Below are 72,089 nucleotides of genomic sequence, written 5' to 3'. Positions count from 1 at the left end.
CAACTTTGGCTCGATTTCCTGGCAAATGGGGAATATTTTCCGGTACCGGGGACTCTAAAGTAACTCCTGATTGGCTTGGTTTGCATTGAAATGGAGAGAGCAAAACTTTTTCAACGCTCCCCTTCGGGCTTCTGAGGCGAAGTATAGCCTCACTTCACTTTAAGACTGAAAGAGTAGCCGACACCGTCTTACGCGCATCGTGATTTTGACCAACTTCGGCTCGATTTCCCGAAAGTTCGTCCCAAGGACTCTAAACTAACCCCTGATGGCCTTGGTCTGCAGTGAAATGGACGTAGCAAATTTTTTTGAACGCTTACTTTCGAAATTCTGGGCCGAAATATAGCCCCACTTCACTTTAAGACTGAAATAGTAGCCGAGACCGCCTTAGAAGCATCGTGATTTTGACCAACTTCGGATTGAGTTGCCAGAACTTAAGGGATATTTTCCAGTCCCGTGGACTCTAAACTAACTCATGATGGCCTTGGTTTTCAGTTAAATGGAGAGAGCAAAACTTTTTGAACGCTCACTTTCGAGCTTCTGGGCCGAAATATACAGCCACGTCACTTTAAGACCAAAAGAGTAGCCGAGACTGCTTTACGCGCATCGTGATTTTGACAAACTTCGGCTCGATTTCCCGTGACTTGGGGGATATTTTGATGTCCCGGACACTGTATAGAGTCTGCTGATGTGGCTTGGTTTGCGGTAAAATGGACACAGCAAAACTTTTTGAACTTTCACTTTCTAGCTTCTCGGCCGAAATATAGCCCCAGTTCACTTTAAGAATGAAAGAGTAGCGGAGACCGCCTTACGCGCATCGTGATTTTGAGCATCTTTGGCTCGATTTGCCGGAATTCGGAGAATATTTTCCAGTCCCCAGGACTCTATTCTAACTCCTGATGAACTTAGTTTTCAGTGATATGTACACAGGCAAAAGGAGCGCACGCTCGATGTTGAGCTTGTCGGCCGAAATATAGCCCCACTTCATTTTAAGACTGAAAGAGTAGCCGAGACCGCCTTACGCGCATCGTGATTTTGAGCAACTTTGGCTCGATCTGCCAGAATTTGGGAAATATTTTCCAGTCCCAAGGACTCTAAACTAACTCCTGATGGCCTAAGATGTCAGTGAAATGGACACAGGTAAAATTAGCGCACGCCCGGTCTCGAGCTTCTAGGTCGAAATATAGCGCCCCTTATTTTTAAGACTGAAAGAGTTGCCGAGACCGCCTTACGCGCATCGTGATTTTGGGCCACTTTTGCACGATTTCCCGGAAGTTGGCGAATAATTTAAAGTCCCGGGGACGCTAAACTAACTCCCGATGACCTTGGTTTGCAGTTTAATGAACACAGCAAAACATTCTGAACGCTCACCTTCGAGCTTCAGGGCCGAAATATAGCCCTACTTAAATTTACGACAGAAAGATTAGCCGAGAGCCCGTTACGCGCATCGTAATTTTCATCAACTTCGGCGCCATTTCCTGGAACTTGGAGAATATTTTCCAGTCCCGGGGACTCTAAACTAAGTCCTGATGGTCTTGGTTTGGAGTGAAATGGACACAGCAAAACTTTTTGAACGCTCACTTTCGAGCTTGTGGGCCTAAATATAGCCACACTTCACTTTCAGACTGAAACAGTAGTCGAGACCGCGTTACGCACATGGTGATTTTGATCAACTTCTACTCGCTTTCCTGGAACTTGTGGAATATTTTCCAGTCCTGGGGACTCTAAACGAACTCCTGATGACCATGGTTTGCAGTGAAATTCACACAGCACAAGTTTTTGAACGCACACTTTCGAGCTTCTAGGCCGAAATATAGTCCCACATCACTTACGACTTAAAGAGTAGCCGAGACCGGCGTGCGCGCATCGTGATTTTGACCAACTTCGCGTCGATATTCCGGAACTTGGGGGCTATTTTTAAGTTCCAGGAACTCTAAACTAACTCTTAATTGTCTTGGTTTGCAGTGAAATGGACACAGCAAAACGTTTTGAACGCTCACCTTCAAGCTTCTGGGCCGAAATATAGCCCACTTTACTTTAATACTGAAAAAGTAGCCGAGACCGCCTTACGCGCATCGTGATTTTGACAAACTTCGGGTGGATTTCCCGGAACTTGGGGGATATTTTCCAGTCTCTTGGACGCTAAACTAGGTGCCGATGGCCTTGTTTTGCAGTGAAATGGACACAGCAAAACGTTTTGAACGCTCACCTTCAAGCTTCTGGGCCGAAATATAGCCCACTTTACTTTAATACTGAAAAAGTAGCCGAGACCGCCTTACGCGCATCGTGATTTTGACAAACTTCGGGTGGATTTCCCGGAACTTGGGGGATATTTTCCAGTCTCTTGGACGCTAAACTAGGTGCCGATGGCCTTGTTTTGCAGTGAAATGGACACAGCAAAGCTTTTTGAACGCTCACTTTCGAGCTTGTGGGCCGAAATATAGCCATACTTCACTTTAAGACTGAAACAGTAGCCGACACCACGTTTCGCGCATCGTGATTTTGATCAACTTCGGGTGGATTTCCCGGAACTTGCGAAATATTTTCCAGTCCCGGGGACTCTAAACTAACTTGTGCTGGTCTTGGTTTGCAGTGAAACGGAAACAGAAAAAGCTTTTGAACGCGTACTTTCGAGCTTGTGGACCGAAATAGAACCCCACTTCACTTGAAGACTGAAAGAGTAGCCGAGACCGCCTTACGTGCATCGTGATTTTGAGCAACTTCGGCTGGATTTGCCGGAACTAAGGGGATATATTCCAGTTCTGAGGACTCTAAACTAATTCCTGATGGCCTTGGTTTGCAGTAAAATGGACCCAGCAAAACTTTTTGAACGCTCAATTTCGAGCTTCTGGGCCAAAATATAGTCCCCCATTACTTTAACACTAAAAGAGTAGCCGAGACCGCCCTACGCGCATCGTGATTTTGACAAACTTCGGGTTGATTTCCCGGAACTTGGGGGATATTTTCCAGTCTCGGGGACTCTCAACTAACTCCTGCTTGTCTTGGTTTGCAGTGAAATGGACACAGCGAAAGTTTTTGAACGCTCACTCTCGAGCTTCTGGGCCGAAATAGAGCCCCATTTTACTTTAAGACTGAAAGAGTAGGCGAGACCGTCTTGAGTGAATCGTGATTTTGACCAATTTCGCGTTTATTTCCCGAAACTTGGGGGATATATTCCAGTCAAAGGGACTCTAAAGTAACTCCTGATGGCCTAGGTTTTCAGTGAAATGGACAGAGCAAAACTTTGGAGCTTCTGAGCGGAAATATAGCCCGACTTTACTTTAAGACTGAAAGAGTAGATGAGACCGCCTTACGCGCATCGTAATTTTGGCGAACTTCGAATGGATTTCCCGGAACTTGGGGGATATTTTGCAGTCCCTTGGACGCTAAACTAAGTCCTGATGGCCTTGTTTTGAAGTAAAATGGACACAACAAAACTTTTTGAACGCTCACTTTCTAGCTCGTGGGCCGAAACATAGCCACACTTCACTTTAGGACTGACACGGTAGCCGAGACCACGTTACGCGCATCATGAATTTGATCAACCTCGGCTCGATTTCCCGGGACTTGGGGGATATTCTCCAGTCCCGGGGACTCTAAACTAACTTCTAATGGCCTTGGTTTGCACTGAAAGTGACAGAGCAAAACTTTTTAAACACTCACTTTCGAGCTTCTGGGCCGAAATATTGCCCCACTTCACTTTAAGACTGAAAGAGTAGCCGAGACCACCTTACGCACATCGTGATTTTTACCAACTTAGGCTCGATTTACCGGAACTTGGGGGATATTTTCCAGTCCCGAGGACTCTTAAGTAACCGCTGATGGCCTTGGTTTTCATTGAAATGGATACAGCAAAACCTTTTGAACGCTCACTTTTGAGCTTCTGGGCCGAAATATAGCCCCACTTAACTTTAAGACTGAAAGAGTAGCCGAGAAGGTCTTACGCGCATCGTGATTTTGACCAACGTCTTCTCAAATTTGCCGAACTTGGGAAATACATTCCACTCCCGGGGACTCTAAACTAACTCGTGATAGCCTTGGTTTGCAGTGAAATAGACACAGTAATTTTTTTCAGCTTTGAGCTTGTGGGCCGAAATAGAGCCCCACTTTTACTTTAAGACTGAAGGAGTAGCCGACACCGCCTTAAGCGCACCGTGATTTTGACCAACTTCGGCTCGATTTGCCGGAACTTGGGGGATATTTTCCAGTCCCGGGGACTCTAAACTAACTCCTGATTGTCTTGGTTTTCAGTGAAATGGACACAGCGAAACTTTTTGAACGCTCACTCTCGAGCTTCTGGACCGCAATATAGCCCCACTTTACTTTAAGACTGAAAGAGTAGCCGAGACCGTCTTGCGCAAATCGTGATTTTGACCAACTTCGGGTCGGTTTCCCGGAACTTGGGGGATATATTCCATTTCCGCGGGCTCTAAACTAACTCCTGATGGCCTTGGTTTTCAGTGAAATGGACAAAGGAAAGGTTTTTGAACACTCTCTTTGTAGCTTCTGGGCCGAAATAGAATCCCACTTCACTTTCAGACTGAAATAGTAGCCGAGACCGCCTCACGCGCATCGTGAGTTAGACCAAGTTCAGCTCGATTTCACGCAACTTTTGGGATATTTTCCAGTCCGGGGGACTCTAAACTAACTCCGGATGGCCTTGGTTTGTACTGAAAGGGGCACAGCATAACTTTTTGAACGCCCACTTTGGAGCTTGTGGGCCGAAATATAGCCCCACTTCACTTTAAGACTGAAAGAGTAGCCGAGATCGCCTTATGCGCATCGTAATTTTGACCATTTTCGGATCGATTTCTCGTAACTTGGGGGATATTTTCCAGTCCCGGGGACTCTAAACTAACTTCTGATCGCCTTGCTTTGCATTGAAATGAACAGAGCAAAACTTTTTGAACGCTCACTTTCGAGCTTGTGGGCCGAAATATAGCCACACTTTACTTTAAGACTGAAACAGTAGCCCAGACCGCATTTCGCGCATCGTGATTTTAATCAACTTCGGCTCGCTTTCCCGGAACTTGGGGAATATTTTCCAGTCCCGGGGACCCTAAACTAACTTTTGATAGCTTTGGTTTGCAGTGAAATGCACACAGCAAAACTTTTTGAACGCTCACTTTCGAGCTTCTGGACAGAAATATAGCCCGACTTTACTTTAAGACTGAATGAGTAGCCGAAACCGCTTTACGTATATCGTAATTTTGACGAAGTTCGAATGGATTTCCCGGAACTTGGGGGATATTTTCCAGTCCCTTGGACGCTAAACTAAGTCCCGATGGCCTTGTTTTGAAGTGAAAGGGACACAGCAAAACTTTTTGAACGCTCACTTTCTAGCTTGTGGGCCGAAATATAGGCACACTTGACTTTAAGACTGAAACAGTAGCCGAGACCACGTTACGTCCATCATGAATTTGATCAACTTCGGCTCCAATTGCCGGGACTTGGGGGATATTTTCCAGTCCCGGGGACTCTAAACTAACTGCTGATAGCCTTGGTTTGCATTGAAATGGACACAGCACAATTTTTTGAACGCACACTTTCGAGATTGTGGGCCGAAATATAGCACCACTTCACTTAAGACTGAAAGAGTAGCCGAGACCACCTTGCTCGCATCGTGAGTTTTACAAACTTCGGGTCGATATTTCGGAACTTGGGGGATATTTTCCAGTCCCAGGAGCTCTAAACTAACTCCTGATGGCCTTGGTTTGCAGTGAAATGGACAGAGCAAAAGTTTTTGAACGCACACTTTCGAGATTGTGGGCCGAAATATAGCACCACTTCACTTAAGACTGAAAGAGTAGCCAAGACCGCCTTGCTCGCATCGTGAGTTTTACAAACTTCGGGTCGATATTTCGGAACTTGGGGGATATTTTCCAGTCCCAGGAGCTCTAAACTAACTCCTGATGGCCTTGGTTTGCAGTGAAATGGAGAGAGCAAAACTTTTTCAACGCTCACCTTCGAGCTTCCTGGCCAAAATAAAGCCCCACTTTACTTTAAGACTTAAAGAGTAACCGAGACCACCCTACGCGCATTGTGATTTTGACAAACTTCGGTTGGATCTCCCGGAACTTGGGGAACATTTTCCAGTGCCTTGGACGTTAACCTAAGTCTTGATGGCCTTGTTTTGCAGTGAAATGGACACAGCAAAACTTTTTGAACGCTCACTTTCGAGCTTGTGGGCCGAAATATAGCCACACTTTACTTTAAGACTGAAACAGTAGCCGAGACCGCATTTCGCGCATCGTGATTTTGATCAACTTCGGCTCACTTTTCCGGAACTTGGGGAATACTTTCCAGTCCCGGGGACCCTAAACTAACTTTGATAGCTTTGGTTTGCAGTGAAATGCACACAGCATAACTTTTTGAACGCTCACTTTCGAGCTTCTGGACAGAAATATAGCCCGACTTTACTTTAAGACTGAAAGAGTAACCGAAACCGCCTTACGTATATCGTAATTTTGAAAAACTTCGGGTGGATCTCCCAGAACTTGGGGAAAATTTTCCAGTCCCTTGGACGCTAACCTAAGTCCCGATGGCCTTGTTTTGCATTGAAATGGACAGAGCAAAACTTTTTGAACGCTCACTTTCGAGCTTGTGGGCCGAAATATAGCCACACTTTATTTTAAGACTGAAACAGTAGCCGAGACCGCATTTCGCGCATTGTGATTTTGATCAACTTCGGCTCGCTTTCCCGGAACTTGGGGAATATTTTCCAGTCCCGGGGACCCTAAACTAACTTTTGCTAGCTTCGGTTTGCAGTGAAATGCACACAGCAAAACTTTTTGAACGCTCACTTTCGAGCTTCTGGACAGAAATATAGCCCCACTTCACTTTAAGACTGAAAGGGTGGCCGAGACCGCTTTGGGAGCATCGTGATTTTGACCAACTTCAGCTCGATTTACCGGAACTTGGGGAAGATTTTCCAGTCCCAGGGACGCTAAACTAACTCCTGATGGCCTTGTTTTTAAGGGAAAGAACACAGCAAAACTTTTTGAACGCTCACTTTCGGGCTTCTGGGCCGAAATATAGCCCGACTTAACTTTAAGACTGAAACAGTAGCCGATACCGCATTTCGCGCATCGTGATTTTGATCAAATTCGGTTCGATTCCCCGGAACTTGAGCAATATTTTTCAGTCCCGGGGACTCTGAACTAACCTCTGATGGCCTTGGTTTGCAGTGAAATGGACAGAGCAAAAATTTTTGAACGCTCACTTTCGGGCTTCTGGCCCGAAATATAGCCCCACTTCACTTTAAGACAGAAAGAGTAGCCGAGACAACTTTAGGGGCATCGTGATTTTGACCAACCTCGGCTCAATTTCCCGGACCTTGGGGCGTATTTTCTTGTCCCGGGGACGCTAAAGTAACTCCTGATGGCCTTGGTTTGCAGTGATAAGAACACAGCAAAACTTTTTGAACGCTAACTTTCGGGCTTCTGGCCCGAAATATAGCCCCACTTCACTTTAAGACTAAAAGAGTAGCCGAGACCGCCTTACGCGAATCGTGATTTTGACAAAATTCGGCTCGAGTTGCCCGAACTTGGGCGATATTTTCCAGTCCCGGGGAGTCTAAACTAACTCCTGATGGCCTTGGTTTGCAGTGAAATGAACACAGTAACACTTTTTGAACGCTTATTTTCGAGCTTCTGGGATGAAATATAGCCCCACTTAACTTTAATACTGAAAGAGTAGGCGAGACCGCCTTACGCGCATCGCGATTTTGAGCAACTTCCGCTCGATTTTCTAGAATTTTGGCGATATTTTCAAGTCCCCGGGACTCTAAAGTAACTTCTGATGGCCTTGGTTTGCAGTGAAATGGAGGCAGGAAAACTTTTTGAACGCTCAGTTTCGAGCTTGTGGGCCAAAATACAGCCGTATTTCACTTTAAGACTGAAATAGTAGGCGAGACCGCCTTACGAGCATGGTCATTTTGACGAAGTTAAGCTCGATTTCCCAGAACTTGGGGGATATTTTCGGGGGGACTTTAAACTAACTCCTGATGGCCTTGGTTTGCAGTTAAATGCAGAAAGGGTAACTTTTTAAAGGGTCACTTTCGAGCTTCTGGGCCGAAATATAGTCCCACTTTACTTTAAGACTGAAAGAGTAGCCGAGACGGTCTTAGGCGCATCGTGATTTTGACCAACTTCCGTTCGATTTCCCGGAACTTCGGGGATATATTCCAGTCCCGGGGACTCTAAACTAACTGCTGATGGCCTTGGTTTGCAGTGAAGTGGACACAGCACAATTTTTTGAACGCTCACTTTCGAGCTTCTCGGCCGAAATATAGCCCTACTTCACTTTAAGACTGAAAGAGTAGCCGAGACCGCCTTACGCGCATCGTAATTTTGGCCAACTTCGGCTCGATTTCCCGGAAGTTGGCGAATATTTTCAATTCCCGGGGAAGCTAAACTAACTTTCGGTGGCCTTAGTGTGCAGTTAAATGGACACAGCAAAACTTTTTGAACGGTCACTTTCGAGCTTATGGCTCGAAATATAGCCCCTCTTAACTTTAAGACTGAAAGAGTAGCCGAGACCACCTTACGCGCATCGTGATTTTGGGATACTTCGGCTGGATTTCCCGCAAATAGGGGGATATTTTCCAGTCCCGGGGACTCTAAACTAACTCCTGATGGCCTTGGTTTCCAGTGAAATGGACACAGGAACACTTTTTGAACGCGCACTTTCGAGCTTGCTGGCCGAAATATAGCCCTACTTCTTTTTAAGACTGAAAGAGTAGGCGGGAGCGCCTTACGCGCATTGTGTTTTTGAGGATCTTCGGCTCGATCTGGCGAAACTTGGGAGATATTTTCCAGTCCCAAAGTCTCTAAACTCACTCCTGATTGTCTAAGATGTGAGTGAAATAGAGACAAAAATTTTTGAACCCTTACTTTCGAGCTTCTGGAGTTAAATCTAAGCCCACTTTAACTTAAGACTGAAAGAGTAGCCGAGACCCACTTAAGCGCATCGTGATTTTGACTAACTTCGGGTGGATTTCCCGTAACTTGGGGGATATTTCCAGTCCCCTGGACGCTAAACTAAGTCGTGATGGCCTTGTTTTGCAGTGAAATGGACACAGCAAAACTTTTGAAACACTCAGTTTCGAGCTTCTGGGCCGAAATATTGCCCCACTTCACTTTAAGACTGAAAGAGTAGCCGAGACCGCCGTACGCGCATGGTGATTTTGACCAACTTCGGTTAAATTTCCCGGAACTTGGGGGATATTTTCCAGTGCCAGGGACTCTAAACTGACCCCCGACGTCCTTGGTCTGCAGTAAAATGGACACAGCAAAACTTTTTGAACGCTCACTTTTGAGCTTGTGGGGCTAAATATAGCCACACTTCACTTTAAGACTGAAACAGTACCCGAGACCGCGTTGCGCGCATGGTGATTTTGATCAACTTCTGCTCGCTTTCCCGGAACTTGGGGAATATTTTCCAGTCCCGAGAACTCTAAACTAACTCCTGATGGCCATGGTTTGCAGTGAAATTCACACAGCACAAGTTTTTGAACGCACACTTTCGAGCTTCTAGGCCGAAATATAGTCCAACATGACTTACCACTTAAAGAGTAGCCGAGACCGGCGTGCGCGCATCGTGATTTTGACCAACTTCGGGTCAATATTCCGGACATTGGGGGATACTTTCCAGTCCCAGGGACTCTAAACTAACTCTTGATGGTCTTGGTTTGCAGTGAAATGGAGACAGCAAAACTTTTTAAACGCTCACCTTCAAGCTTCTGGGCCGAAATATAGCCCACTTTACTTTAAGACTGAAACAGTAGCCGACACCACGTTTCGCGCATCGTGATTTTGATCAACTTCGGCTCGATTTTCCGGAACTTGCGAAATATTTTCCAGTCCCGGGGACTCTAAACTAACTCGTGCTGGTCTTGGTTTGCAGGGAAACGAAAACAGAAAAAGTTTTTGAAGGCATACTTTCGAGCTTCTGGACCGAAATAGAACCCCACTTCACTTGAAGACTGAAGGAGTAGCCGAGACCGCCTTACGTGCATCGTGATTTTGAGCAACTTCGGCTCGATTTGCCGGAACTTAGGGGATATATTCCAGTTCTGAGGACTCTAAACTAATTCCTGATGGCCTTGGTTTGCCGTAAAATGGACCCAGCAAAACTTTTTGAACGCTCAATTTCGAGCTTCTGGGCCAAAATATAGCCCCCCATTACTTTAACACTGAAAGAGTAGCCGAGACCGCATTACGCGCATCGTGGTTTTGACAAACTTCGGGTTGATTTCCCAGAACTTGGGGGATATTTTCCAGTGCCGGGGACTCTCAACTAACTCCTGCTTGTCTTGGTTTGCAGTGAAATGGACACAGCGAAAGGTTTTGAACGCTCACTCTCGAGCTTCTGGGCCGAAATAGAGCCCCATTTTACTTTAAGACTGAAAGAGCAGGCGAGACCGTCTTGAGCGAATCGTGATTTTGACCAATTTCGCGTTTATTTCCCGAAACTTGGGGGATAGATTCCAGTCAAAGGGACTCTAAAGTAACTGCTGATGGCCTTGGTTTTCAGTGAAATGGACAGAGCACAACTTTGGAGCTTCTGGGCAGAAATATAGCCCCACTTTACCTTAAGACTGAAAGAGTAGATGAGACCGCCTTACGTTTTGCGCAAATCGTGATTTTGACCAACTTCGGGTCGGTTTCCCGGAACTTGGGGGATATATTCCATTTGCGAGGGCTCTAAACTAACTCCTGATGGCCTTGGTTTTCAGTGAAATGGACAAAAGAAAGCTTTTTGAACACTCTCTTTGTAGCTTCTGGGCCGAAATAGAATCCCACTTCACTTTCAGACTGAAATAGTAGCCAAGACCGCCTCACGCGCATCGTGAGTTAGACCAAGTTCAGCTCGATTTCACGCAACTTTTGGGATATTTTCCAGTCCGGGGGACTCTAAACTAACTCCGGATGGTCTTGGTTTGCACTGAAAGGGGCACAGCATAACTTTTTGAACGCCCACTTCGGAGCTTCGGGGCCGAAATATAGCCCCACTTCACTTTAAGACTGAAAGAGTAGCCGAGATCGCCTTACGCGCATTGTGAGTTTGACCGTTTTCGGATCGATTTCTCGGAGCTTGGGGGATATTTTAAAGTCCCGAGGACTCTAAACTAACTCCTGATCGCCTTGCTTTGCATTGAAATGAACAGAGCAAAACTTTTTGAGCGCTCACTTTTGAGCTTGTGGGCCGAAATATAGCCACACTTTACTTTAAGACTGAAAGAGTAGCCGAGACTGCATTTCGCGCATCGTGATTTTGATCAACTTCGGCTCGCTTTCCCGGAACTTGGGGAATATTTTCCAGTCCCGGGGACCCTAAACTAACTTTTGATAGCTTTGGTTTGCAGTGAAATGCACACAGCAAAACTTTTTGAACGCTCACTTTCGAGCTTCTGGACAGAAATATAGCCCGACTTTACTTTAAGACTGAAAGAGTAACCGAAACCGCCTTACGTATATCGTAATTTTGACGAAGTTCGAATGGATTTCCCGGAACTTGGGGGATATTTTCCAGTCCCTTGGACGCTAAACTAAGTCCTGATGGCCTTGTTTTGAAGTGAAATGGACACAGCAAAACTTTTTGAACGCTCACTTTCTAGCTTGTGGGCCGAAATATAGGCACACTTGACTTTAAGACTGAAACAGTAGCCGAGACCACGTTACGGGCATCATGAATTTGATCAACTTCGGTTCCAATTCCCGGGACTTGGGGGATATTTTCAAGTCCCGGGGACTCTAAACTAACTCCTGACTGCCTTGGTTTGCACTGAAATGGACACAGCACAATTTTTTGAACGCACACTTTCGAGATTGTGGGCCGAAATATAGCGCCACTTCACTTAAGACTGAAAGAGTAGCCGAGACCGCCTTGCTCGCATCGTGAGTTTGACAAACTCCGAGTCGATATTCCGGAACTTGAGGGATATTTTCCAGTCCCAGGAGCTCTAACTTAACTCCTGATGGCCTTGGTTCGCAGTGAAATGGACAGAGCAAAACTTTTTGAACGCTCACCTTCGAGCTTCCTGGCCGAAATAAAGCCCCACTTTACTTTAAGACTTAAAGAGTAACCAAGACCACCTTACGCGCATTGTGATTTTTAGAAACTTCGGGTGGATATCCCGGAACTTGGGGAATATTTTCCAGTCCCGAGGACCCTAAACTAACTTTTGATAGCTTTGGTTTGCAGTGAAATGGACACAGCAAAACTCTTTGAACGCTCACTTTCGAGCTTCTGGACAGAAATATAGCCCCACTTCACTTGAAGACTGAAAGGGTGGCCGAGACCGCTTTGGTAGCATCGTGGTTTTGACCAACTTCAGCTCGATTTACCGGAACTTGGGGAAGAGTTTCCAGTCCCAGGGACGCTAAACGAACTCGTGATGGCCTTGTTTTTCAGTCAAAGAACACAGCAAAACTTTTTGAACGCTCACTTTCGGGCTTCTGGGCCGAAATATAGCCCCACTTCACTTCAAGACTGAAACAGTAGCCGATACCGCATTTCGCGCATCGTGATTTTGATCAACTTCGGTTCGATTCCCCGGAACTTGAGCAATATTTTTCAGTCCCGGGGACTCTAAACTAACCCCTGATGGCCTTGGTTTGCAGTGAAATGGACACAGCAAAACTTTTTGAACGCTCACTTTCGGGCTTCTGGCCCGAAATATAGCCCCACTTCATTTTAAGACAGAAAGAGTAGCCGAGACCACTTTAGGGGCATCGTGATTTTGACCAACCTCAGCTCAATTTCCCGGACCTTGGGGCATATTTTCTTGTCCCGGGGACGCTAAACTAACTCCTGATGGCCTTGCTTTGCAGTGAAATGAACACAGCAAAACTTTTTGAACGCTCACTTTCGGGCTTCTGGCCCGAAATATAGCCCCACTTCACTTTAAGACTGAAAGAGTAGCCGAGACTACCTTACGCAAATCGTGATTTTGACCAACTTCGGCTCGATTTCCCAGAAGTTGGGGGATACTTTCCAGTCCCGGGGACTCTAAACTAGCCCCTGATGGCTTTGGTTTGCAGTGGAATAAACACAGGGAAACTTTTTGAACGCTCACTTTCAAGCTCCTGGGCAGGAATAAAGCCTCACTTCACTTTAAGACTGAAACAGTAAGCGAGACCGCCTAACGCGCACTGTGATTTTGACCAACTTCGGCTAACTTTCCCTGAACTTGGGGGATATTTTACAGTCCCGAAGACTCTTAAGTAACCCCTGATGGCCTTCGTTTGCATTGAAATGGATACAGCAAAACTTTTTGAAGCTCAGTTTTGAGCTTCTGGGCCTAAATATAGCCCCACTTCACTTTAAGACTGAAAGACTAGCCAAGACCGTCTTGCGCGCATCGTGATTTTGACCAACGTCTTCTCCATTTTCCGGAACTTGGGAAATATATTGCAGTCCCGGGGACTCTAAACTAACTCCTGATGGCCACGTCACTTTAAGACTAAAAGAGTAGCCGAGACTGCTTTACGCGCATCGTGATTTTGACAAACTTCGGTGAAATGGACACAGCAAAACTTTTTGAACTTTCACTTTCTAGCTTCTGGGCCGAAATATAGCCCCAGTTCACTTTAAGAATGAAAGAGTAGCCGAGACCGCCTTACCCGCATCGTGATTTTGAAAAAAATTGGGCTTGATTTCCCCGAACTTGGGCGATATTTTCCAGTCCCGAGGAGTCTAAACTAACTCCTGATGGCCTTGGTTTGCAGTGAAATGAACACAGTAACACTTTTTGAAGGCTTATTTTCGAGATTCTGGGATGAAAATAGCCCCAGTTCACTTTAAGACTGAAAGAGTAGAGGAGACCGCCTTACGCGAATCGCGATTTTGAGCAACTTCCGCTCGATTTTCTAGAATTTTGGCGATATTTTCAAGTCCCGGGGACTCTAAACTAACTCTTGATGGCCTTGGTTTGCAGTGAAATGGAGGCAGGAAAACTTTTTGAACGCTCAGTTTCGAGCTTCTGGGCCGAAATACAACCGTATTTCACTTTAAGACTGAAATAGTAGCCGAGACCGCCTTACGAGCATCGTGATTTTGACCAAGTTCAGCTCGATTTCCCGCAACTTGGGGGATATTTTGCAGTCCGGGGAACTTTAAACTAACTCCTGATGGCCTTGGTTTGCAGTTAAGTGCAGAAAGGGTAACTTTTTAAAGGGTCACTTTCGAGCTTCTGGGCCGAAATATAGCCCCACTTTACTTTAAGACTGAAAGAGTAGCCGAGACTACCTTAGGCAAATCGTGATTTTGACCAACTTCCGTTCGATTTCCCGGAACTTCGGGGATATATTCCAGTCGCGGGGACTCTAAACTAACTGCTGATGGCCTTGGTTTGCAGTGAAATGGACAGAGCACATTTTTTTGAACGCTCACTTTCAAGCTCCTGGGCAGGAATAAAGCCTCACTTCACTTTAAGACTGAAACAGTAAGCGAGACCGCCTAACGCGCACCGTGATTTTGACAAACTTCGGCTAAATTTCCCTGAACTTGGGGGATATTTTCCAGTCCCGAAGACTCTTAAGTAGCCCCTGATGGTCTTCGTTTGCATTGAAATGGATACAGCAAAACTTTTTGAAGCTCAGTTTTGAGCTTCTGGGCCTAAATATAGCCCCACTTCACTTTAAGACTGAAAGACTAGCCAAGACCGTCTTGCGCGCATCGTGATTTTGACCAACGTCTTCTCCATTTTCCGGAACTTGGGAAATATATTGCAGTCCCGGGGACTCTAAACTAACTCCTGATGGCCACGTCACTTTAAGACTAAAAGAGTAGCCGAGACTGCTTTACGCGCATCGTGATTTTCACAAACTTCGGTGATATGGACACAGCAAAACTTTTTGAACTTTCACTTTCTAGCTTCTGGGCCGAAATATAGCCCCAGTTCACTTTAAGAATGAAAGAGTAGCCGAGACCGCCTTACGAGGATCGTGATTTTGACTAAATTCGGCTCGATTTCCCCGAACTTGGGCGATATTTTCCAGTCCCGAGGAGTCTAAACTAACTCCTGATGGCCTTGGTTTGCAGTGAAATGAAAACAGCAAAGCTTTTTGGACTTTCACTCTCTAGCTTCTCGGCCGAAATATAGCCCCAGTTCACTTTAAGAATGAAAGAGTAGCCGAGACCGCCTTACGCGCATCGTGATTTTGACAAAATTGGGCTCGATTTCCCCGAACTTGGGCGATATTTTCAAGTCCCGGGGACTCTAAACTAACTCCTGAAGGCCTTGGTTTGCAGTGAAATGGAGGCAGGAAAACTTTTTGAACGCTCAGTTTCGAGCTTCTGGGCCGAAATACAACCGTATTTCACTTTAAGACTGAAATAGTAGCCGAGACCGCCTTACGAGCATCGTGATTTTGACCAAGTTCAGCTCGATTTCCCGGAACTTGGGGGATATTTTGCAGTCCGGGGAACTTTAAACTAACTCCTGATGGCCTTGGTTTGCAGTTAAGTGCAGAAAGGGTAACTTTTTAAAGGGTCACTTTCGAGCTTCTGGGCCGAAATATAGCCCCACTTTACTTTAAGACTGAAAGAGTAGCCGAGACCGTCTTAGGCGCATCGTGATTTTGACCAACTACCGTTCGATTTCCCGGAACTTCGGGGATATATTCCAGTCCCGGGGACTCTAAACTAACTGCTGATGGCCTTGGTTTGCAGTGAAGTGGACACAGCACATTTTTTTGAACGCTCACTTTCGAGCTTCTCGGCCGAAATATAGCCCTACTTCACTTTAAGACTGAAAGAGTAGCCGAGACCGCCTCACGCGCATCGTAATTTTGACCAACTTCGGCTCGATTTCCCGGAAGTTGGCGAATATTTTCAATTCCCGGGGAAGCTAAACTAACTTCCGATGGCCTTAGTTTGCAGTTAAATGGACACAGCAAAACTTTTTGAACGCTCACTTTCGAGCTTATGGGTCGAAATATAGCCCCTCTTAACTTTAAGACTGAAAGAGTAGCCGAGACCGCCTTACGCGCATCGTGATATTGGGATACTTCGGCTGGATTTCCCGCAAATAGGGGGATATTTTCCAGTCCCGGGGACTCTAAACTAACTCCTGATGGCCTTGGTTTTCGGTGAAATGGACACAGGAACACTTTTTGAACGCGCACTTTCGAGCTTGCTGGCCGAAATATAGCCCTACTTCTTTTTAAGACTGAAAGAGTAGGCGGGTGCGCTTTACGCGCATTGTGATTTTGAGGATCTTCGGCTCGATCTGGCGAAACTTGGGAGATAATTTCCAGTCCCAAAGTCTCTAAACTCACTTCTGATTGTCTAAGATGTGAGTGAAATAGAGACAAAAATTTTTGAACCCTTACTTTCGAGCTTCTGGAGTTAAATCTAAGCCCACTTTACCTTAAGACTCAAAGAGTAGCCGAGACCCCCTTAAGCACATCGTGATTTTGACTAACTTCGGGTGGATTTCCCGTAACTTGGGGGATATTTCCAGTCCCTTGGACGCTAAACTAAGTCGTGATGGCCTTGTTTTGCAGTGAAATGGACACAGCAAAACTTTTGAAACACTCAGTTTCGAGCTTCTGGGCCGAAATATTGCCCCCACTTCCCGTAGCCGACACCACGTTTCGCGCATCGTGATTTTGATCAACTTCGCCTCGATTTTCCGGAACTTGCGAAATATTTTCCAGTCCCGGGGACTCTAAACTAACTCGTGCTGGTCTTGGTTTGCAGGGAAACGGAAACAGAAAAAGTTTTTGAACGCATACTTTCGAGCTTCTGGACCGAAATAGAACTCCACTTCACTTGAAGACTGAAGGAGTAGCCGAGACCACCTTACGTGCATCGTGATTTTGAGCAACTTCGGCTCGATTTGCCGGAACTAAGGGGATATATTCCAGTTCTGAGGACTCTAAACTAATTCCTGAAGGCCTTGGTTTGCCGTAAAATGGACCCAGCAAAACTTTTTGAACGCTCAATTTCGAGCTTCTGGGCCAAAATATAGCCCCCCATTACTTTAACACTGAAAGAGTAGCCGAGACCGCCTTACGCGCATCGTGACTTTGACAAACTTTGGGTTGATTTCCCGGAACTTGGGGGATACTTTCCAGTGCCGGGGACTCTCAACTAACTCCTGCTTGTCTTGGTTTGCAGTGAAATGGACACAGCGAAAGTTTTTGAATGTTCACTCTCGAGCTTCTGGGCCGAAATAGAGCCCCATTTTACTTTAAGACTGAAAGAGTAGGCGAGACCGTCTTGAGCGAATCGTGATTTTGACCAATTTCGCGTTTATTTCCCGAAACTTGGGGGACATATTCCAATCAAAGGGACTCTAAAGTAACTCCTGATGGCCTTGGTTTTCAGTGAAATGGACAGAGCACAACTTTGGAGCTTCTGGGCAGAAATATAGCGCCACTTTACTTGAAGACTGAAAGAGTAGATGAGACCGCCTTACGCGCATCGTAATTTTGACGCACTTCGAATGGATTTCCCGGAACTTGGGGGATATTTTGCAGTCCCCTGGACGCTAAACTAAGTCTTGATGGCCTTGTTTTGAAGTAAAATGGACACAACAAAACTTTTTGAACGCTCACTTTCGAGCTTGTGGGTCGAAATATAGCCACACTTCACTTTAGGACTGACAGAGTAGCCGAGACCACGTTACGCGCATCATGAATTTGATCAACTTCGGCTCGATTTCCCGGGACGGGGGATATTCTCCAGTCCCGGGGACTCTAAACTAACTTCTGATGGCCTTGGTTTGCACTGAAAGTGACAGAGCAAAACTTTTTAAACGCTCACTTTCGACCTTCTGGGCCGAAATATTGTCCCACTTCACTTTAAGACTGAAAGAGTAGCTGAGACCACCTTACGCACATCGTGATTTTGACCAACTTCGGCTCGATTTACCGGAGCTTGGGGGATATTTTCCAGTCCCGAGGACTCTTAAGTAACCGCTGATGGCCTTGGTTTACATTGAAATGGATACAGCAAAACCTTTTGAACGCTCACTTTTGAGCTTCTGGGCCGAAATATAGCCCCACTTCACTTTAAGACTGAAAGAGTAGCCGAGACCGTCTTACGCGCATCGTGATTTTGCCCAACGTCTTCTCGATTTTCCGGAACTTGAGAAATACATTCCACTCCCGGGGACTCTAAACTAAATCCTGATAGCCTTGGTTTGCAGTGAAATAGACACAGTAATTTTTTTTGAGCTTTGAGCTTGTGGGCCGAAATAGAGCCCCACTTTTACTTTAAGACTGAAGGAGTAGCCGACACCGCCTTAAGCGCACCGTGATTTTGCCCAACTTCGGCTCGATTTGCCGGAACTTGGGGGATATATTCCATTTCCGCGAGCTCTAAACTAACTCCTGATGGCCTTGGTTTTCAGTGAAATGGAGAAAGGAAAGCTTTTTGAACACTCTCTTTGTAGCTTCTGGGCCGAAATAGAATCCCACTTCACTTTCAGACTGAAATAGTAGCCAAGACCGCCTCACGCGCATCGTGAGTTAGACCAAGTTCAGCTCGATTTCAAGCAACTTTTGGGATATTTTCCAGTCCGGGGGACTCTAAACTAACTCCGGATGGCCTTGGTTTGCACTGAAAGGGGCACAGCATAACTTTTTGAACGCCCACTTTGGAGCTTGTGGGCCGAAATATAGCCCCACTTCACTTTCAGACTGAAATAGTAGCCGAGAGCGCCTTAAGCGCATCGTGAGTTAGACCAAGTTCAGCTCGATTTCAAGCAACTTTTGGGATATTTTCCAGTCCGGGGGACTCTAAAGTAACTGCGGATGGCCTTGGTTTGCACTGAAATGCGCACAGCATAACTTTTTGAACGCCCACTTTGGAGCTTCTGGGCCGAAATATAGCCCCACTTCACTTAAGACTGAAAGAGTAGCCGAGATCGCCTTACGCGCATCGTGATTTTGACCATTTTCGGATCGATTTCTCGGAACTTGGGGGATATTTTCCAGTCCCGGGGACTCTAAACTAACTCCTGATCGCCTTGGTTTGCATTGAAATGGAGAAGAGGAAAACTTTTTGAACGCTCACTTTCGAGCTTGTGGGCCGAAATATAGCCACACTTTACTTTAAGACTGAAACAGTAGCCGAGACCGCATTTCGCGCATCGTGAGCTTCATCAACTTCGGTTCGCTTTCCCGGAACTTGGGAAATATTTTCCAGTCCCGGGGACCCTAAACTAACTTTTGATAGCTTTGGTTTGCAGTGAAATGCACACAGCAAAACTTTTTGAACGCTCACTTTCGAGCTTCTGGACAGAAATATAGCCCGACTTTACTTTAAGACTGAAAGAGTAGCCGAAACCGCCTTACGTATATCGTAATTTTGACTAACTTCGAATGGATTTCCCGAAACTTGGGGTATATTTTCCAGTCCCTTGGACGCTAAACTAAGTCCTGATGGCCTTGTTTTGAAGTGAAAGGGACACAGCAAAACTTTTTGAACGCTCACTTTTTAGCTTGTGGGCCGAAATATAGGCACACTTGACTTTAAGACTGAAACAGTAGCCGAGACCACGTTACGCGCATAATGAATTTGGTAACTTCGGCTCCAATTGCCGGGACTTGGGGGATAAATTCCAGTCCCGGGGACTCTAAACTAACTCCTGATGGCCTTGGTTTGCATTGAAATGGACACAACACAATTTTTTGAACGCACACTTTCGAGATTGTGGGCCGAAATATAGCGCCACTTCACTTAAGACTGAAAGAGTAACCGAGATCGCCTTACGCGCATTGTGATTTTGACAAACTTCGGGTGGATCTCCCGGAACTTGGGGAACATTTTCCAGTCCCTTGGACGTAAACTAAGTCCTGATGGCCTTGTTTTGAAGTGAAAGGGACACAGCAAAACTTTTTGAACGCTCACTTTCTAGCTTGTGGGCCGAAATATAGGCACACTTGACTTTAAGACTGAAACAGTAGCCGAGACCACGTTACGCGCATCATGAATTTGGTAACTTCGGCTCCAATTGCCGGGACTTGGGGGATAAATTCCAGTCCCGGGGACTCTAAACTAACTCCTGATGGCCTTGGTTTGCATTGAAATGGACACAACACAATTTTTTGAACGCACACTTTCGAGATTGTGGGCCGAAATATAGCGCCACTTCACTTAAGACTGAAAGAGTAGCCGAGACCGCCTTGCTCGCATCGTGAGTTTGACAAACTTCGGGTCGATATTCCGGACATTGAGGGAATATTTTCCAGTCCCAGGAGCTCTAAACTAACTCCTGATGGCCTTGGTTCGCATTGAAATGGACAGAGCAAAACTTTTTGAAGGCTCACCTTCGAGCTTCCTGGCCGAAATAAAGCCCCACTCTACTTTAAGACTTAAAGAGTAACCGAGATCGCCTTACGCGCATTGTGATTTTGACAAACTTCGGGTGGATCTCCCGGAACTTGGGGAACATTTTCCAGTCCCTTGGACGCTAAACTAAGTCCTGATGGCCTTGCTTTCCAGGGAAATGGACAGAGCAAAGCTTTTTGAACGCTCACTTTCGAGCTTGTGGGCCGAAATATAGCCACACTTTACTTTAAGACTGAAACAGTAGCCGAGACCGCATTTCGCGCATCGTGATTTTGATCAACTTCGGCTCGCTTTCCCGGAACTTGGGGAATATTTTGCAGTCCCGGGGACCCTAAACTAACTTTTGATAGCTTTGGTTTGCAGTGAAATGCACACAGCAAAACTTTTTGAACCCTCACTTTCGAGCTTCTGGACAGAAATATAGCCCCACTTCACTTTAAGACTGAAAGGGTAGCCGAGACCGCTTTGGGAGCATTGTGATTTTGACCAACTCCAGCTCGATTTACCGGAACTTGGGTAATATTTTCCAGTCCCAGGGACACTAAACTAACTCGTGATGGCCTTGGTTTTCAGTGAAATTCAGAGAGGAAAACTTTTTGAAGGCTCACTTCTGGGCTTCTGGGCCGAAATATAGCCCCACTTTACTTTAAGACTGAAACAGTAGCCGATACCGCATTTCGCGCATCGTGATTTTGATCAACTTCGGTTCGATTCCCGGGAACTTGGGCAATATTTTTCAGTCCCGGGGACTCTAAACTAACCCCCGATGGCCTTGGTTTGCAGTGAAATGGACACAGCAAAACTTTTTGAACGCTCACTTTCGGGCTTCTGGCCCGAAATATAGCCCCACTTCACTTTAAGACAGAAAGAGTAGCCGAGACCACTTTACGGGCATCTTGATTTTGACCAACTTCGGCTCAATTTCCCGGATCTTGGGGCATATTTTCTTGTCCAGGGGACGCTAAAGGAACTCCTGATGGCCTTGGTTTGCAGTGAAATGAACACAGCAAAACTTTTTGAACGCTCACTTTCGGGCTTCTGGCCCGAAATATAGCCCCACTTCACTTTAAGACTGAAAGAGTAGCCGAGACTACCTTACGCAAATCGTGATTTTGACCAACTTCGGCTCGATTTGCCGGAAGTTGGGGGATATTTTCCAGTCCCGGGGACTCTAAACTAGCTCCTGAGGGCTTTGGTTTGCAGTGAAATAAACACAGGGAAACTTTTTGAACGCTCACTTTCAAGCTCCTGGGCAGGAATAAAGCCTCACTTCACTTTAAGACTGAAACAGTAAGCGAGACCGCCTAACGCGCACCGTGATTTTGACCAACTTCGGCTAACTTTCCCTGAACTTGGGGGATATTTTACAGTCCCGAACACTCTTAAGTAACCCCTGATGACCTTCGTTTGCTTTGAAATGGATACAGCAAAACTTTTTGAAGCTCAGTTTTGAGCCTCTGGGCCGAAATATAGCCCCACTTCACTTTAAGACTGAAAGACTAGCCAAGACCGTCTTGCGCGCATCGTGATTTTGACCAACGTCTTCTCCATTTTCCGGAACTTGGGAAATATATTGCAGTCCCGGGGACTCTAAACTAACTCCTAATGGCCTTGGTTTGCAGTGAAATGGACACAGCAAATTTTTTGCAGCGCTCACTTTGGAGCTTCTGGGCCGAAATAGAGCCCCACTTCACTTTACGACTGAAAGAGTAGCCGAGGCCGTTTTAGGCGCATCGTGATTTTGACCAACTTCGGCTTGAGTTGCCAGAACTTAAAAGATATTTTCCAGTCCCGAGAACTCTAAACTAACTCATGATGGCTTTGTTTTGCATTGAAATAAACACAGGGAAACTTTTCGAACGCTCACTTTCAAGCTCCTGGGCAGGAATAAAGCCCCACTTCACTTTAAGACTGAAAGAGTAGCCGAGGCCGCCTTAGGCGCATCGTAATTTTGACCAACTTCGGCTTGAGTTGCCAGAACTTAAAAGATATTTTCCAGTCCCGGGGACTCTAAACTAACTCATGATGTCCTTGGTTTTGATTGAAATTCAGAGAGGAAAACTTTTTGAACGCTCACTTTCGAGCGTCTGGACCGAGATATAGCCCTACTTCAGTTTAAGACTGAAAGAGTAGCCGAGACCACCTTACGCGAATCGTTATTTTGACCAACTTCGTCTCGATTTCGCGGAAATTGGGGGATATTTTCCAGTTCCGGGGACTGTAAACTACTTCCTGAGGGCCTTGCTTTGCAGTGAAATGGGGACAGCATAACTTTTTGAACGCTCACTTTCGAGCTTCTGGGCCGAAATATACAGCCACGTCACTTTAAGACTCAAAGAGTAGCCGAGACTGCTTTACGCGCATCGTGATTTTGAGAAACTTCGGCTCGATCTCCCGCAACTTGGGGGATATTTTGATGTCCCGGAAACTGTAAGCTATCTCCGGATGTGGCTTGGTTCGCGGTGAAATGGACACAGCAAAACTTTTTGAACTTTCACTTTCTAGCTTCTGGGCCGAAATATAGTCCGAGTTCACTTTAGGACTGAAAGAATAGCCGAGACCGCCTTACGCGCATCGTGATTTTGACAAAATTCGGCTCGATTTCTCCGAACTTAAGCGTTATTTTCCAGTCCCGAGGAGTCTAAACTAACTCCTGATATCCTTGGTTTGCAGTGAAATTGACACAGCACAAGTTTTTGAACGGACACTTTCGAGCTTCTAGGCCGAAATATAGTGCCACATCACTTACGACTTAAAGAGTAGCCGAGACCGGCGTGCGCGCATCGTGATTTTGACCAACTTCGGGTCGATATTCCGGAACTTCGGGAATATTTTCCAGTCCCTAGGACGCTAAACTAGGTGCCGATGGCCTTGTTTTGCAGTGAAATGGACACAGCAAAGCTTTTTGAACGCTCAATTTCGAGCTTCTGGGCCAAAATATAGCCCCCCATTACTTTAACACTGAAAGAGTAGCCGAGACCGCATTACGCGCATCGTGATTTTGACAAACTTCGGGTTGATTTCCCGGAACTTGGGGGATACTTTCCAGTGCCGGGGACTCTCAACTAACTCCTGCTTGTCTTGGTTTGCAGTGAAATGGACACAGCGAAAGTTTTTGAACGCTCACTCTCGAGCTTCTGGGCCGAAATAGAGCCCCATTTTACTTTAAGACTGAAAGAGTAGGCGAGACCGTCTTGAGCGAATCGTGATTTTGACCAATTTCGCGTTTATTTCCCGAAACTTGGGGGATATATTCCAGTCAAAGGGACTCTAAAGTAACTCCTGATGGCCTTGGTTTTCAGTGAAATGGACAGAGCACAACTTTGGAGCTTCTGGGCAGAAATATAGCGCCACTTTACTTTAAGACTGAACGAGTAGATGGGACCGCCTTACGCGCATGGTAATTTTGACGAACCTCGAATGGATTTCTCGGAACTTGGGGGATATTTTGCAGTCCCCTGGACGCTAAACTAAGTCCTGATGGCCTTGTTTTGAAGTAAAAGGGACACAACAAAGCTTTTTGAACGCTCAATTTCTAGCTTGTGTGCCGAAATATAGGCACACTTGACTTTAAGACTGACACAGTAGCCGAGACCACGTTACGCGCATCATGAATTTGATCAACTTCGGCTCGATTTCCCGGGACTTGGGGGATATGCTCCAGTCCCGAGGACTCTAAACTAACTTCTGATGGCCTTGGTTTGCACTGAAAGTGACAGAGCAAAACTTTTCAAACACTCACTTTCGAGCTTCTGGGCCGAAATATTGCCCCACTTCACTTTAAGACTGAAAGAGTAGCCGAGACCACCTTACGCACATCGTGATTTTGACCAACTTCGGCCCGATTTACCGGAACTTGGGGGATATTTTCCAGTCCCGAGGACTCCTAAGTAACCCCTGATGACCTTGGATTGCTTTGAAATGCATACAGTAAAACTTTTTGAACGCTCAGTTTTGGGCTTCTGGGCCGAAATATAGCCCCACTTCACTTTAAGACTGAAAGAGTAGCCGAGACCGTCTTACGCGCATCGTGATTTTGACCAACGTCTTCTCGATTTTCCGGAACTTGGGAAATTCATTCCACTCCCGGGGACTCTAAACTAACTCCTGATAGCCTTGGTTTGCAGTGAAATAGACACAGGAATTGTTTTGAGCTTTGAGCTTGTGGGCCGAAATAGAGCCCCACTTCACTTTAAGACTGAAGGAGTAGCCGACACCGCCTTAAGCGCACGGTGATTTTGACCAACTTCGGCTCGATTTGCCGGAACTTGGGGGATATTTTCCAGTCCCGGGGACTCTAAACTAACTCCTTATTGTCTTGGTTTTCAGTGAAATGGACAAAGCGAAACTTCTTGAACGCTCACTCTCGAGCTTCTGGACCGAAATATAGCCCCACTTTTACTTTAAGACTGAAAGAGTAGCCGAGACCGTCATGCGGAAATCGTGATTTTGACCAACTTCGGGTCGGTTTCCCGGAACTTGGGGGATATATTCCATTTCCGCGAGCTCTAAACTAACTCCTGATGGCCTTGGTTTTCAGTGAAATGGACAAAGGAAAGCTTTTTGAACACTGTCTTTGTAGCTTCTGGGCCGAAATAGAATCCCACTTCACTTTCAGACTGAAATAGTAGCCGAGACCGCCTCACGCGCATCGTGAGTTAGACCAAGTTCAGCTCGATTTCACGCAACTTTTGGGATATTTTCCAGTCCGGGGGACTCTAAACTAACTCCGGATGGCCTTTGTTTGCACTGAAATGGGCACAGCATAACTTTTCGAACGCCCACTTTCGAGCTTGTGGGCCGAAATATAGCCCCACTTCACTTTAAGACTGAAAGAGTAGCCGAGATCGCCTTACGCGCATCGTGATTTTGACCATTTTCGGATCGATTTCTCGGAACTTGGGGGATATTTTCCAGTCTCGGGGACTCTAAACTAACTCCTTATCGCCTTGCTTTGCATTGAAATGGACAGAGCAAAACTTTTTGAACGCTCACTTTCGAGCTTGTGGGCCGAAATATAGCCACACTTTACTTTAAGACTGAAACAGTAGCCGAGACCGCATTTCGCGCATCGTGAGTTTGATCAACTTGGGTTCGCTTTCCCGGAACTTGGGGAATATTTTCCAGTCCCGGGGACGCTAAACTAACTTTTGATAGCTTTGGTTTGCAGTGAAATGCACACAGCAAAACTTTTTGAACGCTCACTTTCGAGCTTCTGGACAGAAATATAGCCCCACTTCACTTTAAGACTGAAAGGGTAGCCGAGACCGCTTTGGGAGCATCGTGATTTTGATCAACTTCAGCTCGATTTACCGGAACTTCGGGAATATTTTCCAGTCCCAGGGACGCTAAACTAACTCGTGATGGCCTTGGTTCTCAGTGAAATTCAGAGAGGAAAACTTTTTGAACGCTCACTTTCTAGCTTCTGGACAGAAATATAGCCCCACTTCACTTTAAGACTGAAAGGGTAGCCGAGACCGCTTTGGGAGCATCGTGATTTTGATCAACTTCAGCTAGATTTACCGGAACTTCGGAAATATTTTCCAGTCAGAGGGACGCTAAACTAACTCGTGATGGCCTTGGTTTTCAGTGAAATTCAGAGAGGAACACTTTTTGAACGCTCACTTTCGAGCTTCTGGACCGAAATATAGCCCTACTTCACTTTAAGAGTGAAAGAGTAGCCGAGACCGCCTTACGCGAATCGTTATTTTGACCAACTTGGTCTCGATTTCGTGGAAATTGGGGGATATTTTTCAGTTCCGGGGACTGTAAACTACTTCCTGAGGGCCTTGCTTTGCAGTGAAATGGGCACAGCATAACTTTTTGAACGCTCACTTTCGAGGTCCTGGCCCGAAATATACAGCCACGTCACTTTAAGACTCAAAGAGTAGCCGAGACTGCTTTACGCGCATCGTGATTTTGAAAAACTTCGGCTCGATCTCCCGGAACTTGGGGGATACTTTGGTGTCCCGGAGACTGTAAACTATCTCCTGATGTGGCTTGGTTTGCGGTGAAATGGACACAGCAAAACTTTTCGAACTTTCACTTTCGAGCTTCTGGGCCAAAATATAGCCCGAGTTCACTTTAAGAATGAAAGAATAGCCGAGACCGCCTTACGCCCATGGTGATTTTGACCAACTTCGGCTCGATTTCCCGAAACTTCGGGTATATATTCAACTCCCCAGGACTCTAAACTAACCCCTGATGGCCTCTGTCTGCAGTGAAATGGACACAGCAAAGTTTTTTGAACGCTTACTTTCGAAATTCTGGTCCGAAATATAGCCCCACTTCACTTTAAAACTGAAATAGTAGCCGAGACCACCTTAGACGCATCGTGATTTTGACCAACTTCGTCTTCAGTTGCCAGAATTTAAGGGATATTTTCCAGTCCCGTGGACTCCAAGCCAACTCATGATGGCCTTGGCTTTCAGTTAAATTGAGAGAGAAAAACTTTTTGAATGCTCACTTTCGAGCTTCTGGGCCGAAATATACAGCCACGTCACTTTAAGACTAAAAGAGTAGCCGAGAATGCTTTACGCGCATCGTGATTTTAAGAAACTTCGGCTCGATTTCCCGGGACTTGGGGGATATTTTGATGTCCCGGACACTGTAAACAATCTGCTGATGTGGCTTGGTTTGCGGTGAAATGGACACAGCAAAACTTTTTGAACTTTCACTTTCTAGCTTCTGGGCCGAAATATAGCCCCAGTTCACTTTAAGAATGAAAGAGTAGCCGAGACCGCCTTACGCGCATCGTGATTTTGACAAAATTTGGCTCGATTTCCCCGAGCTTGGGCGATATTTTCCAGTCCCGAGGAGTCTAAACTAACTCCTGATGGCCTTCTTTTGCAGTGAAATGAACACAGCAAAACTTTTTGAACTTTCACTTTCTAGCTTCTCGGTCGAAATATAGCCCCAGTTCACTTTAAGAACGAAAGAGTAGCCGAGACCGCCTTACGCGCATCGTGATTTTGACAAAATTGGGCTCGATTTCCCCGAACTTGGGCGATATTTTCAAGTCCCAGGGACTCTAAACCAACTGTGGATGGCCTTGTTTTGCAGTGAAATGGACGCAGGAAAACTTTTTGAACGCTCAGTTTCGAGCTTCTGGGCCGAAATACAACCGTATTTCACTTTAAGACTGAAATAGTAGCCGAGACCGCATTACGAGCATCGTGATTTTGACCAAGTTCAGCTCGATTTCCCGGAACTTGGGGAATGTTTTGCAGTCCGGGGGACTTTAAACTAACTCCTGATGGCCTTGGTTTGCAGTTAAATGCAGAAAGGGTAACTTTTTAAATGGTCACTTTCGAGCTTCTAGGCCGAAATATAGCCCCACTTTACTTTAAGACTGAAAGAGTAGCCGAGACCGTCTTAGGTGCATCGTGATTTTGACCAACTTCCGTTCGATTTCCCGGAACTTCGGGGATATATTCCAGTCCCGGGGACTCTAAACTAACTGCTGATGGCCTTGGTTTGCAGTGAAGTGGACACAGCACATTTTTTTGAACGCTCACTTTGGAGCTTCTCGGCCGAAATATAGCCCTACTTCACTTTAAGACTGAAAGAGTAGCCGAGACCGCCTTAGGCGCATCGTAATTTTGACCAACTTCGGCTCGATTTCCCGGAAGTTGGCGAATATTTTCAATTCCCGGGGAAGCTAAACTAACTTCCGATGGCCTTAGTTTGCAGTTAAATGGACACAGCAAAACTTTTTGAACGCTCACTTTCGAGGTTATGGGTCGAAATATAGCCCCACTTAACTTTAAGACTGAAAGAGTAGCCGAGACCGCCTTACGCGCATCGTGATTTTGGGATACTTCGGCTGGATTTCCCGCAAATAGAAGGATATTTTCCAGTCCCGGGGACTCTAAACTAACTCCTGAAGGCCTTGGTTTCCAGTGAAATGGACACAGGAACACTTTTTGAACGCGCACTTTCGAGCTTGCTGGCCGAAATATAGCCCTACTTCTTTTTAAGACTGAAAGAGTAGGCGGGTGCGCTTTACGCGCATTGTGATTTTGAGGATCCTCGGCTCGATCTGGCGAAACTTGGGAGATATTTTCCAGTCCCAAAGTCTCTAAACTCACTCCTGATTGTCTAAGATGTGAGTGAAATAGAGACAAAATTTTTTGAACCCTTACTTTCGAGCTTCTGGAGTTAAATCTAAGCCCACTTTACCTTAAGACTGAAAGAGTAGCCGAGACCACCTTAAGCGCATCGTGATTTTGACTAACTTCGGGTGGATTTCCCGTAACTTGGGGGATATTTCCAGTCCCTTGGACGCTAAACTGAGTCGTGATGGCCTTGTTTTGTAGTGAAATGGACACAGCAAAACTTTCGTGATTTTGACCAACTTTGGCTTGATTTCCCGGGAAATTGGGGATATTTTCTGGTACCGGGGACTCCAAACTAACTCCTGGTTGCCTTGGTTTGCGGTGAAATGGACACAGCACAACTTTTTGAACGCTCACCTTTGAGCTGCTGGGCCGAAGCATAGCCCTACTTCACGTTAAGACTGAAAGACTAGCCGAGACCGCCTTACGCGCATCGTGATTTTGGGCTATTTCGGCTCGATTTCCCGGAACTTGGGAGATAATTCCCAGTCCCGGGCACTCTAAACTAATTCCTGATGCCCTTGGTTTTCAGTGAAATGGACACAGCCAAACTCTTTGAACGTTCACTTTCGAGCTTCTGGGCCGAAATATAGCCCCACTGCACTTTAAGACTGAAAGAGTAGCCGGGACCGCCTTACACGCATGGTAATTTTGTCGAACTTCGGCTTGATTTCCTGGGACTTGGGGGATATTGTCCAGTCCCGGAAGCTCTAAAATAACTCCTGAATGCCTTGGTTTTTAGTGAAATGGACACAGGTAAAAGGGGCGCACGCTAGGTTTCCAGGTTGTAGGCCGAAATATAGCCCCACTTTATTTTAAGACTGAAAGTGTACACGAAACCGCCTTAAGCGCATCGAAATTTTTAGCCACTATGGCTCGATCTGCCAAAACTTGGGGGATATTTTCCAGTCCCGGGGACTCTACCCTAACTCTTGATGGCCTTAGTTTTCAGTCAAATGGTCACAGGTAACAGGAGCGCACGCTCGGTGTCGAGCTTCTAGGCCGAAATGTAGCCCCAGTTCATTTTAAGACTGAAAGAGTAAACGAAACTGCCGTAGACTTATCGTAATTTTAAGAAAGTATGGCTCAATTTGCCGAAACTTGGAGGATAGCTTCCAGTCTCGAGGATTCTAAACTATCTCCTGATGGACTTAGTTCTTAGTGAAATGGACACAGGTAAAAGGAGAGCACGCTCGGTGTCGAGCTTGTAGAACCGAAAAATAGCCCCTCTTCATTTTCGGAGTAAACGAGTAGCCGAGACCGCCTTACGCGCATCGTGATTTTGAGCATCTTTGGCTCGATTTGCCGGAATTCGGGGAATATTTTCCAGTCCCGAGGACTCTATGCTAACTCCTGATGAACTTAGTTTTCAGTTATATGTACACAGGCAAAAGGAGCGCACGCTCGGTGTTGAGCTTGTCGGCCGAAATATAGCCCCACTTCATTTTAAGACTGAAAGAGTAGCCGAGACCGCCTTACGCGCATCGTGATTTTGAGCAACATTGGCTCGATTTGCCAGAATTTGGGAAATATTTTCCAGTCCCAAGGACTCCAAACTAACTCCTGATGGCCTAAGATGTCAGTGAGATGGACACAGGTAAAATTAGCGCGCGCCCGGTCTCGAGCTTCTAGGTCGAAATATAGCCCCCCTTATTTTTAGGACTGAAAGAGTAGCCGAGACCGCCTTACGCGCATCGTGATTTTGGGCCATTTTTGCTCGATTTCCCGGAAGTTAGCGAATAATTTATAGTCCCGGGGACGCTAAACTAACTCCCGATGACCTTGGTTTGCAGTTTAATGAACACAGCAAAACATTCTGAACGCTCACCTTCGAGCTTCTGGGCCGAAATATAGCCCTACTTAAATTTAAGACTGAAAGAATAGCCGAGAGCCCGTTACGCGCATCGTAATTTTCATCAACTTCGGCGCAATTTCCTGGAACTTGGAGAATATTTTCCAGTCCCGGGGACTCTAAACTAAGTCCTGATGGCCTTGGTTTGCAGTGAAATGGACACAGCAAAACTTTTTGAACGCTCACTTTCGAGCTTGTGGGCCTAAATATAGCCACACTTCACTTTAAGACTGAAACAGTAGCCGAGACCGCGTTACGCGCATCGTGATTTTGATCAACTTCTGCTCGCTTTCCTGGAACTTGGGGAATATTTTCCAGTCCTGGGGACTCTAAACTAACTCCTGATGGCCATGGTTTGCAGTGAAATTCACACAGCACAAGTTTTTGAACGCACACTTTCGAGCTTCTAGGCCGAAATATAGTCCCACATCACTTACGACTTAAAGAGTAGCCGAGACCGGCGTGCGCGCATCGTGATTTTGACCAACTTCGGGTCGATATTCCGGAACTTGGGGGCTATTTTCCAATTCCAGGAACTCTAAACTAACTCTTGATGGCCTTGGTTTGCAGTGAAATGGAGACAGCAAAACTTTTTGAACGCTCACCTTCAAGCTTCTGGGCCGAAATATAGCCCACTTTACTTTAATACTGAAAAAGTAGCCGAGACCGCCTTACGCGCATCGTGATTTTGACAAACTTCGGGTGGATTTCCCGGAACTTGGGGGATATTTTACAGTCTCTTGGACGCTAAACAAGGTGCCGATGGCCTCGTTTTGCAGTGAAATGGACACAGCAAAGCTTTTTGAACGCTTACTTTCGAGCTTGTGGGCCGAAATATAGCCATACTTCACTTTAAGACTGAAACAGTAGGCGACACCACGTTTCGCGCATCGTGATTTTGATCAACTTCGGCTCGATTTCCCGGAACTTGCGAAATATTTTCCAGTCCAGGGGACTCTAAACTAACTCGTGCTGGTCTTGGTTTGCAGTGAAACGGAAACAGAAAAAGTTTTTGAACGCATACTTTCGAGCTTCTGGACCGAAATAGAACCCCACTTCACTTGAAGACTGAAAGAGTAGCCGAGACCGCCTTACGTGCATCGTGATTTTGAGCAACTTCGGCTGGATTTGCTGGAACTAAGGGGATATATTCCAGTTCTGAGGACGCTAAACTAATTCCTGATGGCCTTGGTTTGCAGTAAAATGGACCCAGCAAAACTTTTGGAACGCTCAATTTCGAGCTTCTGGGCCAAAATATAGCCCCCCATTTCTTTAACACTGAAAGAGTAGCCGAGACCGCATTACGCGCATCGTGATTTTGACAAACTTCGGGTTGATTTCCCGGAACTTGGGGGATACTTTCCAGTGCCGGGGACTCTCAACTAACTCCTGCTTGTCTTGGTTTGCGGTGAAATGGACACAGCGAAAGTTTTTGAACGCTCACTCTCGAGCTTCTGGGCCGAAATAGAGCCCCATTTTACTTTAAGACTGAAAGAGTAGGCGAGACCGTCTTGAGCGAATCGTCATTTTGACCAATTTCGCGTTTATTTCCCGAAACTTGGGGGATATATTCCAGTCAAAGGGACTCTAAAGTAACTGCTGATGGCCTTGGTTTTCAGTGAAATAGAGAGAGCACAACTTTGGAGCTTCTGGGCAGAAATATAGCCCCACTTTACTTTAAGACTGAAAGAGTAGATGAGACCGCCTTACGCGCATCGTAATTTTGACGAACTTCGCATGGATTTCCCGGAACTTGGGGGATATTTTGCAGTCCCCTGGACGCTAAACTAAGTCCTGATGGCCTTGTTTTGAAGTAAAATGGACACAACAAAACTTTTTGAACGGTCACTTTCTAGCTTGTGTGCCGAAATATAGCCACACTTCACTTTAGGACTGACACGGTAGCCGAGACCACGTTACGCGCATCATGAATTTGATCAACTTCGGCTCGATTTCCCGGGACTTGCGGGATATTCTCCAGTCCCGGGGACTCTAAACTAACTTCTGATGGCCTTGGTTTGCACTGAAAGTGACAGAGCAAAACTTTTTAAACGCTCACTTTCGAGCTTCTGGGCCGAAATATTGCCCCACTTCACTTTAAGACTGAAAGAGTAGCCGAGACCACCTTACGCACATCGTGATTTTGACCAACTTAGGCTCGATTTACCGGAGCTTGGGGGATATTTTCCAGTCCCGAGGACTCTTAAGTAACCCCTGATGGGCTTGGTTTGCATTGAAATGGATACAGCAAAACTTATTGAACGCTCACTTTTGAGCTTCTGGGCCGAAATATAGCCCCACTTCACTTTAAGACTGAAAGAGTAGCCGAGACCGTCTTACGCGCATAGTGATGTTGACCAACGTCTTCTCGATTTTCCGGAACTTGGGAAATTCATTCCACTCCCGGGGACTCTAAACTAACTCCTGATAGCCTTGGTTTGCAGTGAAATAGACACAGTAATTTTTTTCAGCTTTGAGCTTGTGGGCCGAAATAGAGCCCCACTTCACTTTTAGACTGAAGGAGTAGCCGACACCGCCTTAAGCCCACCGTGATTTTGACCAACTTCGGCTCGATTTTCCGGAACTTGGGGGATATTTTCCAGTCCCGGGGACTCTAAACTAACTCCTGATTGTCTTGGTTTTCAGTGAAATGGACAAAGCGAAACTTTTTGAATGCTCACTCTCGAGCTTCTGGACCGAAATATAGCCCCACTTTACTCTAAGACTGAAAGAGTAGCCGAGACCGTCATGCGCAAATCGTGATTTTGACCAACTTCGGGTCAGTTTCCCGGAACTTGGGGGATATATTCCATTTCCGCGAGCTCTAAACTAACTCCTGATGGCCTTGGTTTTTAGTGAAATGAACAAAGGAAAGCTTTTTGAACACTCTCTTTGTAGCTTCTGGGCCGAAATAGAATCCCACTTCACTTTCAGACTGAAATAGTAGCCGAGACCGCCTCACGCGCATCGTGAGTTAGACCAAGTTCAGCTAGATTTCACGCAACTTTTGGGATATTTTCCAGTCCGGGGGACTCTAAACTAACTTCGGATGGCCTTGGTTTGCACTGAAAGGGGCACAGCATAACTTTTTGAACGCCCACTTTGGAGCTTCGGGGCCGAAATATAGCCCCACTTCACTTTAAGACTGAGAGAGTAGCCGAGATCGCCTTACGCGCATCGTGATTTTGACCATTTTCGGATCGATTTCTCGGAACTTGGAGGATATTTTCCAGTCCCGGGGACTCTAAACTAACTCCTGATCGCCTTGCTTTGCATTGAAATGGACAGAGCAAAACTTTTTGAACGCTCACTTTCGAGCTTGTGGGCCGAAATATAGCCACACTTTACTTTAAGACTGAAACAGTAGCCGAGACCGCATTTCGCGCATCGTGATTTTGATCAACTTCGGCTCGCTTTCCCGGAACTTGGGGAATATTTTGCAGTCCCGGGGACCCTAAACTAACTTTTGATAGCTTTGGTTTGCAGTGAAATGCACACAGCAAAACTTTTTGAACGCTCACTTTCGAGCTTCTGGACAGAAATATAGCCCGACTTTACTTTAAGACTGAAAGAGTAGCCGAAACCGCCTTACGTATATCGTAATTTTGACGAAGTTCGAATGGATTTCCCGAAACTTGGGGTATATTTTCCAGTCCCTTGGACGCTAAACTAAGTCCTGATGGCCTTGTTTTGAAGTGAAATGGACACAGCAAAACTTTTTGAACGCTCACTTTCTAGCTTTTGGGCCGAAATATAGGATCACTTGACTTTAAGACTGAAACAGTAGCCGAGACCAAGTTACGCGCATCATGAATTTGATCAACTTCGGCTCCAATTGCCGGGACTTGGGGGATATTTTCCAGTCGCGGGGACTCTAAACTAACTCCTGATAGCCTTGGTTTGCATTGAAATGGACACAGCACAATTTTTTGAAAGCACACTTTCGAGATTGTGGGCCGAAATATAGCACCACTTCACTTAAGACTGAAAGAGTAGCCGAGACCGCCTTGCTCGCATCGTGAGTTTGACAAACTTCGGGTCGATATTTCGGAACTTGGGGGATATTTTCTCGTTCCAGGAGCTCTCAACTAACTCCTGATGCCCTTGGTTTGCAGTGAAATGGACAGAGCAAAACTTTTTCAACGCTCACCTTCGAGCTTCCTTGCCAAAATAAAGCCCCACTTTACTTTAAGACTTAAAGAGTAACCGAGACCACCCTACGCGCATTGTGATTTAGACAAATTTCGGGTGGATCTCCCGGAACTTGGGGAACATTCTCCAGTGCCTTGGACGCTAACCTAAGTCCTGATGGCCTTGTTTTGCAGTGAAATGGACAGAGCAAAAGTTTTTGAACGCTCACTTTCGAGCTTGTGGGCCGAAATATAGCCACACGTTACTTTAAGACTGAAACAGTAGCCGAGACCGCATTTCGCGCATCGTGATTTTGATCAACTTCGGCTCGCTTTCCCGGAACTTGGGGAATATTTTGCAGTCCCGGGGACCCTAAACTAACTTTTGATAGCTTTGGTTTGCAGTGAAATGCACACAGCAAAACTTTTTGAACGCTCACTTTCGAGCTTCTGGACAGAAATATAGCCCCACTTCACTTTAAGACTGAAAGGGTAGCCGAGACCGCTTTGGGAGCATCGTGATATTGACCAACTTCAGCTCGATTTACCGGAACTTGGGGAAGATTTTCCAGTCCCAGGGACGCTAAACTAACTCCTGATGGCCTTGTTTTTAGGGCAAAGAACACAGCAAAACTTTTGAATGCTCACTATCGGGCTTCTGGGCCGAAATAGAGCCCGACTTCACTTTAAGACTGAAACAGTAGCCGATACCGCATTTTGCGCATCGTGATTTTGATCAACTTCGGATCGATTCCCCGGAACTTAGGCAATATTTTTCAGTCCCGGGGACTCTAAACTAACCCCTGATGGCCTTGGTTTGCAGTGAAATGGACAGAGGAAAAATTTTTGAACGCACACTTTCGGGCTTCTGGCCCGGAATATAGCCCTACTTCACTTTAAGACAGAAAGAGTAGCAGAGACCACTTTAGGGGCATCGTGATTTTGACCAACCTCGCCTCAATTTCCCGGACCTTGGGGCATATTTTCTTGTCCCGGGAACGCTAAACTAACTCCTGATGGCCTTGGTTTGCAGTGATATTAGCAGAGGAAAACTTTTTGAACGCTCCCTTTCGGGCTTCTGGCCCGAAATATAGCCCCACTTCACTTTAAGACTGAAAGAGTAGCCGAGACCGCGTTACGCGAATCGTTATTTTGACCAACTTCGGCTCGATTTCCCGGAAGTTGGGGGATATTTTCCAGTCCCGCGGACTCTAAACTAGCTCCTGATGGCTTTGGTTTGCAGTGAAATAAACACAGGGAAACTTTTTGAACGCTCACTTTCAAGCTCCTGGGCAGGAATAAAGCCTCACTTCACTTTAAGACTGAAACAGTAAGCGAGACCGCCTAACGCGCACCGTGATTTTGACCAACTTCGGCTAAATTTCCCTGAACATGGGGGATATTTTCCAGTCCCGAAGACTCTTAAGTAACCCCTGTTGGCCTTCGTTTGCATTGAAATGGATACAGCAAAACTTTTTGAACGCTCACTTTTGAGCTTCTGGGCCGAAATATAGCCCCACTTCACTTTAAGACTGAAAGACTAGCCAAGACCGTCTTGCGCGCATCGTGATTTTGACCAACGTCTTCCCCATTTTCCGGAACTTGGGAAATATATTGCAGTCCCGGGGACTCTAAACTATCTCCTGATGGCCTTGGTTTGCAGTGAAATGGACACAGCAAATTTTTTGCAGCGCTCACTTTGGAGCTTCTGGGCCGAAATAGAGCCCCACTTCACTTTAACAGTTAAAGAGTAGCCGAGGCCGCCTTAGGCGCATCGTAATTTTGACCAACTTCGGCTTGAGTTGCCAGAACTTAAAAGATATTTTCCAGTCCCGGGGACTCTAAACTAACTCATGATGACCTTGGTGTTCAGTCAAATTGAGAGAGTTAAACTTTTTGAACGCTCACTTTCGAGCTTCTGGACCGAAATATAGCCCTACTTCACTTTAAGACTGAAAGAGTAGCCGAGACCGCCTTACGCGAATCGTTATTTTGACCAACTTCGTCTCGATTTCGCGGAACTTGGGGGATATTTTCCAGTTCCGGGCACTGTAAACTACTTCCTGAGGGCCTTGCTTTGCAGTGAAATGGACACAGCATAACTTTTTGAACGCTCACTTTCGAGCTTCTGGGCCCAAATATACAGCAACGTCACTTTAAGACTCAAAGAGTAGCCGAGACTGCTTTACGCGCATCGTGACTTTGACAAACTTCAGCTCGATTTCCCGCAACTTGAGGGATATTTTGATGTCCGGGAGACTGTAAACTATCTCCTGATGTGGCTTGGTTCCCGGTGAAATGGACACAGCAAAACTTTTTGACCTTTCACTTTCGAGCTTCTGGGCCGAAATATAGCCCGAGTTCACTTTAAGAATGAAAGAATAGCCGAGACCGCCTTACGCGCATCGTGATTTTGACCAACGTTGGCTCGATTTCCCTGGAATTGGGGAATATTTTCCGCTACCGGGGACTCTAAAGTAACTCTTGATTGCCTTGGTTTGCATTGAAATGGAGAGAGCAAAACTTTTTCAAGGCTCCCCTTCGAGCTTCTGAGCCGAAATATAGCCCTACTTCAGTTTAAGACTGAAAGAGTACCCGACACCGTCTTACGCGCATCGTGATTTTGACCAACTTCGGCTCGATTTCCCGAAACTTCGGGGATATATTCAAGTCCCAAGGACTCAAAACTAACCCCTGATGGCCTTGGTCTGCAGTTAAATGGACACAGCAATTTTTTTTTGAGCCCTTACTTTCGAAATTCTGGGCCGCAATATAGCCCCACTTCACTTTAAGACTGAAATAGTAGCCGAGACCGCCCTAGACGCATCGTGAATTTGACCAACTTCGGCTTGAGTTGCCAGAACTTAAGGGATATTTTCCAGTCCCGTGGACTCTAAGCTAACTCATGATGGCCTTGGTTTTCAGTTAAATTGAGAGAGAAAAACTTTTTGAACGCTCACTTTCGAGCTTCTGGGCCGAAATATACATATACAGCCACGTCACTTTAAGACAAAAAGAGTAGCCGAGAATGCTTTACGCGCATCGTGATTTTGAGAAACTTCGGCTCGATTTCCCGGGACTTGGGGGATATTTTGATGTCCCGGACACTGTAAACAATCTGCTGATGTGGCTTGGTTTGCGGTGAAATGGACACAGCAAAACTTTTTGAACTTTCACTTTCTAGCTTCTGGGCCGAAATATAGCCCCAGTTCACTTTAAGAATGAAAGAGTAGCCGAGACCGCCTTACGCGCATCGTGATTTTGACAAAATTTGGCTCGATTTCCCCGAGCTTGGGCGATATTTTCCAGTCCCGAGGAGTCTAAACTAACTACTGATGGCCTTGGTTTGCAGTGAAATGAACACAGCAAAACTTTTTGAACTTTCACTTTCTAGCTTCTCAGTCGAAATATAGCCCCAGTTCACTTTAAGAATGAAAGAGTAGCCGAGACCGCCTTACGCGCATCGTGATTTTGACAAAATTCGGCTCGATTTCCCCGAACTTGGGCGATATTTGCCAGTCCCGAGGAGTATAAACTAACTCCTGTGAGCCTTGGTTTGCAGTGAAATGAACGCAGGAAAACTTTTTGAACGCTTTTTCTCGAGCTTCTGGGATGAAATATAGCCCCAGTTCATTTTAAGACTGAAAGAGTAGGTGAGACCGCCTTACGCGCATCGCGATTTTGAGCAACTTCCGCTCGATTTTCTAGAATTTTGGCGATATTTTCAAGTCCCGGGGACTCTAAACTAACTGCTGAAGGCCTTGGTTTGCAGTGAAATGGAAGCAGGAAAACTTTTTGAACGCTCAGTTTCGAGCTTCTGGGCCGAAATACAACCGTATTTCACTTTAAGACTGAAATAGTAGCCGAGACCGCCATACGAGCATCGTGATTTTGACCAAGTTAAGCTCGATTTCCCGGAACTTGGGGGATATTTTCCAGTCCAGGGGACTTTAAACTAACTCCTGATGGCCTTGGTGTGCAGTTAAAAGCAGAAAGGGTAACTTTTTAAAGGGTCACTTTTGAGCTTCTGGGCCGAAATATAGCCCCACTTTACTTTAAGACTGAAAGAGTAGCCGAGACCGTCTTAGGCGCATCGTGAATTTGACCAACTACCGTTCGATTTCCCGGAACTTCGGGGATATATTCCAGTCCCGGGGACTCTAAACTAACTGCTGATGGCCTTGGTTTGCAGTGAAATGGCCATAGCGCATTCTTTTGAACGCTCACTTTCGAGCTTCTCGGCCGAAATATAACCGTACTTCACTTTAAGACTGAAAGAGTAGCCGAGACCGCCTCACGCGCATCGTAATTTTGACCAACTTCGGCTCGATTTCCCGGAAGTTGGCGAATATTTTCAATTCCCGGGGAAGCTAAACTAACTTCCGATGGTCTTAGTTTGCAGTTAAATGGACACAGCAAAAGTTTTTGAACGCTCACTTTCGAGCTTATGGGTCGAAATATAGCATCACTTAACTTTAAGACTGAAAGAGTAGCCGAGACCGCCTTACGCGCATCGTGATTTTGGGATACTTCGGCTGGATTTCCCGCAAATAGAAGGATATTTTCCAGTCCCGGGGACTCTAAACTAATTCCTGAAGGCCTTGGTTTCCAGTGAAATGGACACAGGAACACTTTTTGAACGCGCACTTTCGAGCTTGCTGGCCGAAATATAGCCCTACTTCTCTTTTAAGACTGAAAGAGTAGGCGGGAGCGCCTTACGCGCATTGTGTTTTTGAGGATCTTCGGCTCGATGTGGCGAAACTTGGGAGATATTTTCCAGTCCCAAAGTCTCTAAACTCACTCCTGATTGTCTAAGATGTGAGTGAAATAGAGACAAAAATTTTTGAACCCTTACTTTCGAGCTTCTGGAGTTAAATCTAAGCCCACTTTACCTTAAGACTGAAAGAGTAGCCGAGACCCACTTAAGCGCATCGTGATTTTGACTAACTTCGGGTGGATTTCCCGTAACTTGGGGGACATTTCCAGTCCCTTGGACGCTAAACAAAGTCGTGATGGCCTTGTTTTGCAGTGAAATGGACACAGCAAAACTTTTTAAACACTCAGTTTCGAGCTTCTGGGCCGAAATATTGCCCCACTTCATTTTAAGACTGAAAGAGTAGCCGAGACCGCCGTACGCGCATGGTGATTTTGACCAACTTCGGTTAAATTTCCCGGAACTTGTGGGATATTTTCCAGTCCCGAGGACTCTAAACTGACCCCCGACGTCCTTGGTCTGCAGTAAAATGGACACAGCAAAACTTTTTGAACGCTCACTTTCGGGCTTCTGGCCCGAAATATAGCCCCACTTAACTTTAAGACTGAAAGGGTAGCCGAGACTACCTTACGAAAAGCGTGATTTTGACCAACTTCGGCTCGATTTCCCGGAAGTTGGGGGATATTTTCCAGTCCCGCGGACTCTAAACTAGCTCCTGATGGTTTGGTTTGCAGTGAAATAAACGCAGGGAAACTTTTTGAACGCTCACTTTCAAGCTCCTGGGCAGGAATAAAGCCTCACTTCACTTTAAGACTGAAACAGTAAGCGAGACCGCCTAACGCGCACCGTGATTGTGACCAATTTCGGCTAAATTTCCATGAACTTGGGGGATATTTTACAGTCCCGAAGACTGTTAAGTAACCCCTGATGGCGTTCGTTTCCATTGAAATGGATACAGCAAAACTTTTTGAACGATCACTTTTGAGCTTCTGGGCCGAAATATAGCCCCACTTCACTTTAAGACTGAAAGACTAGCCAAGACCGTCTTGCGCGCATCGTGATTTTGACCAACGTCTTCTCCATTTTCCGGAACTAGGGAAATATATTGCAGTCCCGGGAACTCTAAAGTAACTCCTGATGGCCTTGGTTTGCAGTGAAATGGACACAGCAAATTTTTTGCAGCGCTCACTTTGGAGCTTCTGGGCCGAAATAGAGCCCTACTTCACTTTACGACTGAAAGAGTAGCCGAGGCCGCCTTAGGCGCATCGTGAATTTGACCAACTTCCGCTTGAGTTGCCAGAACTTAAAAGATATTTTCCAGTGCCGGCGACTCTAAACTAACTCATGATGTCCTTGGTTTCCAGTAAAATGGACACAGGAACACTTTTTGGACGCGCACTTTCGAGCTTGCTGGCCGAAATATAGCCCTACTTCTTTTTAAGACTGAAAGAGTAGGCGGGAGCGCCTTACGCGCATTGTGATTTTGAGTATCTTCGGCTTGATCTGGCTAAACTTGGGAGATATTTCCATTCCCAAAGTCTCTAAACTCACTCCTGATTGTCTAAGATGTGAGTGAAATAGAGACAAAAATTTTTGAACCCTTACTTTCGAGCTTCTGGAGTTAAATCTAAGCCCACTTTACATTAAGACTGAAAGACTAGCCGAGACCCCCTTAAGCGCATCGTGATTTTGACTAACTTCGGGTGGATTTCCCGTAACTTGGGGGATATTTCCAGTCCCCTGGACGCTAAACTAAGTCGTGATGGCCTTGTTTTGCAGTGAAATGGACACAGCAAAACTTTTGAAACACTCAGTTTCGAGCTTCTGGGCCGAAATATTGCCCCACTTCACTTTAACACTGAAAGAGTAGCCGAGACCGCCCTACGCGCATGGTGATTTTGACCAACTTCGGTTAAATTTCCCGGAACTTGTGGGACATTTTCCAGTCCCTGGGACTCTAAACTGACCCCCGACGTCCTTGGTCTGCAGTAAAATGGACACAGCAAAACTTTTTGAACGCTCACTTTTGAGCTTCTCGGCCGAAATATAGCTCCACTTCACTTTAAGAGTGAAAGAGTAGCCGACACCGCCTTACGCCCATCGTAATTTTGACGAACTTCGGCTTGATTTCCCGGAACTTGGGGGATATTTTCCAGTCCCGCGGACTCTAAAGTAACTCCTGATGGCGTTGCTCTGGAGTGAAATGGACACAGCACAACTTCTTGAACGCTCACTTTCCAGCTTCTGGGCGGAAATATTGCTCTAGTTCACTTTAAGAATGAAAGAGTAACCGGGACCGCCTTACGCGCATCGTGATTTTGACCAACTTTGGCTCGATTTCCCGGGAAATGGGGCATATTTTCCGGTACCGGGGACTCTAAAGTAACTCCTGATTGCCTTGGTTTGCAGTGAAATGGACACAGCACAACTTTTGGAACGCTCACCTTTGAGCTTCTGGGCGAAGCATAGCCCTACTTCACTTTAAGACTGAAAGACTAGCCGAGACCGCCTTACGCGCATCGTGATTTTGGGCTACTTCGGCTCGATTTCCCGGAACTTGGGAGATAATTCCCAGTCCCGGGCACTCTAAACTAATTCCTGATGCCCTTGGTTTTCAGTGAAATGGACACAGCCAAACTCTTTGAACGTTCACTTTCGAGCTTCTGGGCCGAAATATAGCCCCACTGCACTTTAAGACTGAAAGAGTAGCCGGGACCTCCTTACACGCATGGTAATTTTGTCGAACTTCGGCTTGATTTCCTGGGACTTGGGGGATATTGTCCAGTCCCGGAAGCTCTAAACTAACTCCTGAATGCCTTGGTTTTTAGTGAAATGGACACAGGTAAAAGGGGCGCACGCTAGGTTTCCAGGTTGTAGGCCGAAATATAGCCCCACTTTATTTTAAGACTGAAAGTGTACACGAAACCGCCTTAAGCGCATCGAAATTTTTAGCCACTATGGCTCGATCTGCCAAAACTTGGGGGATATTTTCCAGTCCCGGGGACTCTACCCTAACTCTTGATGGCCTTAGTTTTCAGTCAAATGGTCACAGGTAACAGGAGCGCACGCTCGGTGTCGAGCTTCTAGGCCGAAATGTAGCCCCAGTTCATTTTAAGACTGAAAGAGTAAACGAAACTGCCGTAGGCTTATCGTAATTTTAAGAAAGTATGGCTCAATTTGCCGAAACTTGGAGGATAGCTTCCAGTCTCGAGGATTCTAAACTGTCTCCTGATGGACTTAGTTCTTAGTGAAATGGACACAGGTAAAAGGAGAGCACGCTCGGTGTCGAGCTTGTAGAACCGAAATATAGCCCCACTTCATTTTCGGAGTAAACGAGTAGCCGAGACCGCCTTACGCGCATCGTGATTTTGAGCATCTTTGGCTCGATTTGCCGGAATTCGGGGAATATTTTCCAGTCCCGAGGACTCTATGCTAACCCCTGATGAACTTAGTTTTCAGTGATATGTACACAGGCAAAAGGAGCGCACGCTCGGTGTTGAGCTTGTCGGCCGAAATATAGCCCCACTTCATTTTAAGACTGAAAGAGTAGCCGAGACCGCCTTACGCGCATCGTGATTTTGAGCAACTTTGGCTCGATCTGCCAGAATTTGGGAAATACTTTCCAGTCCCAAGGACTCTAAACTAACTCCTGATGGCCTAAGATGTCAGTGAAATGGACACAGGTAAAATTAGCGCACGCCCGGTCTCGAGCTTCTAGGTCGAAATATAGCCCCCGTTATTTTTAAGACTGAAAGATTACCCGAGACCGCCTTACGCGCATCGTGATTTTGGGCCATTTTTGCTCGATTTCCCGGAAGTTGGCGAATAATGTAAAGTCCCGGGGACGCTAAACTAACTCCCGATGACCTTGGTTTGCAGTTTAATGAACACAGCAAAACATTCTGAACGTTCACCTTCGAGCTTCAGGGCCGAAATATAGCCCTACTTAAATTTAAGACTGAAAGAATAGCCGAGAGCCCGTTACGCGCATCGTGATTTTCATCAACGTCGACGCAATTTCCTGGAACTTGGAGAATATTTTCCAGTCCCGGGGACTCTAAACTAACTCCTGATGGCCTTGATTTGCAGTGAAATGGACACAGCAAAACTTTTTGAACGCTCACTTTCGAGCTTGTGGGCCGAAATATAGCCACAAATTTACTTTAAGACTGAAACAGTAGCCGGGACCGCGTTACGCGCATCGTGATTCTAAGCAACTTTGGCTCGCTTTCCCGGAACTTGGGGAATATTTTCCAGCCCCGGGGACCCTAAACTAACTTTTGATAGCTTTGGTTTGCAGTGAAATGCACACAGCAAAACTTTTTGAACGCTCACTTTCGAGCTTCTGGACAGAAATATAGCCCCACTTCACTTTAAGACTGAAAGGGTAGCCGAGACCGCTTTGGGAGCATTGTGATTTTGACCAACTTCAGCTCTATTTACCGGAACTTGGGGACTATTTTCCAGTCCCAGGGACGCTAAACTAACTCGTGATGGCCTTGATTTTGAGTGAAATTCACAGAGGAACCTTTTTTAACGCTCACTTTCGGGCTTCTGGGCCGAAATATAGCCCCACTTCACTTTAACTGAAACAGTAGCCGATACCGCATTTCGGGCATCGTGATTTTGATCAACTTCGGTTCGATTCCCCGGAACTTGGGCAATATTTTTCGTTTCCCGGGGACTCTAAACTAACCCCTGATGGCCTTGGTTTGCAGTGAAATGGACACAGCAATAATTTTTGAACGCACACTTTGGGGCTTCTGGACCGAAATATAGCCCCACTTCACTTTAAGAAAGAAACAGTAGCCGAGACCACTTTAGGGGCATCGTGATTTTGACCAACCTCGGCTCAATTTCCCGGAAGTTGGGGGATATTTTCCACTCCCGCGGACTCTAAACTAGCTCCTGATGGCTTTGGTTTGCAGTGAAATATACACAGGGAAACTTTTTGAACGCTCACTTTCAAGCTCCTGGGCAGGAATAAAGCCTCACTTCACTTTAAGACTGAAACAGTAAGCGAGACCGCCTAACGCGCACCGTGATTTTGACCAACTTCGGCTAAATTTCCCTGAACTTGGGGGATATTTTACAGTCTCGAAGACTCTTAAGTAACCCCTGATGGCCTTCGGTTGCATTGAAATGGATACAGCAAAACTTTTTGAAGCTCACTTTTGAGCTTCTGGGCCGAAATATAGCCCCACTTCACTTTAAGACTGAAAGACTAGCCAAGACCGTCTTGCGCGCATCGTGATTTTGACCAACGTCTTCTCCATTTTCCGGAACTTGGGAATTATATTGCAGTCCCGGGGACTCTAAACTAACTCCTGATGGCCTTGGTTTGCAGTGAAATGGACACAGCAAATTTTTTGCAGCGCTCACTTTGGAGCTTCTGGGTCGAAATAGAGCCCCACTTCACTTTAAGACTGAAAGAGTAGCCGAGGCCGCCTTAGGCGCATCGTGATTTTGACCAACTTCGGCTTGAGTTGCCAGAACTTAAAAGATATTTTCCAGTTCCGGGGACTCTAAACTAACTCATGATGGCCTTGGTTTTCAGTGAAATTCAGAGAGGAACACTTTTTGAACGCTCACTTTCGAGCGTCGGGACCGAAATATAGCCCTACTTTACTTTAAGACTGAAAGAGTAGCCGAGACCGCCTTACGCGAATCGTTATTTTGACCAACTTCGTCTCGATTTCGCGGAACTTGGGGGATATTTTCCAGTTCCGGGCACTGTAAACTACTTCCTGAGGGCCTTGCTTTGCAGTGAAATGGGCACAGCATAACTTTTTGAACGCTCACTTTCGAGCTTGTTGGCCGAAATATACAGCCACGTCACTTTAAGACTAAAAGAGTAGCCGAGACTGCTTTACGCGCATCGTGATTTTGACAAACTTCGGCTCGATTTCCGGGAACTTGGGGGATATTTTGATGTCCCGGACACTGTAAACAATCTGCTGATGTGGCTTGGTTTGCGATGAAATGGACACAGCAAAACTTTTTGAACTTTCACTTTCTAGCTTCTGGGCCGAAATATAGCCCGAGTTCACTTTAAGAATGAAGAGTAGCTGAGACCGCCTTACGCGCATAGTGATTTTAACAAAATTGGGCTCGATTTCCCCGAACTTGGGCGATATTTTCCAGTCCCGAGGAGTCTAAACTAACTCCTGATGGCCTTGGTTTGCAGTGAAATGAACACAGCAAAACTTTTTGGACTTTCACTTTCTATCTTCTCGGCCGAAAGATAACCCCAGTTCACTTTAAGAATGAAAGAGTAGCCGAGACCGCCTTACGCGCATCGTGATCTTGACAAAATTCGGCTCGATTTCCCCAAACTTGGGCGATATTTTCAAGTCCCGACGAGTCTAAACTAACTCCTGATGGCCTTGGTTTGCAGTGAAATGGACGCAGGAAAACTTTTTGAACGCTCAGTTTCGAGATTCTGGGCCGAAATACAACCGTATTTCACGTTAAGACTGAAATAGTAGCCGAGACCGCCTTACTAGCATCGTGATTTTGACCAAGTTCAGCTCGATTTCCCGGAACTTGGGGGATATTTTCCAGTCCAGGGGACTTTAAACTAACTCCTGATGGCCTTGGTTTGCAGTTAAATGGAGAAAGCGTAACTTTTTAAAGGGTCACTTTCGAGCTTCTGGGCCGAAATATAGCCCCACTTTACTTTAAGACTGAAAGAGTAGCCGAGACCGTCTTAGGCGCATCGTGATTTTGACCAACTACCGTTCGATTTCCCGGAACTTCGGGGATATATTCCAGTCCCGGGGACTCTAAACTAACTGCTGATGGCCTTGGTCTGCAGTGAAGTGGACACAGCACACTTTTTTGAACGCTCACTTTCGAGCTTCTCGGCCGAAATATAGCCCTACTTCACTTTAAGACTGAAAGAGTAGCCGAGACCGCCTCACGCGCATCGTAATTTTGACCAACTTCGGCTCGATTTCCCGGAAGTTGGCGAATATTTTCAATTCCCGGGGAAGCTAAACTAACTTCCGATGGCCTTAGTTTGCAGTTAAATGGACACAGCAAAACTTTTTGAACGCTCACTCTCGAGCTTATCGGTCGAAATATAGCCCCACTTAACTTTAAGACTGAAAGAGTAGCCGAGACCGCCTTACGCGCATCTTGATTTTGGCATACTTCGGCTGGATTTCCCGCAAATAGGGGGATATTTTCCAGTCCCAAAGTCTCTAAACTCACTTCTTATTGTCTAAGATGTGAGTGAAATAGAGACAAAAATTTTTGAACCCTTACTTTCGAGCTTCTGGAGTTAAATCTAAGCCCACTTTACCTTAAGACTGAAAGAGTAGCCGAGACCCCATTAAGCCCATCGTGATTTTGACTAACTTCGGGTGGATTTCCCGTAACTTGGGGGATATTTCCAGTCCCTTGGACGCTAAACTAAGTCGTGATGGCCTTGTTTTGCAGTGAAATGGACACAGCAAAACTTTTGAAACACTCAGTTTCGAGCTTCTGGGCCGAAATACTGCCCCACTTCACTTTAAGACTGAAAGAGTAGCCGAGACCGCCTTACGTGCATCGTGATTTTGAGCAACTTCGGCTGGATTTGCCGGAACTAAGGGGATATATTCCAGTTCTGAGGACTCTAAACTAATTCCTGATGGCCTTGGTTTTCAGTAAAATGGACCCAGGAAAACTTTTTGAACGCTCAATTTCGAGCTTCTGAGCCAAAATATAGCCCCCCATTACTTTAACACTGAAAGAGTAGCCGAGACCGCCTTACGCGCATCGTGATTTTGAGCATCTTTGGCTCGATTTGCCGGAATTCGGGGAATATTTTCCAGTCCCGAGGACTCTATGCTAACCCCTGATGAACTTAGTTTTCAGTGATATGTACACAGGCAAAAGGAGCGCACGCTCGGTTTTGAACTTGTCGGCCGAAATATAGCCCCACTTCATTTTAAGACTGAAAGAGTAGCCGAGACCGACTTACGCGCATCGTGATTTTGAGCAACTTTGGCTCGATCTGCCAGAATTTGGGAAATATTTTCCAGTCCCAAGGACTCTAAACTAACTCCTGATGGCCTAAGATGTCAGTGAAATGGACACAGGTAAAATTAGCGCACGCCCGGTCTCGAGCTTCTAGGTCGAAATATAGCCGCCCTTAATTTTAAGACTGAAAGAGTAGCCGAGACCGCCTTACGCGCATCGTGATTTTGGGCCACTTTTGCTCGATTTCCCGATAGTTGGCGAATAATTTAAAGTCCCGGGGACGCTAAACTAACTCCCGATGACCTTGGTTTACAGTTTAATGAACACAGCAAAACATTCTGAACGCTCACCTTCGAGCTTCAGGGCCGAAATATAGCCCTACTTAAATTTAAGACTGAAAGAATAGCCGAGAGCCCGTTACGCGCATCGTAATTTTCATCAACTTCGGCGCCATTTCCTGGAACTTGGAGAATATTTTCCAGTCCCGAGGACTCTATACTAACTCCTGATGGCCTTGGTTTGCAGTGAAATGGACACAGCAAAACTTTTTGAAGGCTTATTTTCGAGCTTGTGGGCCTAAATATAGCCACACTTCACTTTAAGACTGAAACAGTAGCCGGGACCGCGTTACGCGCATCGTGATTTTGATCAACTTCTGCTCGCTTTCCTGAAACTTGGGGAATATTTTCCAGTCCCGGGGACTCTAAACTAACTCCTGATGGCCATGGTTTGAAGTGAAATTTACACAGCACAAGTTTTTGAACGCACACTTTCGAGCTTCTAGGCCGAAATATAGTCCCACATCACTTACGACTTAAAGAGTAGCCGAGACCGGCGTGCGCGCATCGTGATTTTGACCAACTTCGGGTCGATATTCCGGAACTTGGGGGATACTTTCCAGTCCCAGGGACTCTAAACTAACTCTTGATGGCCTTGGTTTGCAGTGAAATGGAGACAGCAAAACTTTTTGAACGCTCACCTTCAAGCTTCTGGGCCGAAATATAGCCCACTTTACTTTAATACTGAAAAAGTAGCCGAGACCGCCTTACGCGCATCGTGATTTTGACAAACTTCGGGTTGATTTCCCGGAACTTGGGGGATATTTTCCAGTCCCTTGGACGCTAACTTAGGTGCCGATGGCCTTGTTTTGCAGTGAAATGGACACAGCAAAGCTTTTTGAACGCTCACTTTCGAGCTTGTGGGCCGAAATATAGCCACACTTCACTTTAAGACTGAAACAGTAGCCGACACCACGTTTCGCGCATCGTGATTTTGATCAACTTCGGCGCGATTTCCCGGAACTTGCGAAATATTTTCCAGTCCCGGCGACTCTAAACTAACTCGTGCTGGTCTTGGTTTGCAGTGAAACGGAAACAGAAAAAGTTTTTGAACGCATACTTTCGAGCTTCTAGACCGAAATAGAATCCCACTTCACTTGAAGACTGAAAGAGTAGCCGAGACCGCCTTACGTGCATCGTGATTTTGAGCAACTTCGGCTGGATTTGCCGGAACTAAGGGGATATATTCCAGTTCTGAGGACCCTAAACTAATTCCAGAGGGTCTTGGTTTGCAGTAAAATGGACCCAGCAAAACTTTTTGAACGCTCAATTTCGAGCTTCTCGGCAAAAATATAGCCCCCCACTACTTTAACACTGAAAGAGTAGCCGAGACCGGCTTACGCCCATCGTGATTTTGACAAACTTCGGGTTGATTTCCCGGAACTTGGGGAATAATTTCCAGTCCCAGGGACTCTCAACTAACTCCTGCTTGTCTTGGTTTGCAGTGACATGGACAAAGCGAAGTTTTTTGAACGCTCACTCTCGAGCTTCTGGGCCGAAATAGAGCCCCATTTTACTTTAAGACTGAAAGAGTAGGCGAGACCGTCTTGAGCGAATCGTGATTTTGACCAATTTCGCGTTTATTTCCCGAAACTTGGGGGATATATTCCAGTCAAAGGGACTCTAAATGAACTCCTGATGGCCTTGGTTTTCAGTGAAATAGAGAGAGCACAACTTTGGAGCTTCTGGGCAGAAATATAGCCCCACTTTACTTTAAGACTGAAAGAGTAGATGAGACCGCCTTACGCGCATCGTAATTTTGACGCACTTCGAATGGATTTCCCGGAACTTGGGGGATATTTTGCAGTCCCTTGGACGCTAAACTAAGTCCTGATGGCCTTGTTTTGAAGTAAAATGGAGACAACAAAACTTTTTGAACGCTCACTTTCTAGCTTGTGGGCCGAAATATAGCCACACTTCAATTTAGGACTGACACAGTAGCCGAGACCACGTTACGGGCATCACGAATTTGATCAACTTCGGCTCGATTTCCCGGGACTTGAGGGATATTCTCCAGTCCCGGGGACTCTAAACTAACCTTTGATGGCCTTGGTTTGCACTGAAAGTGACAGAGCAAAACTTTTGAAACACTCACTTTCGAGCTTCTGGGCCGAAATATTGCCCCACTTCACTTTAAGACTGAAATAGTAGCCGAGACCGCCTCACGCGCAGCGTGAGTTAGACCAAGTTCAGCTAGATTTCACGCAACTTTTGGGATATCTTCCAGTCCCGAGGACTCTAAACTAACTCCGGATGGTCTTTTTTTGCACTGAAATGCGCACAACATAACTTTTTGAACGCCCACTTTGGAGCTTGTGGGCGAAATATAGCCCCACTTCACTTTAAGACTGAAAGAGTAGCCGAGACCGCCTTACGCGCATCGTGATTTTGATCAACTTCGGCTCGCTTTCCCGGAACTTGGGGAATATTTTCCAGTCCCAGGGACCCTAAACTAACTGTTGATAGCTTTGGTTTGCAGTGAAATGCACACAGCAAAACTTTTTGAACGCTCACTTTCGGGCTTCTGGCCCGAAATATAGCCCTACTTCACTTTAAGACAGAAAGAGTAGCCGAGACCGCTTTAGCGGCATCGTGATTTTGACCAACCTCGGCTCAATTTCCCGGACCTTGGGGCATATTTTCTTGTCCCGGGGACGCTAAACTAACTCCTGATGGCCTTGGTTTGCAGTGAAATGAACACAGCAAAACTTTTTGAACGCTCACTTTCGGTCTTCTGGGCCGAAATAGAGCCCCCCTTCAATTTAAGACTGAAAGAGTAGCCGAGGCCGCCTTAGGCGCATCGTGATTTTGACCAACTTCGGCTTGAGTTGCCAGAACTTAAAAGATATTTTCCAGTCCCGGGGACTCTAAACTAACTTATGATGGCCTTGGTTTTCAGTGAAATTGAGAGAGGAAAACTTTTTGAACGCTCACTTTCGAGCTTCTGGACCGAAATATAGCCCTACTTTACTTTAAGACTGAAACAATAGCCGAGACCGCCTTACGCGAATCGTTATTTTGACCAACTCCGTCTCGATTTCGCGGAACTTGGGAAATATTTTCCAGTTCCGGGCACTGTAAACTACTTCCTGAGGGCCTTGCTTTGCAGTGAAATGGGCACAGCATAACTTTGTGAACGCTCACTTTCGAGCTTGTTGGCCGAAATATACAGCCACGTTACTTTAAGACTAAAAGAGTAGCCGAGACTGCTTTACGCGCATTGTGATTTTGACAAACTTCGGCTCGATTTCCCGGAACTTGGGGGATATTTTGATGTCCCGGAGACTGTAAACTATCTCCTGATGTGGCTTGGCTCGCAGTGAAATGGACACAGCAAAACTTTTTGAACTTTCACTTTCGAGCTTCTGGGCCGAAATATAGCCCGAGTTCACTTTAAGAATGAAAGAATAGCCGAGACCGCCTTACGCGCATCGTGATTTTGACAAAATTCGGCTCGATTTGCCCGAACTTGGGCGATATCTTCCAGTCCCGAGGAGTCTAGACTAACTCCTGATGGCCTTGGTTTGCAGTGAAATGAACACAGTAACACTTTTTGAAGGCTTATTTTCGAGCTTCTGGGATGAAATATAGCCCCACTTCACTTTAATACTAAAAGAGTAGCCGAGACCGCCTTACGAGCATCGCGATTTTGACCAAGTTCAGCTCGATTTCCCGGAACTTGGGGGATATTTTCCAGTCCGGGGGACTTTAAACTAACTCCTGATGGCCTTGGTTTGCAGTGAAATAGACACAGCAAAACTTTTTGAACTTTCACTCTCGAGCTTGTGGGCCGAAATATAGCCACACTTTACTTTAAGACTAAAACAGTAGCCGAGAGTTCATTTCGCGCATCGTGATTTTGATCAACTTCGGCTCGCTTTCCCGGAACTTGGGGAATATTTCCCAGTCCCGGGGATCCTAAGCTACCTTTGATAGGTTTGGTTTGCAGTGAAATGCACACAGGAAAACTTTTTCAACGCTCACTTTCGAGCTTCTGGACAGAAATATAGCCCGACTTTACTTTAAGACTGAAAGAGTAGCCGAAACCGCCTTACGTATATCGTAATTTTGACGAACTTCGAATGGATTTCCCGGAACTTGGGGTATATTTTCCAGTCCCTTGGAGCTAAACTAACTCCTGATGGCCTTGGTTTGAAGTGAAATGGACACAGGAAAGCTTTTTGAACGCTCAGTTTCGAGCTTCTGGTCCGAAATACAACCGTACTTCACTTAAAGACTGAAATAGTAGCCAAGACCACCTTACGAGCATCGTGATTTTGACCAAGTTCAGCTCGATTGCCCGGAACTTGGGGGATATTTTCCAGTCCGGGGGACTTTAAACTAACCCCTAATGGCCTTGGTTTGCAGTTAAGTGCACAAAGTGTAACTTTTTAAAGGATCACTTTCGAGCTTCTGGACAGAAATATAGCCCCACTTTACTTTAAGACTGAAAGAGTAGCCGAGACCGTCTTACGCGCATCGTGATTTAGACCAACTTCCGTTCGATTTCCTGGAACTTCGGGGATATATTCCAGTCCCGGGGACTCTAAACTAACTGCTGATGGCCTTGGTGTGCAGTGAAATGGACACAGCACATTTTTTTGAACGCTCACTTTCGAGCTTCTCGGCCGAAATATAGCCCTACTTCACTTTAAGACTGAAAGAGTAGCAGAGACCGCCTTACGCGCATCGTAATTTTGACCAACTTCAGCTCAATTTCCCGGAAGTTGGCGAATATTTTCAATTCCCGGGGAAGCTAAACTAACTTCCGATGGCCTTAGTTTGCAGTTAAATGGACACAGCAAAACTTTTTGAACGCTCACTTTCGAGCTTCTGGGTCGAAATATAGCCCCACTTAAATTTAAGAGTGAACGAGTAGCCGAGACCGCCTTACGCGCATCGTGATTTTGGGATACTTCGGCTCGATTTCCCGCAAATAAGGGGATATTTTCCAGTCCCAGGGACTCTAAACTAACTGCTGATGGCCTTGGTTTCCAGTGAAATGGACACAGGAACACTTTTTGAACGCGCACTCTCGAGCTTGCTGGCCGAAATATAGCCCTACTTCTTTTTAAGACTGAAAGAGTAGGCGGGAGCGCCTTACGCGCATTGTGTTTTTGAGGATGTTCGGCTCGATCTGGCGAAACTTGGGAGATATTTTCCAGACCTAAAGTTTCTAAACTCACTCCTGATATTCTAAGATGTGAGTGAAATAGAGACAAAAATTTTTGAACCCTTACTTTCGAGCTTCTGGAGTTAAATCTAAGCCCACTTTACCTTAAGACTGAAAGAGTAGCCGAGACCCCCTTAAGCGCATCGTGATTTTGACTAACTTCGGGTGGGTTTCCCGTAACTTGGGGGATATTTCCAGTCCCTTGGACGCTAAACTAGGTCGTGATGGCCTTGTTTTGCAGTGAAATGGACACAGCAAAACTTTTTAAACACTCAGTTTCGAGCTTCTGGGCCGAAATATTGCCCCACTTCACTTTAAGACTGAAAGAGTAGCCGAGACCGCCGTACGCGCGTCGTGATTTTGACCAACTTCGTTTAAATTTCCCGGAACTTGGGGGATATTTTCCAGTCCTGGGGACTCTAAACTGACTCCCGACGTCCTTGGTGTGCAGTAAAATGGACACAGCAAAACTTTTTGAACGCTCACTTTTGAGCTTGTGGGCCGAAATATAGCTCCACTTTACTTTAAGAGTGAAAGAGTAGTCGAGACCGCCTTACGCCCATCGTAATGTTGACCAACTTCGGCTCGATTTCCCGGAACTTGGCGGATATTTTCCAGTCCCGCGGACTCTAAAGTAACTCCTGATGGCCTTGCTCTGGAGTGAAATGGACACAGCACAACTTTTTGAACGCTCACTTTCCAGCTTCTGGGCGGAAATATTGCCCCAGTTCACTTTAAGAATGAAAGAGTAACCGGGACCGCCTTACGCGCATCCTGATTTTGACCAACTTTGGCTAGATTTCCCGGGAAATGGGGGATATTTTCCGATACCGGGGACTCGAAACTAACTCCTGATTGCCTTGGTTTGCAGTGAAATGGACACAGCACCACTTTTTGAACGCTCACGTTTGAGCTTCTGGCCCGAAGCATAGCCTTACTTCACTTTCAGACTGAAAGACTAGCCGAGACCGCCTTACGCGCATCGTGATTTTGGGCTACTTCGGCTCGATTTCCTGGAACTTGGGAGATAATTCCCAGTCCTGGGCACTCTAAACTAATTCCTGATGGCCTTGGTTTTAAGTGAAATGGACACTGCCAAACTTTTTGAATGTTCACTTTCGAGCATCTGGGCCGAAATATAGCCCCAGTTCACTTTCAGAGTGAAAGAGTAGCCGGGACCGCCTTACGCGCATGGTAATTTTGTCGAACTTCGGCTTGATTTCCTGGGACTTGGGGGATATTTTCCAGTCCCGGAAGCTCTAAACTAACTCCTGAATGCCTTGGTTTTTAGTCAAATGGACACAGGTAAAAGGGGCGCACGCTGGGTTTCCAGGTTGTCGGCCGAAATATAGCCCCATTTTATTTTAAGACTGAAAGTGTACACAAAACCGCCTTAAGCGCATCGAAATTTTTAGCCACTATGGCTCGATCTTCCAAAACTTGGGGGATATTTTCCAGTCCCGGGGACTCTACCCTAACTCTTGATGGCCTTAGTTTGCAGTCAAATGGTCACAGGTAACAGGAGCGCAGGCTCGGTGTCGAGCTTCTAGGCCGAAATGTAGCCCCAGTTCATTTTAAGACTGAAAGAGTAAACGAAACTGCCGTACGCTTATCGTAATTTTAAGAAAGTATGGCTCAATTTGCCGAAACTTAAAGGATAGCTTCCAGTCTCGAGGATTCTAAACTATCTCCTGATGGAATTAGTTCTTAGTGAAATGGACACAGGTAAAAGGAGAGCACGCTCGGTGTCGAGCTTGTAGAACCGAAATATAGCCTCACTTCATTTTCGGAGTAAACGAGTAGCCGAGACCGCCTTACGCGCATCGTGATTTTGAGCAAGTTTGGCTCGATTTCCCGGAAGTTGGCGAATAATTTAAAGTCCCTGGAACGGTAAACTAACTCCCGATGACCTTGGTGTGCAGTTTAATGAACACAGCAAAACATTCTGAACGCTCACCTTCGAGCTTCAGTGCCGAAATATAGCCCTACTTAAATTTAAGACTGAAAGAATAGCCGAGAGCCCGTTACGCGCATCGTAATTTTCATCAACTTCGGCACCATTTCCTGGAACTTGGAGAATATTTTCGAGTCCCGGGGACTCTAAACTAACTCCTGATGGCCATGGTTTGCAGTGAAATGGACACGGCAAAACTTTTTGAAGGCACACTTTCGAGCTTGTGGGCCTAAATATAGCCACACTTCACTTTAAGACTGAAATAGTAGCCGAGACCGCGTTACGCGCATCGTGATTTTGATCAACTTCTGCTCGCTTTCCTGGAACTTGGGGAATATTTTCCAGTCCCGGGGACTCTAAACTAACTCCCGATGGCCATGGTTTGCAGTAAATTTCACACAGCACAAGTTTTTGAACGCATACTTTCGATCTACTTAAAGAGTAGCCGAGACCGTCGTGCGCGCATCGTGATTTTGACAAACTTCGGGTTGATTTCCCGGAACTTGGGGGATACTTTCCAGTGCCGGGGACTCTCAACTAACTCCTGCTTGTCTTGGTTTGCGGTGAAATGGACACAGCGAAAGTTTTTGAACGCTCACTCTCGAGCTTCTGGGCCGAAATAGAGCCCCATTTTACTTTAAGACTGAAAGAGTAGGCGAGACCGTCTTGAGCGAATCGTCATTTTGACCAATTTCGCGTTTATTTCCCGAAACTTGGGAGATATATTCCAGTCAAAGGGACTCTAAAGTAACTGCTGATGGCCTTGGTTTTCAGTGAAATGGACAGAGCACAAATTTGGAGCTTCTGGGCAGAAATATAGCCCCACTTTACTTTAAGACTGAAAGAGTAGATGAGACCGCCTTACGCGCATCGTAATTTTGACGAACTTCGAATGGATTTCCCGGAACTTGGGGGATATTTTGCAGTCCCTTGGACGCTAAATTAAGTCCTGATGCCCTTGTTTTCAGGTAAAACGGACACAACAAAACTTTTTGAACGCTCACTTTCTAGCTTGTGGGCCGAAATATAGCCACACTTCACTTTAGGACTGACACAGTAGCCGAGACCACGTTACGCGCATCATGAATTTGATCAACTTCGGCTCGATCTCCCGGGACTTGGGGGATATTCTCCAGTCCCGGGGACTCTAAACTAACTTCTGATGGCCTTGGTTTGCACTGAAAGTGACAGAGCAAAACTTTTTAAACGCTCACTTTCGACCTTCTGGGCCGAAATATTGTCCCACTTCACTTTAAGACTGAAAGAGCAGCCGAGACCACCTTACGCACATCGTGATTTTGACCAACTTTGGCTCGATTTACCGGAACTTGGGGGATATTTTCCAGTCCCGAGGACTCTTAAGTAACCCCTGACGGCCTTGGTTTGCATTGAAATGGATACAGCACAACTTTTTGAACGTTCACTTTCGAGCTTGTGGGGCGAAATATAGCCACACTTCACTTTAAGACTGAAAGAGTAGCCGAGAAGGTCTTACGCGCATCGTGATTTTGACCAACGTCTTCTTGTTTTTCCGGAACTTGGGAGATACATTCCACTCCCGGGGACTCTAAACTAACTCCTGATAGCCTTGGTTTGCAGTGAAATAGACACAGTAATTTTTTTTGAGCTTTGAGCTTGTGGGAAGAAATAGAGCCCCACTTTACTTTAAGACGGAAGGAGTAGCCGACACCGGGTTAAGCGCACCGTGATTTTGACCAACTTCGGCTCGATTTGCCGGAACTTGGGGAAAATTTTCCAGTCCCGGAGACTCTAAACTAACTCCTGATTGTCTTGGTTTTCAGTGAATTGGACACAGCGAAACTTTTTTGAACGCTGACTTTCAAGCCTTTGGGCAAGGCTAAAGCCTCACTTCACTTTAAGACTGACACAGTAAGCGAGACCGCCTAACGCGCACCGTGATTTTGACAAACTTCGGCTAAATTTCTCTGAACTTGGGGGATATTTTCCAGTCCCGAAGACTCTTAAGTAACCCCTGATGGCCTTCGTTTGCATTGAAATGGATACAGCAAAACTTTTTGAAGCTCACTTTTGAGCTTCTGGGCCGAAATATAAACCCACTTCGCTTTAAGACTGAAAGACTAGCCAAGACCGGCTTGCGCGCATCGTGATTTTGACCAACGTCTTCTCCATTTTCTGAAACTTGGGAAATATATTGCAGTTCCGGGGACTCTAAACTAACTCCTGATGGCCTTGGTTTGCGGTGAAATGGACACAGCAAAACTTTTTCAACTTTCACTTTCGAGCTTCTCGGCCGAAATATAGCCCCAGTTCACTTTAAGAATGAAAGAGTAGCCGAGACCGCCTTACGCGCATCGTGATTTTGAGAAAATTCGGCTCGATTTCCCCGAACTTGGGCGATATTTTCCAGTCCCGACGAGTCTAAACTAACTCCTCATGGCCTTGGTTTGTAGTGAAATGAACCCAGCAAAACTTTTTGAATTCTCACCATCTAGCTTCTCGGCCGAAATATAGCCCCAGTTCAGTTTAAGAATGAAAGAGTAGCCGAGATCGCCTTACGCGCATCGTGATTTTGAGAAAATTCGGCTCGATTTCCCCGAACTTGGGCGATATTTTCCAGTCCCGACGAGTCTAAACTAACTCCTGATTGCCTTGGTTTGTAGTGAAATGAACCTAGCAAAACTTTTTGAATTCTCACTTTCTAGCTTCTCGGCCGAAATATAGCCCCAGTTCAGTTTAAGAATGAAAGAGTAGCCGAGACCGCCTTACGCGCATCGTGATTTTGACTAAATTCGGCTCGATTTCCCCGAACTTGAACGATATTTTCCAGTCCCGAGGAGTCTAAACTACCTCCTGATGGCCTTGGTTTGCAGTGAAATGAACACAGGCTTATTTTCGAGCTTCTGGGATGAAATATAGCCCCACTTCACTTTAAGAATGAAAGAGTAGGCGAGACCGCCTTACGCGCATCGTAATTTTGACCAACTTCGGCTCGATTTCCCGGAAGTTGGCCAATATTTTCAATTTCCGGGGAAGCTAAACTACCTTCAGATGGCCTTAGTGTGCAGTTAAATGGACACAGCAAAACTTTTTGAACGCTCACTTTCGAGCTTATGGGTCGAAATATAGCCCCACTTATCTTTAAGACTGAAAGAGTAGCCTAGACCGCCTTACGCGCATCGTGATTTTGGGATACTTCGGCTCGATTTCCCGCAAATAGGGGAATATTTTCCAGTCCCGGGGACTCTAAACTAACTCCTGGTGGCCTTAGTTTCCAGTGAAATGGACACAGGAACACTTTTTGAACGCGCACTTTCGAGCTTGCTGGCCGAAATATAGCCCTACTTCTTTTTAAGACTGAAAGAGTAGGCGGGAGCGCCTTACACCCATTGTGATTTCGAGGATGTTCGGCTCGATCTGGCGAAACTTGGGAGATATTGTCCGGTCCCAAAGTCTCTAAACTCACTCCTGATTGTCTAAGATGTGAGTGAAATAGAGACAAAAATTTTTGAACCCCTACTTTCGACCTTCTGGAGTTAAATCTAAGCCCACTTTACCTTAAGACTGAAAGAGTAGCCGAGACCCCCTTAAGCGCATCGTGATTTTGACTAACTTCGGGTGGATTTCCCGTAACTTGGGGGATATTTCCAGTCCCTTGGACGCTAAACTAAGTCGTGATGGCCTTGTTTTGCAGTGAAATGGACACAGCAAAACTTTTTAAACACTCAGTTTCGAGCTTCTGGGCCGAAATATTGCCCCACTTCACTTTAAGACTGAAAGAGTAGCCGAGACCGCCGTACGCGCGTCGTGATTTTGAATAAATTCGTTTAAATTTCCCGGAACTTGGGGGATATTTTCCAGTCCCGGGGACCCTAAGCTGATCCCCGACGTCCTTGGTGTGCAGTAAAATGGACACAGCAAAACTTTTTCAACGCTCACTTTTGAGCTTGTGGCCCGAAATATAGCTCCACTTTCCTTTAAGAGTGAAAGGGTAGTCGAGACCGCCTTACGCCCATCGTAATTTTGACCAACTTCGGCTCGATTTCCCGGAACTTGGCGGATATTTTCCAGTCCCGCGGACTCTAAAGTAACTCCTGATGGCCTTGCTCTGGAGTGAAATGGACACAGCACAACTTTTTGAACGCTCACTTTCCAGCTTCTGGGCGGAAATATTGCCCCAGTTCTTTTTAAGAATGAAAAAGTAACAGGGACCGCCTTACGCGCATCCTGATTTTGACCAACTTTGGCTTGATTTCCCGGGAAATGGGGGATATTTTTCGGTACCGGGGACTCTAAACTAACTCCTGATTGCCTTGGTTTGCAGTGAAATGGACACAGCACAACTTTTTGAATGCTCACTTTTGAGCTTCTGGGCCGAAGCATAGCCCTACTTCACTTTAAGACTGAAAGACTACCCGAGACCGCCTTACGCGCATCGTGATTTTGGGCTACTTCGGTTCGATTTCCCGAACTTGGGAGATAATTCCCAGTCCCGGGCGCTCTAAACTAATTCCTGATGGCCTTGGTTTTCAGTGAAACGGACACAGTCAAACTCTTTGCACGTTCACTTTCCAGCTTGTGGGCCGAAATATAGCCCCAGTTCACTTTAAGACTGAAAGAGTAGCCGGGACCGCCTTACGGGCATGGTAACTTTGTCGAACTTCGGCTTGATTTCCTGGGACTTGGGGGATATTTTCCAGTCCAGAAAGCTCTAAACTAACTTCTGAATGCCTTGGTTTTTAGTCAAATGGACACAGCTAAAAGGGGCGCACGCTACGTTTCCAGGTTGTAGGCCGAAATATAGCCCCACTTTATTTTAAGACTGAAAGTGTACACGAAACCGCCTTAAGCGCATCGAAACTTTTAGCCACTATGGCTCGATCTGCCAAAACTTGAGGGATATTTTCCAGTCCCGGGGACTCTACCCTAACTCTTGATGGCCTTAGTTTTCAGTAAAATGGTCACAGGTAACAGGAGCGCACGCTCGGTGTCGAGCTTCTAGGCCGAAATGTAGCCCCAGTTCATTTTAAGACTGAAAGGGTAAACGAAACTGCCCTAGGCTTATCGTAATTTTAAGAAAGTATGGCTCAATTTGCCGAAACTTGGAGGATAGCTTCCAGTCTCGAGGATTCTAAACTGTCTCCTGATGGACTTAGTTCTTAGTGAAATGGACACAGGTAAAAGAAGAGCACGCTCGGTGTCGAGCTTGTAGAACCGAAATATAGCCCCACTTCATTTTCGGAGTAAGCGAGTAGCCGAGACCGCCTTACGCGCATCGTGATTTTGAGCATCTTTGGCTCGATTTGCCGGAATTCGGGGAATATTTTCCAGTCCCGAGGACTCTATCCTAACTCCTGATGAACTTAGTTTTCAGTGATATGTACACAGGCAAAAGGAGCGCACGCTCGGTGTTGAGCTTGTCGGCCGAAATATAGCCCCACTTCATTTTAAGACTGAAAGAGTAGCCGAGACCGCCTTACGCGCATCGTGATTTTGAGCAACTTTGGCTCGATCTGCCAGAATTTGGGAAATATTTTCCAGTCCCAAGGACTCTAATCTAACTCCTGATGGCCTAAGATGTCAGTGAAATGGACACAGGTAAAATTAGCGCACGCCCGGTCTCGAGCTTCTAGGTCGAAATATAGCCCCCCTTAATTTTAAGACTGAAAGAGTAGCCGAGACCGCTTTACGCGCATCGTGATTTTGGGCCACTTTTGCTCGATTTCCCGGAAGTTGGCGAATAATTTAAAGTCCCGGGAACGCTAAACTAACTCCCAATGACCTTGGTTTGCAGTTTAATGAACACAGCAAAACATTCTGAACGCTCACCTTCGAGCTTCAGGGCCGAAATATAGCCCTACTTAAATTTAAGACTGAAAGAATAGCCGAGAGCCCGTTACGCGCATCGTAATTTTCATCAACTTCGGCGCCATTTCTTGGAATTTGGAGAATATTTTCCAGTCCCGGGGACTCTAAACTAACTCCTGATGGCCATGGTTTGCAGTGAAATTCACACAGCACAAGTTTTTGAACGCACACTTTCGAGCTTCTAGGCCGAAATATAGTCCCACATCACTTACGACTTAAAGAGTAGCCGAGACTGGCGTGCGCGCATCGTGATTTAGACCAACTTCGGGTCGATATTCCGGGACTTGAGGGATACTTTCCAGTCCCAGGGACTCTAAACTAACTCTTGATGGCCTTGGTTTGCAGTGAAATTGAGACAGCAAAATTTTTTGGACGCTCACCTTTAAGCTTCTGGGCCGAAATATAGCCACTTTACTTTAACACTGAAAAAGTAGCCGCGACCGCGTTACGCGCATCGTGATTTTGACAAACTTCGGGTTGATTTTCCGGAACTTGGGGGATATTTTCCAGTCCCGGGGACTCTCAGCTAACTCCTGCTTGTCTTGGTTTGCAGTGAAATGGACACAGCGAAAGCTTTTGAATCCTCACTCTCGAGCTTCTGGGCCGAAATATTGCCCCATTTTACTTTAAGACTGAAAGAGTAGCCGAGACCACCTTACGCACATCGTGATTTTGACCAACTTCGGCTCGATTTACCGGAACTTGGGGGATATTTTGCAGTCCCGAGGACTCTTAAGTAACCCCTGATGGCCTTGGTTTGCATTGAAATGGATACAGCAAAAGATTTGAACGCTCACTTTTGAGCTTCTGACCGAAATATAGCCCCACTTTACTTTAAGACTGAAAGAGTAGCCGAGACCGTCTTGCGCAAATCGTGATTTTGATCAACTTCGGGTCGGTTTCCCGGAACTTGGTTGATATATTCCATTTCCGCGGGCTTTAAACTAACTCCTGATGGCCTTGGGTTTCAGTGAAATGGACAAAGGAAAGCTTTTTGAACACTCTCTTTGTAGCTTCTGGGCTGAAATAGAATCCCACTTCACTTTCAGACTGAAATAGTAGCCGAAACCGCCTCACGACCATCGTGAGTTAGACCAAGTTCAGCTCGATTTCACGCAACGTTTGGGATATTTTCCAGTCCGGGGAACTCTAAACTAAGTCCGGATGGCCTTGGCTTGCACTAAAATGCGCAGAGCATAACTTTTTGAACGCCCACTTTGGAGTTTGTGGGCCGAAATATAGCCCCACTTCACTTTAAGACTGAAAGAGTAGCCGAGATCGACTTACGCGCATCGTGATTTTGACCATTTTCGGATCGATTTCTCGGAACTTGGGGGATATTTTCCAGTCTCTTGGACGCTAAACTAAGTCCTGATGGCCTTGTTTTGAAGTGAAATGGACACAGGAAACGTTTTTGAACGCTCACTTTCTAGCTTCTGGGCAGAAATATAGGCACACTTGACTTTAAGACTGAAACAGTATCCGAGACCACGTTACGCGCAACATGAATTTGATCAACGACGGCGCCAATTCCCGGGACTTGGCGGATATATTCCAGTCCCGGGGACTCTAAACTACCTCCTGATGGCCTTGGTTTGCATTGAAATGGACACAGCACAATTTTTTAAGCGCACACTTTCGAGATTCTGGGCCGAAATATAGCCCCACTTCACTTAAGACTGAAAGAGTAGCCGAGACCGCCTTGCTCGCATCGTGAGTTTGACAAACTTCGGGTCGATATTCCGGAACTTGGGGGATATTTTCCAGTCCCAGGAGCTCTAAACTAACTCTTGATGGCCTTGGTTTGCAGTGAAATGGACAGAGCAAAACTTTTTGAACGCTCACCTTCGAGCTTCCTGGCCAAAATAAAACCCCACTTTACTTTAAGACTTAAAGAGTAACCGAGACCACCTTCCGCGCATTGTGATTTTGACAAACTTCGGGTGGATCTCCCGGAACTTGGGGAACATTTTCCAGCCCCTTGGACGCTAACCTAAGTCCTGATCGCCTTGTTTTGCAGTGAAATGGACACAGCAAAACTTTTTGAACGCTCACTTTCGAGCTTGTGGGCCGAAATATAGCCACACTTTACTCTAAGACTGAAACAGTAGCCGAAACCGCATTTCGCGCATCGTGATTTTGATCAACTTCGGCTCGCTTTCCCGGAACTTGGGGAATATTTTCCAGTCCCGGGGACCCTAAACTAACTTTTGATAGCTTTGTTTTGCGGTGAAATGCACACAGCAAAACTTTTTGAACGCTCACTTTCGAGCTTCTGGACAGAAATATAGCCCCACTTCACTTTAAGACTAAAAGGGTAGCCGAGACCGCTTTGGGAGCATCGTGATTTTGACCAACTTCAGCTCGCTTTCCCGGAACTTGGGGAATATTTTCCAGTCCCAGGGACGCTAAAAGAACTCGTGATGGTCTTGTTTTTCAGTCAAAGAACACAGCAAAACTTTTTGAACGCTCACTTTCGGGCTTCTGGCCCGAAATATAGCCCCACTTCACTTTAAGACTGAAAGAGTAGCCGATACCGGATTTCGCCCATCGTGATTTTGATCAACTTCGGTTCGATTCCCCGGAACTTGGGCAATATTTTTCAGACCCGGGGACTCTAACCTAACCCCTGATGCCCTTGGTTTGCAGTGAAATGGACAGAGCAAAACTTTTTGAACGCTCACCTTCGAGCTTCCTGGCCGAAATAAAACCCCACTTTACTTTAAGACTTAAAGAGTAACCGAGACCACCTTACGCGCATTGTGATTTTGACAAACTTCGGGTGGATCTCCCGGAACTTGGGGAACATTTTCCAGCCCCTTGGACGCTAACCTAAGTCCTGATCGCCTTGTTTTGCAGTGAAATGGACACAGCAAAACTTTTTGAACGCTCACTTTCGAGCTTGTGGGCCGAAATATAGCCACACTTTACTCTAAGACTGAAACAGTAGCCGAAACCGCATTTCGCGCATCGTGATTTTGATCAACTTCGGCTCGCTTTCCCGGAACTTGGGGAATATTTTCCAGTCCCGGGGACCCTAAACTAACTTTTGATAGCTTTGTTTTGCGGTGAAATGCACACAGCAAAACTTTTTGAACGCTCACTTTCGAGCTTCTGGACAGAAATATAGCCCCACTTCACTTTAAGACTAAAAGGGTAGCCGAGACCGCTTTGGGAGCATCGTGATTTTGACCAACTTCAGCTCGCTTTCCCGGAACTTGGGGAATATTTTCCAGTCCCAGGGACGCTAAAAGAACTCGTGATGGTCTTGTTTTTCAGTCAAAGAACACAGCAAAACTTTTTGAACGCTCACTTTCGGGCTTCTGGCCCGAAATATAGCCCCACTTCACTTTAAGACTGAAAGAGTAGCCGATACCGGATTTCGCCCATCGTGATTTTGATCAACTTCGGTTCGATTCCCCGGAACTTGGGCAATATTTTTCAGACCCGGGGACTCTAACCTAACCCCTGATGCCCTTGGTTTGCAGTGAAATGGACAGAGCAAAACTTTTTGAACGCTCACCTTCGAGCTTCCTGGCCGAAATAAAACCCCACTTTACTTTAAGACTTAAAGAGTAACCGAGACCACCTTACGCGCATTGTGATTTTGACAAACTTCGGGTGGATCTCCCGGAACTTGGGGAACATTTTCCAGCCCCTTGGACGCTAACCTAAGTCCTGATCGCCTTGTTTTGCAGTGAAATGGACACAGCAAAACTTTTTGAACGCTCACTTTCGAGCTTGTGGGCCGAAATATAGCCACACTTTACTCTAAGACTGAAACAGTAGCCGAAACCGCATTTCGCGCATCGTGATTTTGATCAACTTCGGCTCGCTTTCCCGGAACTTGGGGAATATTTTCCAGTCCCGGGGACCCTAAACTAACTTTTGATACCTTTGGTTTGCAGTGAAATGCACACAGCAAAACTTTTTGAACGCTCACTTTCGAGCTTCTGCACAGAAATATAGCCCCACTTCACTTTAAGACTAAAAGGGTAGCCGAGACCGCTTTGGGAGCATCGTGATTTTGACCAACTTCAGCTCGCTTTCCCGGAACTTGGGGAATATTTTCCAGTCCCAGGAACGCTAAAATAACTCGTGATGGCCTTGTTTTTCAGTCAAAGAACACAGCGAAACTTTTTGAGCGCTCACTTTCGGGCTTCTGGCCCGAAATATAGCCCCCACTTCACTTTAAGACTGAAACAGTAGCCGATACCGCATCTCGCCCATCGTGATTTTGATCAACTTCGGTTCGATTCCCCGCAAATTGGGCAATATTTTTCAGACCCGGGGACTCTAAACTAACCCCTGATGGCCTTGGTTTGCAGTGAAATGGACACAGCAAAAGTTTTTGAACGCTCACTTTCGGGCTTCTGGCCCGAAATATAGCCCCACTTCACTTTAACACAGAAAGAGTAGTCGAGACCACTTTACGCGCATCGTGATTTTGACAAACTTCGGCTCGATTTCCCGGGACTTGGGGGTTATTTTGATGTCCAGGACACTGTAAACAATCTCCTGATGTGGCTTGGTTTGCGGTGAAATGGACACAGCAAAACTTTTTGAACTTTCACTTTCGAGCTTCTGGGCCGAAATATAGCCCCAGTTCACTTTAAGAATGAAAGAGTAGCCGAGACCGCCTTACGCGCATCGTGATTTTGACAAAATTCGGCTCGATTTGCACGAACTTGGGCGATATTTTCCAGTCCCGAGCAGTCTAAACTAACTCCTGATAGTCTTTGTTTGTAGTGAAATGAACACAGCAAAACTTTTTGAACTTTCACTTTCTAGCTTCTCGGCCGAAATATAGCCCCAGTTCAGTTTAAGAATGAAAGAGTAGCCGAGACCGCCTTACGCGCATCGTGATTTTGACAAAACTCGGCTCGATTTCCCGGAACTTGGGCAATATTTTCAAGTCCCGGGGACTCTAAACCAACTCCTGATGGCCTTGGTTTGCAGTGAAATGGACGCAGGAAAACTTTTTGAACGCTCAGTTTCGAGGTTCTGGGCCGAAATAGAACTGTATTTCACTTTAACACTGAAATAGTAGCCGAGATCGCCTTACGAGCATCGTGATTTTGACCAAGTTCAGCTCGATTTCCCGGAACTTGGGGGATATTTTCCAGTCCGGGGGACTTTAAACTAACTCCTGATGGCCTTGGTTTGCAGTTAAATGCAGAAGGCGTAACTTTTTAAAGGGTCACTTTCGAGCTTCTGGGCCGAAATATAGCCCCACTTTACTTTAAGACTGAAAGAGTAGCCGAGACCGTGTTACGCGCATCGTGATTTTGACCAACTTCCGTTCGATTTCCCGGAACTTCGGGGATATATTCCAGTCCCGGGGACTCTAAACTAACTAGTGATGGCCTTGGTTTGCAGTGAAGTGGACACAGCACATTTTGTTGAACGCTCACTTTCGAGCTTCTCGGCCGAAATATAGCTCTACTTCACTTTAAGACTGAAAGAGTAGCCGAGACCGCCGTACGCGCGTCGTGATTTTGACCAACTTCGGTTAAATTTCCCGGAAATTGGGGGATATTTTCCAGTCCCGGGGATCCTAAACTGACCCCCGACGTCCTTGGTCTGTAGTGAAATGGACACAGCAAAACTTTTTGAACGCTCACTTTCCACCTTCTGGGCCGAAATATTACCCCAGTTCACTTTAAGAATGAAAGAGTAACCGAGACCGCCTTACGCGCATCGCGATTTTGACCAACTTCGGCTCGATTGCCCGGGAAATGGGGGATATTTTCCAGTCCCGCGGACTCTAAACTAACTCCTGATTGCCTTGTTTTGCAGTGAAATGGACACAGCACAACTTTTTGAACGCTCACTTTTGAGCTTCTCGGCCGAAGCATAGCCCTACTTCACTTTAAGACTGAAAGACTAGCCGAGACCGCCTTACGCGCATCGTGATTTTGGGCTACTTCTGCTCGATTTCCCGGAACTTGGGTCAGACCAAGTTCAGCTCGATTTCAAGCAACATTTGGGATATTTTCCAGTCCCGGGCGCTCTAAACTAATTCCTGCTGGCCTTGGTTTTCAGTGAAATGGACACAGCCAAACTCTTTGAACGTTCACTTTCGAGCTTCTGGGCCGAAATATAGCCCCACTTCACTTTAAGACTAAAATAGTAGCCGGCACCGCCTTACGCGCATGGTAATTTTGTTGAATTTCGGCTTGATTTCCTGGGACTTGGGGGATATTTTCCAGTCCAGGAAGCTCTAAACTAACTTCTGAATGCCTTGGTTTTTAGTGAAATGGACACAAGTAAAAGGGGCGCACGCTAGGTTTCCAGGTTGTAGGTCGAAATATAGCCCCACCCTATTTTAAGACTGAAAGTGTACACGAAACCGCCTTAAGCGCATCGAAATTTTTAGCGACTATGGCTCGATCTGCCAAAACTTGGGGGATATTTTCCAGTCCCGGGGACGCTACCCTAACTCTTGATGGCCTTAGTTTTCAGTCAAATGGTCACAGGTAACAGGAGCGCACGCTCGGTGTCGAGCTTCTAGGCCGAAATGTAGCCCCAGTTCATTTTAAGACTGAAAGAGTAAACGAACTGCCGTAGGCTTATCGTAATTTTAAGAAAGTAAGCCTCAATTTGCCGAAACTTGGAGGATAGCTTCCAGTCTCGAGGATTCTAAACTATCTCCTGATGGACTTAGTTCTTAGGGAAATGGACACAGGTAAAAGGAGAGCACGCTCGGTGTCGAGCTTGTAGAACCGAAATATAGCCCCACTTCATTTTCGGAGTAAACGAGTAGCCGAGACCGCCTTACGCGCATCGTGATTTTGAGCATCTTTGGCTCGATTTGCCGGAATTCGGGGTATATTCTCCAGTCCCGAGGACTCTATGCTAACTCCTGATGAGCTTAGTTTTCAGTGATATGTGCACAGGCAAAAGGAGCGCACGCTCGGTGTTGAGCTTGTCGGCCGAAATATAGCCCCACTTCATTTTAAGACTGAAAGAGTAGCCGAGACCGCCTTACGCGAATCGTGATTTTGAGCAACTTTGGCTCGATCTGCCAGAACTTGGGGAATATTTTCCAGTCCCGGGGACTCTAAACTAACTCCTGATGGCCATGGTTTGCAGTGAAATTCACACAGCACAAGTTTTTGAACGCACACTTTCGAGCTTCTAGGCCGAAATATAGTCCCACATCACTTGCGACTTAAAGAGTAGCCGAGACCGGCGTGCGCGCATCGTGATTTTGACCAACTTCGGGTCGATATTCCGGAACTTGGGGGATATTTTCCAGTCCCGGGGACTCTAAACTAACTCTTGATGGCCTTGGTTTGCAGTGAAATTGAGACAGCAAAACTTTTTGAACGCTCACCTTCAAGCTTCTGGTCCGAAATATAGCCCACTATACTTTAATACTGAAAAAGCAGCCGAGACCGCCTTTCGCGCATCGTGACTTTGACAAACTTCGGGTGGATTTCCAGGAACTTGGGGGATATTTTCCAGTCCCTTGGACAATAAACTCGGTGCCGATGGCCTTGTTTTGCAGTGAAATGGACACAGCAAAGCTTTTTGAACGCTCACTTTCGAGGTTGTGGGCCGAAATATAGCCATACTTCACTTTAAGACTGACACAGTAGCCGAGACTACGTTACGCGCATCATGAATTTGATCAACTTCGGCTCGATTTCCCGGGACTTGAGGGATATTCTCCAGTCCTGGGGACTCTAAACTAACTTCTGATGGCCTTGGTTTGCACTGAAAGTGACAGAGCAAAACTTTTTCAACACTCACTTTCGAGCTTCTGGTCCGAAATATTGCCCCACTTCACTTTAAGACTGAAAGAGTAGCCGAGACCACCTTACGCACATCGTGATTTTGACCAACTTCGGCTCGATTTACCGGAACTTGGGGAATATTTTCCTGTTCCGAGGACTCTTAAGTAACCCCTGATTGCCTTGGTTTGCATTGCAATGGATACAGCAAAACTTTTTGAACGCTCACTTTTGAGCTTCTGGGCCGAAATATAGCCCCACTTCACTTTAAGACTGAAAGAGTAGCCGAGAAGGTCTTACGCGCATGGTGATTTTGACCAACGTGTACTCGATTTTCCGGAACTTGGGAAATACATTCCACTCCCGGGGACTCTAAACTAACTCCTGATAGCCTTCGTTTGCAGTGAAATAGACACAGTAATTGTTTTTTGAGCTTTGAGCTTGTGGGCCGAAATAGAGCCCCACTTCACTTTAAGACTGAAGGAGTAGCCGACACCGCCTTAAGCGCACCGTGATTTTGACCCACTTTGGCTCGATTTGCCGGAACTTGGGGGATATTTTCCAGTCCCGGGGACTCTAAAGTAACTCCTGATTGTCTTGGTTTTCTGTGAAATGGACACAGCGAAACTTTTTGAACGCTCACTCTCGAGCTTCTGGACCGAAATATAGCCCCACTTTACTTTAAGACTGAAAGAGTAGCCGAGACCGTCTTGCGCAAATCGTGATTTTGATCAACTCCGGGTCGGTTTCCCGGAAGTTGGGGGATATATTCCATTTCCGCGGACTGTAAACTAACTCCTGATGGCCTTGGTTTTCAGTGAAATGGACAAAGCAAAGCTTTTTGAACACTCTCTTTGTAGCTTCTGGGCTGAAATAGAATCCCACTTCACTTTCAGACTGAAATAGTAGCCGAGACCGCCTCACGCGCATCGTGAGTTAGACCAAGTTTAGCTTGATTTCACGCAACTTTTGGGATATTTTCCAGTCCGGGGGACTCAAAACTAACTCCGGATGGCCTTGGTTTGCACTGAAATGCGTAGAGTATAATTTTTGGAACGCCTACTTTGGAGCTTCGGGGCCAAAATATAGCCCAACTTCACTTTAAGACTGAAAGAGTAGCCGAGATCGCCTTACGCGCATCGTGATTTTGACCATTTTCGGATCGATTTCTCGGAACTTGGGGGATATTTTGCGGTCCCGGGGACTCTAAAATAACTCCTGATCGCCTTGGCTTGCATTGAAACGCTTAGAGCAAAACTTTTTGAACGCTCACCTTCGAGCTTCCTGGCAGAAATAAAGCCCCACTTTACTTTAAGACTGAAAGAGTAACCGAGACCACGTTACGCGCATTGTGATTTTGACAAACTTCGGGTGGATCTCCCGGAACTTGGGGAACATTTTCCAGTACCTTGGACGCTCAACTAACTCCTGATGGCCTTGTTTTGCAGTGAAATGGACACAGCAAAACTTTTTGAACGCTCACTTTCGAGCTTGTCGGCCGAAATATAGCCACACTTTACTTTAAGACTGAAACAGTAACCGAGACCGCATTTCGCGCATCGTGATTTTGATCAACTTCGCCTCGCTTTCCCGGAACTTGGGGAATATTTTCCAGTCCCGGGAACCCTAAACTAACTTTTGATAGCTTTGGTTTGCAGTAAAATGCACACAGCAAAACTTTTTGAACGCTCACTTTCGAGCTTCTGGACAGAAATATAGCCCCACTTCACTTTAAGACTGAAAGGGTAGCCTAGACCGTTTTGGGAGCATCGTGATTTTGACCAACTTCAGCTTGATTTACCTGAACTTCGGGAATATTTTCCAGTCCCAGGGACGCTAAACTAACTCGTGATGGCCTTGTTTTTAAGTCAAAGAACACAGCAAAACTTTTTGAAAGCTCACTTTCGAGCTTCTGGCCCGAAATATAGCCCCACTTCACTTTAAGACTGAAATAGTAGCCGAGACTGCCTTACCCAAATCGTGATTTTGACCAACTTCGGCTCGATTTCCCGGGAGTTGGCGGATATTTTCCAGTCCCGGGGACTCTAAAGTAGCTCCTGATGGCTTTGGTTTGCAGTGAAATAAACACAGGGAAACTTTTTGAACGCTGACTTTCAAGCTCCTGGGAAGGAATAAAGCCTCACTTCACTTTAAGACTGAAACAGTAAGCGAGACCGCCTAACGCGCACCGTGAATTTTGACCAACTTCGGCTAAATTTCCCTGATTTTGGGGGATATTTTCCAGTTCCGGGCACTGTAAACTACTTCCTGAGGGCCTTGCTTTGCAGTGAAATACAGCAAAACTGGATACAGCAAAACTTTTTGAACGCTCACTTTTGAGCTTCTGGGCGGAAATATAGCCCCACTTCACTTTAAGACTGAAAGAGTAGCCGAGAAGGTCTTACGCGCATCGTGATTTTGACCAACGTCTTCTCGATTTTCCGGAACTTGGGAAATATATTGCAGTCCCGGGAACTCTAAACTAACTCCTGATGGCCTTGGTTTGCAGTGAAATGGACACAGCAATTTTTTTGCAGCGCTCACTTTGGAGCTTCTGGGCCGAAATAGAGCCCCACTTCACTTTAAGACTGAAAGAGTAGCCGAGGCCGCCTTAGGCGCATCGTGATTTTGACCAACTTCGGCTTGAATTGCCAGAACTTAAAAGATATTTTCCAGTCCCGGGGACTCTAAACTAACTCATGATGGCCTTGGTTTTCAGTGAAATCCCGAGAGGAAAACTTTTTGAACGCTCACTTTCGAGCTTCTGGACCGAAATATAGCCCTACTTCACTTTAAGACTGAAAGAGTAGCCGAGACCGCCTTACGCGAGTTGTTATTTTGACCAACTTCGTCTCGATTTCGCGGAACTTGGGGGATATTTTCCAGTTCCGGGCACTGTAAACTACTTCCTGAGGGCCTTGCTTTGCAGTGAAATGGGCACAGCATAACCTTTTGAACGCTCACTTTCGAGCTTCTGGGCCAAAATATACAGCCACGTCACTTTAAGACTCAAAGAGTAGCCGAGACTGCTTTACGCCCATCGTGATTTTGACAAACTTCGGCTCGATTTCCCGGAACTTGGGGGATATTTTGATGTCCCGGAGACTGTAAACTATCTCCTGATGTGGCTTGGTTCGCGGTGAAATGGACACAGCAAAACTTTTTGAACTTTCACTTTCGAGCTTCTGGGCCGAAATATAGCCCGAGTTCACTTTAAAGAATGAAAGAATAGCCGAGATCGCCTTACGCGCATCGTGATTTTGACCAACTTTGGCTCGATTTCTCGGGAAATGGGGAATATTTTCCGGTACCGGGGACTCTAAAGTAACTCCTGATTGCCTTGGTTTGCATTGAAATGGAGAGAGCAAAACGTTTTCAACGCTCCCCTTCGGGCTTCTGAGCCGAAATATAGCCCCACTTCAGTTTAAGACTGAAAGAGTAGCCGAGACCGTCTTACGCACATCGTGATTTTGACCAACTTCGGCTCGATTTCCCGAAACTTCGGGGATATATTCAAGTCCCAAGGAGTCTAAACTAACCCCTGATGGCGTTGGTCTGCAGTGAAATGGACACAGCAAATATTTTTGAACGCTTACTTTCGAAATTCTGGGCCGAAAGATAGCCCAACTTCACTTTAAGAGTGAAAGAGTAGCCGAGACCGCCTTACGCGCATCGTGATTTTGAGCAACTTCCGCTCGATTTTCTAGAATTTTGGCCATATTTTCAAGTCCCGGGGGCTCTAAACTAACTCCTGATGGCCTTGGTTTGCAGTGAAATGGACGCAGGAAAACTTTTTGAACGCTCAGTTTCGAGCTTCTGGGCCGAAATACAACCATACTTCACTTTAAGACTGAAATAGTAGCCGAGACCACCTTAGGAGCATCGGGATTTTGACCAAGTTCAGCTCGATTTCCCCGAGCTTGGGCGATATTTTCCAGTCCCGAGGAGTC

Source organism: Orbicella faveolata, unplaced genomic scaffold (assembly GCF_042242905.1).
Source record: "Orbicella faveolata isolate gen_17 unplaced genomic scaffold, um_ofav_v1 contig_13, whole genome shotgun sequence".
Classification (NCBI taxonomy): domain Eukaryota; kingdom Metazoa; phylum Cnidaria; class Anthozoa; order Scleractinia; family Merulinidae; genus Orbicella; species Orbicella faveolata.
The sequence above is the reverse complement of the archived record's forward strand: the minus strand, read 5'-3'. Positions refer to the sequence as shown.